Source organism: Salmo salar, chromosome ssa09 (assembly GCF_905237065.1).
Source record: "Salmo salar chromosome ssa09, Ssal_v3.1, whole genome shotgun sequence".
NCBI classification, from domain to species: Eukaryota; Metazoa; Chordata; class Actinopteri; order Salmoniformes; family Salmonidae; genus Salmo; species Salmo salar.
In genome coordinates this window covers 88195957-88267028 of record NC_059450.1, presented here as the reverse complement: position 1 = coordinate 88267028, position 71072 = coordinate 88195957, and the positions used below count along the sequence as shown (strand labels likewise).

Genomic DNA, 71072 nt, shown 5'->3' with positions numbered 1-71072 from the left:
AAAGGTCATGTTGCTATCCCAGCTCCCTGCCTCCACGTCACAGAGAAAAGGTCATGTTGCTACCCCAGCTCCCTGCCTCCATGTCACAGAGAAAAGGTCATGTTGCTATCCCAGCTCCCTGCCTCCATGTCACAGAGAAAAGGTAATGTTGCTACCCCAGCTCCCTGCCTCCATGTAACAGAGAAAAGGTCATGTTGCTATCCCAGCTCCCTGCCTCCATGTCACAGAGAAAAGGTCATGTTGCTACCCCAGCTCCCTGCCTCCACGTCACAGAGAAAAGGTAATGTTGCTACAGCCCCAATGGCACCCTATATCAAGGCTATTCAACTGGCGGCCCGCGGGACAGATTCGGCCCTGTTTATTAATTTAGACTGGCCCTTTGATCAATTCTAAACATTTCTATCACTATGGTGGTTGTCTATAGTGTGGTTTCTAGCACTATGGTGGTTGTATATAGTGTGGTTTCTATCACTATGGTGGTTGTATATAGTGTGGTTTCTATCACTATGGTGGTTGTCTATAGTGTGGTTTCTATCACTATGGTGGTTGTATATAGTGTGGTTTCTATCACTATGGTGGTTGTATAAAGTGTGGTTTCTATCACTATGGTGGTTGTATATAGTGTGGTTTCTATCACTATGGTGGTTGTATATAGTGTGGTTTCTATCACTATGGTGGTTGTATATAGTGTGGTTTCTATCACTATGGTGGTTGTATATAGTGTGGTTTCTATCACTATGGTGGTTGTCTATAGTGTGGTTTCTATCACTATGGTGGTTGTCTATAGTGTGGTTTCTATCACTATGGTGGTTGTCTATAGTGTGGTTTCTATCACTATGGTGGTTGTATATAGTGTGGTTTCTATCACTATGGTGGTTGTCTATAGTGTGGTTTCTATCACTATGGTGGTTGTCTATAGTGTGGTTTCTATCACTATGGTGGTTGTATATAGTGTGGTTTCTATCACTATGGTGGTTGTCTATAGTGTGGTTTCTATCACTATGGTGGTTGTATATAGTGTGGTTTCTATCACTATGGTGGTTGTATATAGTGTGGTTTCTATCACTATGGTGGTTGTCTATAGTGTGGTTTCTATCACTATGGTGGTTGTATATAGTGTGGTTTCTATCACTATGGTGGTTGTATATAGTGTGGTTTCTATCACTATGGTGGTTGTATATAGTGTGGTTTCTATCACTATGGTGGTTGTATAAAGTGTGGTTTCTATCACTATGGTGGTTGTATATAGTGTGGTTTCTATCACTATGGTGGTTGTCTATAGTGTGGTTTCTAGCACTATGGTGGTTGTCTATAGTGTGGTTTCTATCACTATGGTGGTTGTCTATAGTGTGGTTTCTATCACTATGGTGGTTGTCTATAGTGTGGTTTCTATCACTATGGTGGTTGTATATAGTGTGGTTTCTATCACTATGGTGGTTGTATATAGTGTGGTTTCTATCACTATGGTGGTTGTATATAGTGTGGTTTCTATCACTATGGTGGTTGTATATAGTGTGGTTTCTATCACTATGGTGGTTGTCTATAGTGTGGTTTCTATCACTATGGTGGTTGTCTATAGTGTGGTTTCTATCACTATGGTGGTTGTATATAGTGTGGTTTCTATCACTATGGTGGTTGTCTATAGTGTGGTTTCTATCACTATGGTGGTTGTATATAGTGTGGTTTCTATCACTATGGTGGTTGTATATAGTGTGGTTTCTATCACTATGGTGGTTGTACATAGTGTGGTTTCTATCACTATGGTGGTTGTCTATAGTGTGGTTTCTATCACTATGGTGGTTGTCTATAGTGTGGTTTCTATCACTATGGTGGTTGTATATAGTGTGGTTTCTATCACTATGGTGGTTGTATATAGTGTGGTTTCTATCACTATGGTGGTTGTATATAGTGTGGTTTCTATCACTATGGTGGTTGTATATAGTGTGGTTTCTATCACTATGGTGGTTGTCTATAGTGTGGTTTCTATCACTATGGTGGTTGTATATAGTGTGGTTTCTATCACTATGGTGGTTGTCTATAGTGTTGATTTTTGTTGATAATTTTCTCTTCATATGTATTTGGCGTTTGAATGATTTAATTAAGCTACAAAATATTCTGACCCCATTTCTGAAAGCTACGATTCTCCTTCAGACTGGAATTTGGAAAATAATTACAATAATCTCCTTCAAAATATGTTCTTCCATTCCTCGAATTTTAATTCTTTCAAGTTTTGTGTGTGTCTGAGTGTGTATGTGTGTGTATGTGTGTGTCTGTCTGAGTATGTCTGTCAGTGTGTATGTGTGTGTCTGAGTGTGTATGAGTATGTATGAGTGTGTATATGTGTGTCTGAGTGTGTTTGTGTGTGTCTGTGTGTTTGAGTGTGTCTGAGTGTGTTTGTGTGTGTCTGAGTGTGTGTGGGGGGTGGATGGATGTGTGTGTGTGAGAGGTGATATGAAGACATGTAGCAGAAGTGTCACAGTCCATTAACCCCACACTGCACACACACACACACACACACACACACACACAGCGAGGCGCCATCCATCCTATCACTATTAGCAACATGTCATCTGTATGCTTCTGAATGCAAATCAGCTGGAATGTTAATTTTCTATTTTTCCCAGGATCCTTTGCTCAGTCTTCACAGCCCCTGGAGGCCTTTCTTTCCAACCCAGAGTGATGAAATGAACACATAGGCTTTCTATCTGTCTCCACTTTGCAGGGAAAAGTATAAATTCCATCTCGCAGTCCACCCCATGTTGACGAACTGAAAAGCAGTAGAACAGTATTAGTAGAATGTACCAGAGACATTTCAAGAACACGGTGACAACGAGTTATTGATGATAGGATGTTTCTTCTTCTCTCAACCTGCAAAATCACATTTACAGTTTGACCTCCTGCAAGTCATTATGGTATTATGATCACATGGGTCCCTATGGGAACACCTCTTGGACAGCACCCCCACAACCCACTGAGGCATGGGATTGGTGCAAATGAAAGGTCATACATATAACCAACACCTGATCTGACCTTAGCTTGGACTTCATTTCTAGTGTTATTAGTGGTATGTACGGGATGCACATGGTATACATGTCCAATGAAAGAACTTCTGGACAATGAAACAACAATAAATGTGGGTGTCTAGTATAGTGGATTTATGATGTGAGAGGCCAGAGAGGAGACTGAACACAGACACTTACCGGCTGATCCCTGATGCAGACTGAACTATAGTGCGGTAAAACCCTTAGACCACACGTACACACACATATACACACACGCATATATATATATATATATACACACACACACACACACACACACACACACACACACACACACACACACACACACACACACACACACACACACACACACACACACAGTCTCTATAGTGAGTTATTAGGCTTGATGTTCAACTGTAAATTGAAGCTATAAAAACACAAAGACAGGGCTCTTCCATGTGAGCTCCCCACAGGGACGAAACAGACAGGCCTCTAAAGCTGAGGAGATACAGCCTTCATTTATCACCTGGATTAACCCCCACCTACCCACCCCCTCTCTGTCTGTCGGTCTATAGAGGTCTCATGTTTGTCCAGAGAGAGAAAGAGAAACATACTGTATATTTTCAGTTAGTCCTGGTTAATCAATAGACGTGATCAGTGACTGGGCTATCGTTAATTAGATCAGGCTAACGATGGGACTTAATGATATCAGTAAATCACTGGACTAATCAATTAGCCAGACAGAGACAGACAGCCAGGAACTGGGCTAAAATACAGCACTGTAGGAGGCTGTACTCTGTCCATGGTGCTGAATCCAGTCAGACTTTCTAGAATGATCCAACCTCACAGATACCCCCCCCCTCTTTCTCTCTCTCACACACACACACACACACACACACACACACACACAGTATATTTACTGACTCATTCAGGGCCGCTTCACGTACCATTCATTCAGTCTGGCCAGCCAGTGAAACAGATATCTAGATCTGTTCTATCAGTTTCTAAATATGGAGCAGGAGAGACTCCCCTCTGGGCACAGAGGTAAATGTTACGTCTATTCCACGTTGGCTCAAAGTAATTCCATTGAAATTATGTGGAAACAACGTTGATTCAACCAGTTTGTGCCCAGTGGGTAGGGAGTAGGCCAGACCAGTAGACCGCCACTCTCCATAAATGCGCATCCGAAACAATCGGTAGTCTACATGACACCACGCAAGATCGATGAGTGTCCGGGTCGGGACACTATAATGTCACAAAGTATTCTTCTGATGGGGATAAGTCAATCAATCCCTCATCATGACCGATATGCGGAATACTCGGTCTTCTTTAAAGTACAAGCGGTGTAGGCTACCCTACATACTGTATGAAATAAACCGAGCATTGTACATATGTGGTGAAGAATAGTCTAGCTTGCTTTTCGCTGCATACCTTCAGTGGCATAGTTGTGGTCGCGTAGGAAGCTGTTGTTGATCTTGCGGGTGTCACTCTCCTCCTCCATTGATAAATCGGTTGGTTCTGGATCCTGAGACCGTTAAAAGACATCCTAGACGTTACCATCAGCAGCAGGCGGGCCGCGAGACCAGCGGGAGCGCTGTCATCATCACTCCAACTCTCCGGTAGCTATAACGGAACGATCAAATAGCCATATTGGCAACTTCCGTCCACGTCTCGGTGCGCATTAAGTAGTGGAACGACAGAGCTTTCCAATTGTGTCTTTAAAATAAAAAAGACGAAAATAGCCTATGTAATTTCAAACGGACAAAATGTCTTCATATAGTGTCACCTCCTCTGCTATGCAGTGGAATGGGTCAAAGGCACTGCCTTTCCCAGGTAGGTATGCGGGCGTGTGAATCAGACAGCAGTCCTCCGTAAATCTACTCTGGTGAGGATTTGAGTTGAAGCAGGCAAGACTCTCTCTAACGAACAGTGTGGCTGGGGCGGGGGTAGGATTATGCGTCAAGCCTGACTGGCTAAAATCATTCCACCGTTTCCCTGCCAGCCTCCTCGGTTGAGTACCACTTCGCGTTCTTCCTTCCTTTCGTTAACCAAGCAAAGTCCTCTTCGTCTTCTCTCCTCGAACAGAAGGAACTCTAATGCGCATATGGACTCGGCTGTATTCCTGCCGCTGGTACTGACGCGCCGCTTTAGCACCAGCTCCTCCCAATACAGATTGCCGCAGCCTGGATCTTCAAAACTACACGCGGCAAACGCGTTTTGAACGCTCGCTGTGACGTTTACTCCAACCGCCACAGTGCAGCCTACTGCCAATGGCCAGTTAGGAAATCATGAATTATGAATGAATGACATTGTACAGTTCCAGTATATATGTTTTCCCCGGGTGACAGTAAGGAACGGGCTCACTGATTTAGGTAATACATGTTAAAGTTGTAGGCCTATAGACAGCAGGAGAGAGAGGAATACATTGAGGGGAGAGAGTGATGAAGGTGAGAGGGGAGGCTAAAGATACAGAGGAAGACAGATCAGGAGAGTTGGGAAGTGGGGCAGAGGGAGAGACTGAGAATGGCAGATATGGATCAGGAGAGTTGGGAAGTGGGGCAGAGGGAGAGACTGAGAATGGCAGATATGGATCAGGAGAGTTGGGAAGTGGGGAAGAGGGAGAGACTGAGAATGGCAGATATGGATCAGGAGAGTTGGGAAGTGGGGAAGAGGGAGAGACTGAGAATGACAGATATGGATCAGGATAGTTGGGAAGTGGGGAAGAGGGACAAAGACAGAGAGAGGGGAAAAAGAGAGAGAGACAGAGAGAGAGAGAGAGGGAATAAAAAGAAAAAGACAGAGAGAAAGAGAGAGGGGGAAGATAAAGAGAGAGAGAGACAGAAAGAGAGGAGACAGAGAGAGAGGGGAAGAGAGAGAGAGAGAGAGAGAGAGAGAGAGAGAGAGAGAGAGAGAGAGAGAGAGAGAGAGAGAGAGGGGAAGAGAGAGAGAGATGGGAAGAGAGGGAGAGAGAGAGGGGAGGGAAGAGAGAGAGAGAGAGAGGGGAAGAGAGAGAGAGAGAGAGAGAGAGAGAGAGAGATGAGAGAGAGAGAGATGGGAAGAGAGGGAGAGAGAGAGAGAGAGAGAGAGAGAGAGAGAGAGAGAGAGAGAGAGATGGGAAGAGAGGGAGAGAGAGAGGGGAAGAGAGAGAGAGAGGGGAAGAGAGAGAGAGATGGGAAGAGAGGGAGAGAGAGAGGGGAAGAGAGAGAGAGAGGGGAAGAGAGAGAGAGAGAGAGGGGAAGAGAGAGAGAGAGGGGAAGAGAGAGAGAGAGAGGGGAAGAGAGGGAGAGAGAGAGGGGAAGAGAGAGAGAGATGGGAAGAGAGGGAGAGAGAGAGAGAGGGGAAGAGAGAGAGAGAGAGAGAGGGAGAGAGAGAGAGAGAGAGAGAGAGAGAGGGGAAGAGAGAGAGAGAGATGGGAAGAGAGGGAGAGAGAGAGGGGAAGAGAGAGAGAGAGAGAGAGAGAGAGATGATGAAGGATGAGTGCAGCAACCAGTCTGATTATTTAGATGAAGTTGAGATGCCATTGGTGCCGGGTCTTTCTGGATCTAATATCAATCACCACTGGGACTTTCCCTCACACACACACACACACACACACACACACACACACACTACCCTTTATAATCCCCCAATGTGTGTGTGTGTGTGTGTGTGTGTGTGTGTGTGTGGTGTGTGTGTGTGTGTGTGTGTGTGTGTGTGTATGTGTGTGTATGTATGCGTATACGTGCATGTTTGTGTGTGTGCGCATGTGTTTGGGCATTTGTGTGTGTGTCTGCATTTTGTCAATGTAATCCATGGCCCCATTTGCAGCCAGGTCGCTCAAGATTTACTTCAAAATTGTCCCAAGGACGTCGGGAGATGCCTTTGAAACCCGCCCATTGGGGCAACGGTGAGCACTATTACCATCAAGTAGGCTTGTGTTTTGCTAGGGCGTTGTTGTTGTTGTTGTTGTTGTTGTTGTTGTGGTTGTTGTTTTAACCCTATCCCAAACATTAACTTAAAGATGCACTGTGCAGAAATCGCTCAGCCATTTCCTGGTTGCTAAAATTCTAATAGTTTGCTTAATTTCAGTTAATGTGATAAAACAAGCAAGTATAGTGTAGAAAATCATTGTACCATCTAAACCGTTGTGAAATATATTTTCCATAACCATAAATATTTGGATTTTCAGCTGTTTGAAGCTGGTGTACAAAACCGAAAGTGAAAGACGCAAAAATGAAACTTAAGAACGGGAGGCATAGAAATAGTACACTTTTTAAATTTTAGCAGACGCTCTTATCCAGAGCAACTTACAGTAGTGAATGCATACATCTCATATTTATTTTTGTTGTACTGGCCCCCCATGGGAATCAAACCCACAACCCTGGCATTGCACACACCATGATGGCGTTGCAAACACCATGCACTACCAACTGAGCCATAGGGAAGCCAACAGATCTACTGCTTCTTAGACTTGCTTTCAATGAGAATGGCAGATCTATAACTCACATTTATATGTGAATTTGGTCAGGTCGCCCCCCAAAAAGTACATATTTTGCAGCTTTAACCATTCAGAATGAATGCAGGAGGAGCAGCAGCAGGAGGAGCAACCCAGGGTGTCCAAAACACCACGGATGTTGACGTCTGCAGCAGCGCTTCGAAATTTGACATTGGAGAAATGTGTAGACACTTCAGAATCAGAAGGGAAATTGGTCAAACCGTGAGATCTTGTTGACATTTGCACATACAATTCCCTGCTTTAGTGCTAATGGACATGTGGCTGTGGGAGAGATACTTTTCATACCTGAAACATCTCCTCTGCCTCCTACACATACTATCTTACACCCCACTAGCCCCCCAGCCTCCACCTGAATAATTACAGTGCATTATCCATGCCACACACACACGCACACCACACACAAACACACCACTCTACTGAATAGATTACAGTGCATTACCCATGCAGAGCTATAATGAAGCCAACTGGAGCATTGGGATCCTCTGTGTTCTGATGTGAAGAAGAATGGTTACATATTTACACTCTCCTGCTCTTCTAAAGAAAATCTCTGTTCAAAGCCACCTATCTTCAGATTACGATCTATCTGAGTGGTCAGTGGAGCATCTCCACTGAAATAGGACATCTTTATCATTATTTAAACAGGAGGACTGACAATTGTGTTAAGTAATGGATTGTTACTAACAAAGACTCAAGTCTTCTGTGTGTCAGTTGAATAACAACAGGATTAGATTGAAATGAATTAGAAGCTCTGGGAGACAGTGGAAGTAGCAGGGTTAGTGGAGTGAAGGCTGGTCGGTTGGACGATTATGGGTCCACTTGGGAAGTGGCAAGTGGGTAGAACGCAGGTGGCTTTGGTAAAGAGAGAGGGAATACATTAAAAGAGAGAGTGAGAGAGAGAATACATTAAAAGAGAGAGTGAGACAGAGAGAAAGAGAGAGAGAGAGAGAGAATACATTAAAAGAGAGAATAGCAAAAGCCAGATATAGAGTGAGACAGAGAGAGAGCAAGAGATAGAGACAGAGAGAGAGAGCGAAAGATAAAGAGAGAGACAGAGAGAGAGAGAGAGAGAGAAGAGAGATTAAGGAAAGGCAGTGAAAAGCAGAAGCAGAAAATGTGACTGTTTAATGAAAGTGTGTAAGCCAAAACCTCAGATCAACGCAACTGCTTAAATGACACAGGTCCTGCCTCTCTTTTATCTCTACACTCCCCTTTTCCACTGCTTTCCTCACCCTGTTTTGCCCAGCCTCTTTCCCTTGTCGCTTCGACAGGTCTCTCTGTTTCCCGCTCCCTAGCCCTGTCTCTAAGTCTTTCTCCCCTCCACCTAGCCCTGTCTCTAAGTCTTTCTCCCCTCCACCTAGTCCTGTCTCTAAGCTTTTCTCCCCTCCACCTAGCCCTGTCTCTAAGTCTTTCTCCCCTCCACCTAGTCCTGTCTCTAAGCTTTTCTCCCCTCCACCTAGCCCTGTCTCTAAGCTTTTCTCCCCTCCACCTAGCCCTGTCTCTAAGCTTTTCTCCCCTCCACCTAGCCCTGTCTCTAAGCTTTTCTCCCCTCCACCTAGCCCTGTCTCTAAGCTTTTCTCCCCTCCACCTAGTCCTGTCTCTAAGTCTTTCTCCCCTCCACCTAGCCCTGTCTCTAAGTCTTTCTCCCCTCCACCTAGCCCTGTCTCTAAGCTTTTCTCCCCTCCACCTAGCCCTGTCTCTAAGCTTTTCTCCCCTCCACCTAGCCCTGTCTCTAAGCTTTTCTCCCCTCCACCTAGCCCTGTCTCTAAGCTTTTCTCCCCTCCACCTAGTCCTGTCTCTAAGTCTTTCTCCCCTCCACCTAGCCCTGTCTCTAAGCTTTTCTCCCCTCCACCTAGGCCTGTCTCTAAGTCTTTCTCCCCTCTACCTAGCCCTGTCTCTAAGCTTTTCTCCCCTCCACCTAGGCCTGTCTCTAAGTCTTTCTCCCCTCCACCTAGCCCTGTCTCTAAGCTTTTCTCCCCTCCACCTAGGCCTGTCTCTAAGTCTTTCTCCCCTCTACCTAGCCCTGTCTCTAAGCTTTTCTCCCCTCCACCTAGCCCTGTCTCTAAGTCTTTCTCCCCTCCACCTAGCCCTGTCTCTAAGCTTTTCTCCCCTCCACCTAGCCCTGTCTCTAAGTCTTTCTCCCCTCCACCTAGCCCTGTCTCTAAGTCTTTTCCCCTCCACCTAGCCCTGTCTCTAAGCTTTTCTCCCCTCCACCTAGCCCTGTCTCTAAGTCTTTCTCCCCTCCACCTAGCCCTGTCTCTAAGCTTTTCTCCCCTCCACCTAGCCCTGTCTCTAAGTCTTTCTCCCCTCCACCTAGCCCTGTCTCTAAGCTTTTCTCCCCTCCACCTAGCCCTGTCTCTAAGCTTTTCTCCCTTCCCCCTAGCCCTGTCTCTAAGCTTTTCTCCCCTCCACCTAGTCCTGTCTCTAAGTCTTTCTCCCCTCCACCTAACCCTGTCTCTAAGTCTTTCTCCCCTCCACCTAGTCCTGTCTCTAAGCTTTTCTCCCCTCCACCTAGCCCTGTCTCTAAGCTTTTCTCCCCTCTACCTAGCCCTGTCTCTAAGTCTTTCTCCCCTCCACCTAGCCCTGTCTCTAAGCTTTTCTCCCCTCCACCTAGCCCTGTCTCTAAGCTTTTCTCCCCTCCACCTAGCCCTGTCTCTAAGCTTTTCTCCCCTCCACCTAGCCCTGTCTCTAAGCTTTTCTCCCCTCCACCTAGCCCTGTCTCTAAGCTTTTCTCCCCTCCACCTAGCCCTGTCTCTAAGTCTTTCTCCCCTCCACCTAGCCCTGTCTCTAAGCTTTTCTCCCCTCCACCTAGCCCTGTCTCTAAGCTTTTCTCCCCTCCACCTAGCCCTGTCTCTAAGCTTTTCTCTCCTCCACCTAGCCCTGTCTCTAAGCTTTTCTCCCCTCCACCTAGCCCTGTCTCTAAGCTTTTCTCCCCTCCACCTAGCCCTGTCTCTAAGCTTTTCTCCCCTCCAACTAGGCCTGTCTCTAAGCTTTTCTCCCCTCCACCTAGCCCTGTCTCTAAGCTTTTCTCCCCTCCACCTAGGCCTATATCTAAGCTTTTACATTTACATTTACGTAATTTAGCAGAGCGACTTACAAATTGGTGCATTCACCTTATGATATCCAGTGGAACAACCACTTTACAATAGTTTTTTTTGGGGGGGGGGGGGGTGGGGGGGGGTAGAAGGATTACTTTATCCTATCCCAGGTATTCCTTAAAGAGGTGGGGTTTCAGGTGTCTCCGGAAGGTGGTGATTGACTCCGCTGTCCTGGCGTCGTGAGGAAGCTTGTTCCACCATTGGGGTGCCAGAGCAGCGAACAGTTTTGACTGGGCTGAGCGGGAACTGTGCTTCCACAGAGGTAGGGAGGCGAGCAGGCCAGAGGTGGATGAACGCAGTGCCCTTCTTTGGGTGTAGGGACTGATCAGAGCCTGAAGGTACGGAGGTGCCGTTCCCCTCACAGCTCCGTAGGCAAGCACCATGGTCTTGTAGCAGATGCGAGCTTCAACTGGAAGCCAGTGGAGTGTGCGGAGGAGCGGGGTGACGTGCGAGAACTTGGGAAGGCTGAACACCAGACGGGCTGCGGCGTTCTGGATGAGTTGTAAGGGTTTAATGGCACAGGCAGGGAGCCCCGCCAGCAGCGAGTTGCAGTAATCCAGACGGGAGATGACAAGTGCCTGGATTAGGACCTGCGCCGCTTCCTGTGTAAGGCGGGGTCGTACTCTGCGAATGTTGTAGAGCATGAACCTACAGGATCGGGTCATTGCCTTGATGTTAGCTGAGAACGACAGAGTGTTGTCCAGGGTCACGCCAAGGCTCTTAGCACTCTGGGAGGAGGACACAATGGAGGTGTCAACCGTGATGGCGAGATCATGGAAAGGGCAGTCCTTCCCCGGGAGGAAGAGCAGCTCCGTCTTGCCGAGGTTCAGCTTGAGGTGGTGATCCGTCATCCACACTGATATGTCTGCCAGACATGCAGAGATGCGATTCGCCACCTGGTTATCAGAAGGGGGAAAGGAGAAGATTAATTGTGTGTCGTCTGCGTAGCAATGATAGGAGAGACCATGTGAGGATATGACAGAGCCAAGTGACTTGGTGTATAGCGAGAATAGGAGAGGGCCTAGAACTGAGCCCTGGGGGACACCAGTGGTGAGAGCACGTGGTGCGGAGACGGATTCTCGCCACGCCACCTGGTAGGAGCGACCTGTCAGGTAGGACGCAATCCAAGAGTGAGCCGTGCCGGAGATGCCCAACTCGGAGAGGGTGGAGAGGAGGATCTGATGATTCACAGTATCAAAGGCAGCAGATAGGTCTAGAAGGATGAGAGCAGAGGAGAGAGAGTTAGCTTTAGCAGTGCGGAGAGCCTCCGTGACACAGAGAAGAGCAGTCTCAGTTGAATGACCAGTCTTGAAACCTGACTGATTAGGATCAAGAAGGTCATTCTGAGAGAGATAGCAGAATGGCCAAGGACGGCACGCTCAAGAGTTTTGGAGAGAAAAGAAAGAAGGGATACTGGTCTGTAGTTGTTGACATCGGAGGGATCGAGTGTAGGTTTTTTGAGAAGGGGTGCAACTCTCGCTCTCTTGAAGACGGAAGGGACGTAGCCAGCGGTCAAGGATGAGTTGATGAGTGAGGTGAGGTAGGGGAGAAGGTCTCCGGAAATGGTCTGGAGAAGAGAGGAGGGGATAGGGTCAAGCGGGCAGGTTGTTGGGCGGCCGGCCATCACAAGTTGCAAGATTTCATCTGGAGAGAGAGGGGAGAAAGAGGTCAAAGCATAGGGTAGGGCAACGTGAGCAGGACCAGCGGTGTCGTTTGACTTAACAAACGAGGATCGAATGTCGTCAACCTTCTTTTCAAAATGGTTGACGAAGTCATCCGCAGAGAGGGAGGAGGGGGGGGAGGGGGAGGAGGATTCAGGAGGGAGGAGAAGGTGGCAAAGAGCTTCCTAGGGTTAGAGGCAGATGCCACCTAGCCCTGTCTCTAAGCTTTTCTCCCCTCCACCTAGTCCTGTCTCTAAGCTTTTCTCCCCTCCACCTAGCCCTGTCTCTAAGCTTTTCTCCCCTCCACCTAGTCCTGTCTCTAAGCTTTTCTCCCCTCCACCTAGTCCTGTCTCTAAGCTTTTCTCCCCTCCACCTAGCCCTGTCTCTAAGCTTTTCTCCCCTCCACCTAGCCCTGTCTCTAAGCTTTTCTCCCCTCCACCTAGCCCTGTCTCTAAGCTTTTCTCCCCTCCACCTAGCCCTGTCTCTAAGCTTTTCTCCCCTCCACCTAGCCCTGTCTCTAAGCTTTTCTCCCCTCCACCTAGCCCTGTCTCTAAGCTTTTCTCCCCTCCACCTAGCCCTGTCTCTAAGCTTTTCTCCCCTCCACCTAGCCCTGTCTCTAAGATTTTCTCCCATCTATGCTCCCTCCGTCTCTCATTCTCTCTCTCTCTCTCTCTCTCTCTCTCTCTCTCTCTCTAATGAATCCCCTTCTCACTCCCCTAACACCCCCTCTCCCCCCCCCCCCCTCCCCTCTTCCCCTTACACCTTCTCCTCTCCTCTCCTCTCCTCTCCTTCCCTTTTCTCCCTCTTTAGGTCCGTTCAGCCAGGTAGTTGGTCTGGTCGGGGGGGACGGGACGGGGGGTAGATAAAAATATGGATGTGTAGTTGTGGTTGAGTGTATTAAATCACGCCTGAAGGGCGTAGGTCACTAACAGCAGGGTTTACTCTTCATGTCGTCTCTCTCTCTCTAATGTTCCCTCCTTCTCTCCCCCTTTCTCTTCCTCTCTCTCTAATGTTCCCTCCTTCTCTCTCCCCCTTTCTCTTCCTATCTCTCTAATGTTCCCTCCTTCTCTCCCCCTTTCTCTTCTTCTCTCTCTGTTCCCTCCTTCTCTCTCCCCCTTTCTCTTCTTCTCTCTCTGTTCCCTTCTTCTCTCTCTGTTCCCTCCTTCTCTCTCCCCCTTTCTCTTCCTCTCTCTCTAATGTTCCCTCCTTCTCTCTCCCCCTTTCTCTTCCTATCTCTCTAATGTTCCCTCCTTCTCTCTCCCCCTTTCTCTTCTTCTCTCTCTGTTCCCTCCATCTCTCTCTCTCTCTCTCCCTTTCTCTTCCTATCTCTCTAATGTTCCCTCCATCTCTCTCCCCCTTTCTCTTCTTCTCTCTCTGTTCCCTCCATCTCTCTCTCTCTCTCTCTCAAATTCAATTTAAGGGGCTTTATTGGCATGGGAAACATATGTTAACATTGCCAAAGCAAGTGAAGTAGATAATAAACAAAAGTGAAATGAACACAAAAAAATTAACAGTCAACATTACACTCACAAAAGTTCCAAAACAATAAAGACATTTCAAATGTCGTATTATGTATATATACCGTGTTGTAACGATGTGCAAATAGTTGAAGTACAAAAAGGAAAATAAATAAACATAAATATGGGTTGTATTTACAATGGTGTTTATTCTTCACTGGTTGCCCTTTTCTTGTGGCAACAGGTCACAAATCTTGCTCTATTCCTCTCTCGCTCTAATGCTCCCTCCATCTCTCTCTCTCTCCCCCTTTTTCTAATGCTCCCTCCCTCCATCTCTCCCTCTCCCCCTTTTTCTAATGCTCCTTTCCTTCCATCTTTCTCCCGCTTTTTCTAATGCTCTCTCCATCCATCTCTCTCTCCCCCCCTTTTTCAAATGCTCCATCCCTCCATCTCTCTCTCTCTGTCTCCCCCTTTTTCTAATGCTCCCTCCGTCCACCCTCCATTAATGAATTAATTTAAATTGATGGATGTTCTATGATTAGTGGAAACCTTTTCTAGAAAAACTGGTCGATTTAAATGATTCCCTATGGAAATACCAGTATGTTAGCCTATCTGACCTCGAGGGCACACTAACAGACACATGTTTAGGCTATGCACACACTTGCATGCATAAACACACCAGCACACCACACACACACACACACACACACACACACACACACACACACACACCTCTTTTACAGTCAGAATGTAGTTAACAGCAAAAAAAGTGACACATTTATTCAATTTTAATGTAGTCATTGCTGTATGAGTACAGCTATTCTGCAGCAGGCTCTGTATGTAACCTCTCTTGTTGCTAGGTAACTGACGATAAAGCGGCAACCATTGCTATGCAGCACAACGACAGCTGTCTGTGTAATTGGACCATTAAGATGATTAAACGTGGTCATCATTCCGCTCCTCTCTGTCTCAATACAGTTCAGGATCCACAACACGCTGTAACAGAAGGGTTAATGGACTGAACTGGAGAGGCTGATACTTCTTGTTTATTTCTCATTAGGAGAATGAAGATCATAAAGATTGTTTTCTAAGTCCCAAATGACACCCTTTTCCCTATAGAGTGCACAACTTTTGAACAGAGCCCTTCCAAAAAGTAGTGCACTAAGTAGGGAATAGGGTGCCATTTGGGACATGGCAAGCTGTCCACACACACACACACACACACACACACACACACACACACACACACACACACACACACACACACACACACACACACACACACACACACACACACACACACACGTGCACAGAATTATGAATTTGATGGATTGGAAATGATTTTTCCACCAGTAGCTACAGGCTTTCTGTGACTTTACACCACACAGTACTACTCAAATCCTCAGTTATGATTGGACCTCCCCCTACTGCAAATTATGCTTTTGGCTTGGCCCGGTCTTCAGAGGCTGTGGCTTGGCCTGGTCTTCGGAGGCTGTGGCTTGGCCCGGTCTTCAGAGGCTGTGGCTTGGCCTGATCTTTGGAGGCTGTGGCTTGGCCCGGTCTTGTAAAAACGGAGCTTAGCGCCTCTCTTTCTTTCTGTTCTTTAACAAACCCTTTATTTTGTGAGCTAACAAATAATGAAGTAAAGTCACACTTAACATGGTAAATTCATAAGCACAAATAAGAATGATACAGATAAAGATATTTTTAAAATGGAGAAAGTTTCTATTGCGAAGTGACTGTATGTGCATCTAGCATGTGAGCGGTATTTCTCAAAGCGAGTGATAATTAGCAACGGTTACATTGGGCTCAATGTTGTGAGTTCAAAGACAAAGACAACCTTGGTAGTATAATAAACATTGAAACAACTGGATTTTTTTACCATATTTTTGTAGGGAGTGTAGGGGGCATTTGGGGGGGGTACCTAGGATGTGACAAATCAATTGTATGTTTCGGTGTTCCTCAAGGTTCTGTTTTAGGACCACTATTGTTTTCACTATATAGTCTACCTCTTGGTGATGTCATTGGGAAACACAATGTCAACTTTCGCTGCTATGTGGATGACACACAGCTGTCCATTTTGATGAAACATGGCGAAGCCCCAAAATTGCCTACCCTGGAAGCCTGTGTTCCAGACATAAGCACATTTTTTACTTTTAAACTCTGAAACAACAGAGATGCTAGAGTGCTCATATTTACTTTAATGATAACACTATAACAAAAACGACAAAACGACAGCGTAACCCCCGTTCCGCCCGCAGATCCCTCCGCTTCTGTAACACTGGCCTGTGGATCATTATCGGAGGAATCGGACTGTAGATCATTACCGGAAGCTCTGTGCTGTAGACCACCGTTGGAGGTTCTGACCTACAGGCCGCCGCTGGAGGATCTGGGCTGCAGACCGCCGCTGAAGGTTCTGGGCTGCGGGCCGCCGCTGGAGGCTCCGGGCTGCGGACCGCCGCTGGAGGCTCCGGGCTGCGGACCGCCGCTGGAGGCTCCGGGCTGCGGACCGCCGCTGGAGGCACCAGCTGCTGACTGCCGCTGGAGGCTCCGGGCTGCGGAGCGTCGCTGGAGTCTCCGGACTGGGGAGCGTCGCTGGAGGCTCCGGACTTAAGAGCATCGCTGGAGGCTCCGGACTGAAGAACGTCGCTGGAGGCTCCAGACTGAAGAGCGTCGCTGGAGGCTCCGGACTGAAGAGCGTCGCTGGAGGCTCTGAACTGAGGAGTGTCGCCGGAGGCTCCGGACTGGGAGGCGTCATAATAGGTTCCGGACTAATGACCGTTGCTGCTGGCTCCATGCCATGGATCATCTCTACAGGTTCCACGCCAAGGATCATCACTGGAGGCTTCTTACCATGGATTATCTCTACAGGTGCCGGGCCATGGATTATTCCTACAGGCTTCGTGCCATGGTTTATCCCTACAGGCTCCAGACCATTTATAATCATTCCAGGCTTTTTGCCAAGGATTATTTCTTCAGGTTCCGGGCCATGGATTACCTCTTCAGGCTTCGTGCCATGGAACATCCCTACAGGCTCCGGGCCATGGATCATCACTAGAGGCTTAGTGTCATGGATCATCTCTACAGGCGTCGGACCATCGATTATCACTGGAGGCTTTGTACGTGGAGCAGGAACCGGTCTCACCGGACTGGGGAGACGCACTGAGGACCGAGTGCTCAAAGCAGGCACCGGCCGTACTGGGTTATGGATGCGCACTGGGGGAGAGTGCGAAGAACAGGCACAGGACGTACTGGATTCTGGAGGCGCGCTGGAGGGAGAGCGCGAGGAGCAGGCACAGGACGTATTGTGCTATGGAGGCGCACTGGAGAGAGTGCGAGAGGCAGGCACATGCTTACCACAAAAAGCACGGGTAGTTGACTCAGGCCTCACCCCTGGCCCAGCCAAACTACCCGTGTGCACCCCCAAAGAAAAATTTTGGGGCTGCCTCTCGTTTTTCCGACGTAGGCTCCAATATCGATCGATTACCTGGCCCCAAGTCCAGTTCCTCCTCCCCATCCACTCCGTATGTGACCAGGTGTCCATTTCTGCCCGGGCACACCGCTTGATCCAGTCATGGTGGGTAGTTCTGTAACACGGGTCATCTAAAGGGGACCAAGGCGCGGCGTGTAGAGTGCTCATATTTACTTTAATGATAACACTATAACAAAAACAACAAAACGACAGCCAACAGTTCCGTCAGGTGAACTCACAAAATGGAAAACAACTACCCACAACAACACATGAAAAACAGGCTGCCTAAGTATGGCTTCCAATCAGAGACAACGATAGACAGCTGCCTCTGATTGGAAACCATACCTGGCTTTGGCAAAGAGGCTGGGGTTATAACCTGCCTGTTTGCCCCTGTCCGGGGGTATCGTCAGACGGGGCCACAGTGTCCCCCGACCCCCCGTCTCAGCCTCCAGGATCTATGCTGCAATAATCTATGTGCCGGGGGGCTAGGGTCAGTCTGTTATATCTGGTGTAATTCTCCTGTCTTAACTGGTGTCCTGTGTGAATTTAACCATGCTCCCTCTAATTCTCTCTCTCTCCCTCTCTCCCTCCCCTCCCGGAGGACCTGTGCCCTAGGACCATGCCTCAGGACTACCTAGCCTAATGACTCCTTGCTGTCCCCAGTCCACCTGGTCGTGCTGCTGCTCCAGTTTCAACTGTTCTGCCTGCGGCTATGGAACACTGACCTGTTCACCGGATGTGCTACCTTGTCCCGGACCTGCTGTTTTCGACTCTCTCTCTCTCTCTCTACCGCACCTGCTGTCTCGACCTCTGAAATTTACTCCTGAGGTACTGACCTGTTGCACCCTCTACAACCACTGTGATTATTATTTGACCCTGCTGGTCATCTATGAACGTTTGAACATCTTGAAAAACAATCTGGCCTTAATGGCCATGTACTCTTACAATCTCCACCCGGCACAGCCAGAAGAGGACTGGCCACCCCTCAGAGCCTGGTTCCTCGCTAGGTTTCGTCCTAGGTTCCTGCCTTTCTAGGGAGTTTTTCCTAGCCACCGTGCTTCTACATCTGCATTGCTTGCTGTTTGGAGTTTTAGGCTGGGTTTCCGTATTCCACTTTGTGACATCTGCTGATGTAAAAAGGGCTTCATAAATAAATGTGATTAATGATTGATTGAAAGGGGGCCATGATGAAAGGCGGACATGACTAAAAAAGTTTGGGAAACACTGATCTAGCTAATGATTAGATACAGACGGGCAACCCCATGCTTCAGCTTACTTATTTATAGCCACTATGCTGCATCAGTTATTGTTATGCTAATTTTTGGAGGGGACAATTTAATTTTAGTTAATTTTGGAGTAGAAAAGTCACCAGAGACGCGTTCAGTATAAAAAAAATTTAATGCAACGCTCGATTAAACGGAAACAGTGCTGTTCTGAATAATGACCAGTTGAAAACTGGGGAGGGGAGGGGCTCAAAATGCACTGCTACCCTTCCAATACGTCACTCATTGCTTCAAGCCACACCCATCAAACGTTAGACCAACAGTTTAAAGTAATGAAGAAATTATTGGTATTTCAGTTGTGGTTGGGATATATTAACCAAATTAACAGGAAAGTTTGGATCACAGTCGGCCTTCCAATTCATCCCAAAGGTGTTCGATGGGGTTGAGGTCAGGGCTTTGTGCAGGCAAGTCAAGATCTTCCACACCGATCTCAACAAACTATTTCTCTATGGACCTCACTTTGTACACAGGGCCATTGTCATGCTGAAACAGTAAAGGGCCTTCCCCAAGCACATAATCGTCTAGAATGTCATTGTATGCTGTAGCATTAAGATTTGAACCATGACAAACAGCCCCAGACGATTATTCCTCCTCCACCAAACTTTACAGTTGGCACTATGCATTCGGGCAGGTAGCGTTCTTCTGGCATCCGCCAAACCCAGATTAGTCCGTAGGACTGCCAGATGCTGAAGCATGATTCATCACTCCAGGGAACGTGTTTACACTGCTCCAGAGTCCAATGGCAGCGAGCTTTACACCACTCCAGCTGACGCTTGGCATTGTGCATGGTGATCTTAGGCTTGTGTGCGGCTGCTCGGCCATGGAAACCCATTTCATGAAGCCCCCGACTAACAGTGATTGTGTTGACGTTGCTTCCAGAGGCAGTTTGGAACTCCGTAGTGAGTGTTGCAACCGAGGACAGATGATTTTTACACGCTACGTGCTGCAGCACTCGGCGGTCCTGTTTTGAGAGCTTGTGTGGCCTACCACTTCGTGGCTGAACCGTTGTTGCTATGAGATGTTTCCACTTCACAATAACAGCACTTACAGTTGACCGGGGACAGCTCAAGCAGGGCAGAAACTTGAGGAACTGACTTGTTGGAAAGGTGGCATCCTATGACTTTGTCACATTGAAAGTCACTGAGCTCTTCAGTAAGGCCATTCTACTGCCTATGATTGTCTATGGAGAAACATTGGCAGTAAAATGGCCTTATTGTCAGCAACGGGTGTGCAGAATGACCTGACACCTGTCAGCAACGGGTGAGGCTGAAATAGTGAAATAGACTAATCCACTAATTTGGGGTGTGCACATGCTTTTGTATATATAACGTATGATATAGTGCACTGGCTGACTCATGTGTGGGTTTGGTGGGATGGGTGTGGCAATGCAGCACGTTGGCAGTGCTTGCTGTGACTTGTAGTGCAGCGCATCACGGCAGTACAGTATAGAGCCCCACAGTGGAGGTGTCATAATACCCATAAAACCTAACGGTCAAACAGGGAAATGGTTCCAATTGTTTTTCCACCATTACTTTTTTCCCATAGGGAATTTTAGAAAACATAAAAGTCACCTTGTCCTACAGAGATTTACACGGTTCTCAAAACGTCACGCCAGGGTAAGCCTACACAAAACACAGCCCTTATTTTAAGGGTATCTAAAATCCCCCACGGGAAAAATGTGGAAAAACAATTGGGACCATTTCCTTGTTTGACCGCTATGTTTCATGGGTATTAGGACTTATACTGTGGTACTCTATGGAAACGGGCCAAAATGAATTGACAACCCAAATCATTGCTGGGGCTGGATTTGGCCAGCGGGACTTGTGTTTCACACATGTGACTTAGAGGGAACAGATACTGTGACTAGTGTGATTGTCTATGGATCTGAAGTAAACAGAGTTAGTGTAAGTCCTCCAGCCCTCTATTACTAGGATAAATCACAGAGATACTTTCTCCTCCCTCTGTGAATAGTAACATGTCAATGAGCTGATCCAGCCTGTAACTTACACTCTCTGGGCTTAGTTTTATTGGACCATCAGAGTAAAGCTGTAAAGCTAATATTGATCTAGACTGGTTAATTGATCTCTCTAAGTGACTGCATAGAACACGATGACTGGCCGTGATAGTCTGCTTGCCTGCCAGCCTGTCTGTCTGCCCGTCTCAAAGGGAAAGGGGATACCTAGTCAGTTGTACAACTGAATACATTCAGCTGAAATATGTCTTCCGCATTTAACCCAACCCCTCTGAATCAGAAAGGTGGGGGGGGGGGGCTGCCTTAATAGACGTCTGCGTCTTCGGCACCCAAAGCTGTTGTTGGGAGTTAACTGCTTTGCTCAACGGCACAACGGACGATTTTTTTCCACCTTTCGGTTGCTTGCCCAATGCTCTTAACCACTAGGCTACCCGCTGCCCCTGTCCGTCCTTCTGGCCGTTTGTCTGTCTGTTCACACTAGACTGAGTCGCGAGGAGGAGTGTCTCTGTGTTGTCTGGCCATAGAGAGCAGAGCAGCCTCACATGCAGGAAATGTCTGGAAGGGTCAGCAGTGGAGAAGGTGGAAAGTTTTAAGTTCCTCGGCGTACACTTCACAGACAAACTGAAATGGTCCAGCCACACAGACAGCGTGGTGAAGAAGGCGCAACAGTGCCTCTTCAACCTCAGGAGGCTGAAGAAATGTACAGATGCAAAATCGAGAGCACCCTTTTGGGCTGTATCACAGCCTGGTACGGCAACTGCACCGCCCTCAACCGCAAGGCTCTCCAGAGGGTGGTGCGGTCTGCACAACGCATCACCGGGGGCAAACTACATGCCCTCCAGGACACCTACACCACCCAATGTCTCAGGAAGGCCAAAAAGATCATCAAGGACAACAACCACCCGAGCCACTGCCTGTTCACCCCGTTATCATCCAGAAGGCGAGGTCAGTACAGGTGCATCAAAGCGGGGACCGAGGGACTGAAAAACAGCTTCTATCTCAAGGCCATCAGACTGCTAAACAGCCATCACTAACTCAGAGAGGCTATTGTCTACATTGAGACACAATCACTGGCCACTTTAATAAATGGATCACGAGTCACTTTAAACAATGCCACTCTAAATAATGTTTACATATTGTTGAGCTGAATATCAGGAGTGAGTCAAAGAACTACATTTCCCAGAGTGCACCAGCAGCAGCAAACCGGCTGCTTGTCACCTGATCAATCATTTTCACTAATTTGGAGCACCTGTGAAGGCATGGAGGGCGTCAGTCATTCAAAGAACAAAATTCAGAGGGAAAACTCAAAGTTCACTCACAGGTTCAGTCCAAAGACGCCAATGGTAAAAGGCTTAAATGGTTAATTCATCTTAGTTATTTAGAATGTTATTTAAATGTTTAAACTAATTTAAGTTCATTAAAATGTTTAATTAAGATGGTAACTTTTTGTTCTGTCTTTAAAGGTTTACAACCTAATTTACAGGCTAATTTACAGGCTAAATTACTGGACAGACCAATCAACTGAAGGCAAACTAAAAATAAAAAAGATTGAGTTGGAAAATTGAGTTGTCCCTGTGTCCTTTGGATGGTGAACAAGAGGAGGACTTGACAGTTGTAAACCACGCGGAGCGGCCTGACCCTGAGGATAAATGGCTTCAGATCCAGAAATAAGCTGTTGACGCAGAGGAAGTCAAGATGGCGGAAGATGTCCTGGGGAAGTCGGTCCAGCAGCTCAAAAAGGAGAGGACCACTGCAAAAAGCAGCTTCACCAGACAAGCCAACTTCATTTCAAGAGGAGCAAGCAGCATGCTTCAAGTGGAGTTAAAGGAGGAATTCGCTAAGCTTTCAGATTGTTTCAGAAAGATGCTCGATGCCAACGATGACTACAGGATTGGACTGGAGGCTGACATGACTGAGGATGAGGAACCAGGTCTTAATGAACAGCAAGAGGCTGACATTGATAGATCTGTAAATGAAGGTGAAACAAAGTTGGCGGAAATAAGAGACATTGTTCAAACAAACCTGTGGTCGAGGTATGGAAGGAGTGAACTTCTTGTGGCAATCCTGGAAGCAGAAAAAGCCAATGATAAAGCGGCTTATGTACCAGTGGAAAGTGCCAATTTAGAGGGCTATGAAGTGCACCTCGCTCTCTTGGACAAGAGGATAAAAGAGGCCATCTCAGCAATGTCATCATGGGAGCGATGGATCCCTGTAGAATTAAAGGACGAATTAGATGGAAGAGTCAAGGACGTAAGAGCATTCTACTACAGGCTTGAGTAAAGGAGACCTGAATTTGCCACTGCACGGACGACCAATGAGCGAGGCACAGGAGTGAAACTACTACCCCAACCGGCAACATCCACACCAATAGTGAGAATCAAGCCAATCTCTCTACCTATCTTCAATGGAAGCAGGAGAGAATATCACAGATGGAGGAAAGACTGGGAAAGCCTGCAAAAGCAGGGAGAGCCATCCGGATCAACTGAAGTTAAGAAAATTCAACTCCTGGAGAGTGTGGATGACAAAATCTCAAAAGACCTCAGAATTTCAACCTATACCACTGCCGATGACATGTTCAGAGTCCTGGAGAACAGGTATGGCAACAAGTCAACCATCATAGTGGAAATCCTGGAAGAGCTGGAGAAGATGCCACATGTGAAAGGGAACCAACCAAGAAAGGTCATTGATCTCATACAGTCAGTGGAGAAGGCTCTAGCAGATCTCACAGAGTTAGGAAACTCTGGAGCCATAAATAACCCACTGGTAATTAGATCCATTGAAAGCAAGTTGCCTGACTTCATTAAAAGAGACTGGGTTATGTTCATGGTTGAGCCCAGAAACGATGTCACATCAGACAACCACTTTGTCATGCTCTTGAAGTTCCTGAAAAGTCAAGAAGGAATCCTGGAGAGACTCAAACAGCTCAAAACTGAGGAGAAGGTGGAAAAATTGGATCGTTTGGACAAGAAGTATGACAGAAAGATTGCCTCAACAAAAACCACAAGGAAAGAAGAGCTTGATGAGGTATGTGGTGTATGTGGTGATAGTGGGCACAACAACAAGATCTTCTTCTGTAGAAAGTTCAAAAGACTTAAGCTACCTGAAAAGAAAACTGTATTAAGAAAGCTGGGAGCATGCAGAAAATGTCTCGGATGCCATGATGAAGATGGATACTGCAGAGACACTTTCCTATGCAGAAACAAAGACTGTAAAAGGGAAGGTGGTGCCCCAGACCACCATTCTTTCCTCTGCCCAAAAGGAGAAGTCAAAAGAGGGGAAGAGAGAAGGAGTGGAAGAGACGGCAAAGGTGAAAGCAAGCTAACGGAGGAACAAGAGAAGATCTTGTCTGAACTTTCCCAGGAAATGGCAGATCGATGCAGAAAGGCTTTCACCAACACCAACAAAACCGCAGTGACACTCGATGCTTCAGGCCAGTCTGAGCTACTGCAGAGAAATGGGCTCACTGAACTTCCTGTCATCATGATGTTGATGCAAGTCACGGCGAACGCAGGGCAGAAGATTGGGACTTTAATTGACCTTGCTTCAGACACAAACTACATTACCCATAAGGCTGCTGAAAGACTGAGGTTAAGACATGAGAAGATAACTTTAGTTGTTCATGGGGTTGGTGGTATGACCATGAAAGTGAACACACTAAGGTATCTCCTCAAAGTCAGAGTCAAGACACCTAAAGGGACAGAGAGAGCTCATGAAATGGTCTGCTACGGCTTGGATGAAATCGCCAGAGTGCATCAAGTAATTGAACCTGAGAAGTTGAAAAAATTCTTCCCAGAAGTCAAACTTACAGAATTGGAAAGGCCAGAAGAGGTCGAACTTCTCATTAGCCACCGAGAGGGAAGGCTCGCTCCCCAGAGGGTAAAAATCATGGGAGACCTCGTCTTGTGGGAGGGTCCATTGGGGAAAACAGTGGGTGGAGCACATCCCGACTTATTTGAAGAAGTGGAGGTTGCACTATATGAGTCCAAAACACACTTTGCTCACTCCATGAGGACAGCAGCTGTCAAATATCAAGAAATCACAAGTCCAACAACTGACACAGCCCAGCTACAGCAGGAGGATGTGACTCTGACCAAATTTACAGCTGCCAGTAACCGTGAGTTCCTTGAGTGGTGGCACTGGGACAGCATCGGAGCTGCATGTGAGCCAAGATGTGGAGGATGCCGATGTGGAAACTGTCCACCGGGAGGAAAAGAAATGACCCTGGCAGAAGAGAAGGAACTGGAGATCATTAAAGGAGGCCTCACCTACGAGAAGGGGGATGCTCACAAACCGGCTCCACATTGGGATGCAAAGTATCCTTGGACGGTAGATCCAGCCTCTCTCCCGAATAACAAAAGTGCAGTCTAGGCTTGTTTCTTAAGGATGGAAAAACAACTAAGCAGAGAGCCAGACTGGAAAGTCGCATATGCTACCCAAATCCATGAAATGGTCGAGCGAGGCGCAGCCATAAAACTCATCAACAAAATCATGGACGAGTGGAATGGACCAGTGTGGTACGTAAGCCACCTGGTGGCACCAAACCCTCATTCGGTAACAACACCGGTTCGTATTGTATGGAATAGTAGCCAGAAATACAAAGGTGTGAGTATGAATGATCTTCTTCTGAAGGGACCAGACGTTCTCAACCCTATAAGAGCTGTCTTGCTGAGGTTCAGAGAGGGGACGTATGCATCTCTAGGAGACATCAAAAAGATGTACAACTCTGTATGGCTGGAGGAGCGTGAGATGCATCTTCACAGGTTCCTCTGGAGGGACAGCCCAGTTGAAGAGATAAGTGAATATGCAATAACCAGAGTCAACATTGGGGACAGACCTGCTGGTTGCATTGCTCAGTTGGCTATGAGGGAAACAGCACGCCTGCCCAACTTTCTTCACTTGGAGGATGAGCGCAGAGTCATTGAAGAGGACAGTTATGTGGATGACCTCTTAACCTCCCAAAATGACCTGGATAAACTTGACAAAATCACAGCAAATGTAGAAGAGATCTTGAAAGCTGGAGGGTTCTTCCTCAAACCATGGGTCCAGTCAGGGCAAAGTGGGAGGCAAGGAATGGAGGTGGAGGGTCTATCAAAGGCACAAAGTAAAACCTTAATTCTTCCAAATCAAATGAGGGACGAAGACAACAAAGCCTTGGGTATCGGCTACCGAATGGATGAAGACAAGCTCTACATGTTAACCTCAGTTAACTTTTCAAAATGGAAAAAGAAGATGAGAGTTGGGAAAAATCTTCTCAAGGAGGAGGTGAGAACTGAGACACCTAACCCACTGACTAGGAGGGCCCTCTTAAGCCAAGTGGCTGGACTGTACGACCCAATTGGCTTAGTTACACCTGCCAAACAGAAGGGAGCAATTCTTGTTTTAAAAGCATTCCAAGAGGGAGGGGGTGGGAAACTAACCCAAGAAACCTGGGACCAACCTCTCTCAGAAAGCCTCAGGGAAGAAGCCATCCAGCTTTTTGAAGAATATGTGCAGCTTGGAGAGGTGAAATTCCACAGGAGCCTCACACCAGCTGGCTGGGAAGGGAAACCGTGGGGCATCACATTCTCTGATGGAAGTGATAAAACCTATGGAGCTGTGATGTACTTAAGATGGGAGACAAGTCAAGGCACTAAAGTTCGATTTGTTGAATCAAAAGCCAAGCTGACACCCCTGGATCAGAAGGGAGACGCTGTAAAAGCTGAGATCTGTGGTGCTGTCTTCGCAGCCAGGATCAGGAAGTATGTGGAAAAGCATGCTCGAATGAAGATCGAGAGATGGTTCCATCTACTTGACAGTCAAACGGTCTTGGGAGCCATTCAAAGAGTCAGTTATGGGTACAAAACCTTCTTTGCAAACAGAGTGGGTGAAATCCAGAAGGCTGGACAAGTGCAAGACTGGTGGTGGATCCGTGGGGATCTAAACATAGCTGACATAACAAGAGGGGGTGCTCCTGAAGATTTGAAGGAGAATTCCACATGGCAAGAGGGACCAGAGTTCCTAAAGTGGCCAGTGGAGGAGTGGCCTATAAAATCACCTGGAGAGGTTGCAGCTCATGCCAGTGAGAGTGTAAACAAGCTCCAGAGGAAGGCATTCTCAGGTGCATTGACAAGAGCTGAAGCGAGAAGTAGTCAGCAGAAATAAGACCTACAAGGCACTCAGGAAAGTCCAAAGAGTGAAACTCAAGAGGGAATACCTGTGGTGAACCCAACTCTTCTTAGAAGGAAGCCCACTGGTTGGGTTAAAGATCTTGTGGAATTAAGAAGATTCAGTAGCCTGTCCAAACTGGTGAGAGTCGTTGCCTGGGTTTGTCTAGCAGCCAAGCAGTGGCTGAAGAGGAAGGGCCGGGCCCCTAAACAGGCAAAGAGGGAGGTAAGATCACCCAAGCAAGCTGTGCCGACTGTCAAAGAACATGAAGAGGCACTCAAAGACCTTTTTCTCGCAGCTCAAGAAGGTACAGATTTTTCAGACACAACTCTAAGCAGACTGACAGTGTGCAAAGATGTGAAGTCTGGGCTGCTAGTTTGTGGAGGCAGAATTCAGACATTCAACGAAGATAAGACAGCAGTGCCAGTTTTACCCTTTGAAGCATGGGTGTCTACACTGCTGGCACAAGAATCCCACAAAGCAAACCATGAGGGAGTGGCGGGAACCCTTCTCTGGATGAGGAAGAAAGCCTGGGTAATAAAAGGCCGTAGACTTGCCAAGAAAATTGTTGACAGCTGTGTGGTCTGCAGGAAAAACAAGGCAAAACAGTGTCAACAAATCATGGCTGACCTGCTTCTAGAACGAACAGGCCCAGCTGCACCTTTTGAATTCACCGCCATGGACCGGTTCGGCCCTTATGAAGTGAAAGATGAGGTCAAGAAGAGAACTAGACTCAAAGTATGGGGAATAGTCTTCTGCTGCATGGCTTCCCGAGCCATACACACTGAAGTGGTGAGTGACATGTCATCTGAAGTACCCATTGAAGAACAAACAGAGGTGTGAAGGGCTTGTGACCTCTCTGGATTTGGAAAAAACCAGGAGCTCAAGTGGGAGGTGTTGAGCTGAATATCAGGAGTGAGTCAAAGAACTACACTTCCCAGAGTGCACCAGCAGCAGCAAACCGGCTGCTTGTCACCTGATCAATCATTTTCACTGATTTGGAGCACCTGTGAAGGCATGGAGGGCGTCAGTCATTCAAAGAACAAAATTCAGAGGGAAAACTCCAAGTTCACTCACAGGTTCAGTCCAAAGACGCCAATGGTAAAAGACTTAAATGGTTAATTCATCTTAGTTATTTAGAATGTTATTTAAATGTTTAAACTAATTTAAGTTCATTCAAATGTTTAATTAAGATGGTAACTTTTTGTTCTGTCTTTAAAGGTTTACAACCTAATTTACAGGCTAATTTACTGTCTAATTTACTGGCTAATTTACTGGATAATTTACTGGATAATTTACTGTCTAATTTACAGGCTAATTTACTGTCTAATTTACTGGCTAATTTACTGGCTAATTTACTGGATAATTTACTGTCTAATTTACTGGCTAATTTACTGGCTAAATTACTGGCTAATTTACTGGATAATTTACTGGCTAATTTACTGTCTAATTTACTGGCTAAATTACTGGACAGACCAATCAACTGAAGGCAAACTAAAAATAAAAAAGATTGAGTTGGAAAATTGAGTTGTCCCTGTGTCCTTTGGATGGTGAACAAGAGGAGGACTTGACACATATCTTACATTACTCATATCATATGTATATACAGTATTTTATTCCATCTATTGCACCTTGCTTATGCCGCTCGGACATTGCTCATCCATATACTATATGTACATATTCTCATTCACCCAGATAGATTTGTGTGTATTAGGTAGTTGCTGGGGAATTGTTAGATGACTTGTTAGATATTACTGCACTGTTGGAACTAGAAGCACAAGTATTTCGCTACACTCGCATTAACATCTGCTAACCATGTGTATGTGACCAATACAATTTGATTTGTCTGCTACTTCAACACTGACCGTAGTACTGTACATTTTATCGTACAGCACCAACTTCTGACATAAACTAGCATTACATGTAAAAATGCAAAGACATTGACAACATATGCACAGCTGATCACACACCCCCATCCACTCTGCCAGGACAGGACAAACAGCCTAGTTAGCAGTCTGCTTCTCTCTCTCTCTCTCTCTCTCTCTCTCTCTCTCTATCACTCAGAGGGAGGATTATTTCTTTAAGAAAGCTCTGACTTTTACTAAAATTCCACTATTTACAGCGCCAATCCTCGAGGCCTGCCTGTGAATACATGTTATAGATGATAAAGTAACAATCCTAATCCTATAGATTACCACTCAGTCCCTCCAGGATAATCCTTTATAATCCTATTGATTACCACTCAGGCCCTCCAGGATAATCCTTTATAATCCTATTGATTACCACTCAGGCCCTCCAGGATAATCCTTTATAATCCTATAGATTATCACTCAGTTCCTCCAGGATAATCCTTTATAATCCTATAGATTACCACTCAGTCCCTCAGGATAATCCTTTATAATCCTATAGATTACCACTCAGTCCCTCCAGGATAATCCTTTATAATCCTATAGATTACCACTCAGTCCCTCCAGGATAATCCTTTATAATCCAATAGATTACCACTCAGTCCCTTCCAGGATATTCCTTTATTATCCTATAGATTACCACTCAGTCCCTACCAGGATAATCATTTTAGAATCCCAGCAGAGCAGAACAGAGACACAAGGGGAAGGATTGGAAGGTAAAATGGAATATGTTAGAAATTAGGAATTGCTTTGTAATCATGTAATTAACCGGAGACATACTGTTTTTGTTGTTGTTGTTATTATATACAGCAGATTAGAATAATAGTGAAGACATCAAAACTATGAAATAACACATATGGAATGATGTAGTAACCAAAAAAGTGTTAAACAAATCAAAATATATTTTATATTTGAGATTCTTCAAAGTAGACAACCTTTGCCTTGATGACAGCTTTGCACACTCTTGGCATTCTCTCAACCAGCTTCATGAGGTAGTCATCTGGAATGCATTTCAATTAACAGGTATACCTTGTTAAAAGTTAATTTGTGGAATTTCTGCGTTTGAGCCAATCAGTTGTGTTGTGACAAGGTAGGGTTGGTATACAGAAGATAGCCCTATTTGGTACAAGACCAAGTCCATATTATGGCAAGAACAGCTCAAATAAGCAAAGAGAAACGACAGCCCATTACTTTAAGACATGAAGGTCAGTCAAACCGGAAATCAGTCACAAAAACCATCAAGCGCTATATTGAAACTAGCTCTCATGAGGACCGCCACAGGAAAGGAGGACCCAGAGTTACCTCTGCTGCAGAGGATAAATTCATTAGAGTTACCAGCCCAAATAAGTGCTTCACGAAGTTCAAGTACCAGACACATCTCAACATCAACTGTTCAGAGGAGACTGTGTGAATCAGGCCTTCATGGTCAAATTGCTGCAAAGAAACCACTACTATAGGACACCAATAAGAAGAGACTTGCTTGGGCCAAGAAGAGACTTGCTCAGACCAAATTTGTGATTTTTGGTTCCAATCGCCGTGTCTTTGTGAGATTCAGAGTAGGTGAACAGATGATCTCCGCATGTGTGGTTCCCACCATGAAGCATGGAGGAGGAGGTGTGATGGTACTTTGCTGGTGACACTGTCAGTGATTTATTTAGAATTCAAGGCACACTTAACCAGAATGGCTACCACAGCATTCTGCAGCAATACGCCATCGCATCTGATTTGCATTTAGTGGGACTATCATATGTTTTTCAACAGGACAATGACCCAACACACCTCCAAGCTGTGTAAGGGTTATTTGACCAAGGAGAGTGATGGAGCGCATCAGATGACCTGGCCTCCACAATCCCCCGACCTCAACCCAATTGAGATGGTTTGGGATGAGTTGGACCACAGAGTGAAGGAAAAGCAGCCTACAAGTGCTCAGCATATGTGGGAACTCCTTCAAGACTGTTGGAAAAGCATTCCCAGTGAAGCTGGTTGAGAGACTGCCAAGAGTGTGCACAGCTGTCATCAAGGCAAAGGGTGGCTACTGTGAATAATCTAAAATCTAAAATATATTTTGATTTGTTTAACACTTTTTTGGTTACTACATGATTCCATATGTGTTATTTCATAGTTTTGGTGTCTTCACTATTATTCTACAATGTAGAAAATAGTAGTCTCTGGAGCTCCTGGTGTCTGTCTGGGCCGTAGTCTCTGGAGCGCAGACAGTTTTACTCACCTTTTTACTAATAGCCTGGAAACCTAAACACACACACATTGCACTATACTCTACTTGACTATACTATCCTGAACTGAACTGAACTCTACTTGACTATATTATACTATACTATACTATACTGAACTGAACTCTACTTGACTATACTGTACTGTGCTGTACTGAACTCTACTTGACTATACTAAACTGTACTAAACTCTACTTTACTTGACTATACGGAACTCTACTCTACTGTACTTGACTATACTGTACTGGACTCTACTTGACTATACTGTACTGAAATATACAAAAAAAATGTTAAACACCTTTATTTAGCTGAGCAAGTCAGTTAAGAGCAATTTCTTATTTACAACCCGGATGACGCTGGGACAATTGTGCGCCGCCCTATGGGACTACCAATCACGGACGGTTGTGATACAGCCTGGAATCGAACCAGGGTCTGTTTTGACTAGGGTTGCTAAGGGTCGGAAACTTTCCGGGAAATTTTCCGGAAATTTTCCATGGGAAGTTAAGCCTGGGAATTTGAGGAATTTTGCTGAAATTCATCAAAAAAGTTAGCTTATAACAGTGAACCTTTTTTTGTGGGATACACATAAGGCAATTCTAGGTCTTGTGGCATATTTTGGTTAAACTATATCCAATTCAATGGAATTGCAACCCTCTGCATGCACAGTGCAATCTTCCATCACATGTGCAGTGCACTCTTCCATCACATGTGCAGTGCACTCCTCCATCACATGTATGGCTGATTCTCAAGATCTTGCACACTAATGAGATGCTATTGAGCCCACACTACTACACTGTCTGTGCCAAGGACTACATGCTTTCTGGTAAGTTTTGATTACAATACTGGTTGGGGTGAATATATTTTATATGACATACATGTTTTTCTGTTAACTAGTAAATAGTAGCCTACCGCAAAGTTTGTATAAATAATTTCTAACTTAACAATTTCTGCTAGTTAGTTTTTGCTACCATGCGTGAGCGTTAATTCACCTGTTTCCATACCTGTTTCTTAAAAAAAAAATTATCATACAAATGAGTTGTTTAATCTAACTGCTTAACTCTTTATCTGTACATGGAATTGTATTTGGGTTTTTTTACAAAAAAAATTATAATCTTTACAGGAAATGCCACGGGCACTATCTGATGTGTGGAGACATTTCACTGCAGCTAATGTAGAAGGAAAAGCTGTGTACATTTGCAAATACTGTGCCAAATCATATGTGAAGAATGCAACAAAGGTGCAGAATCATCTGGCCAAGTGCATAAAGTTCCCTCAGCGCTGACAACAAGCAACCTCTTACAAAAGTCCCTCTACTTCTATGCGATAGCAACAACTCATGGTCCTCCTGGAATCAGAAGTTTTTTTGACTCAATGGAGGAACGTAGTCAGATAAATGCTGATGAATGTCTTGCTCAAGCTGTGTATGCAACTGGTTCACCTCTGATGCTCACAGGCAATGTGTATTGGAAGAGATTTCTGAATGTTCTTCGCCCAGCATACACCCCTCCAACCAGACATGCTTTATCTACTCATTTGCTGGATGCAGAGTTCAACAGAGTTCAAGTGAAGGTCAAGCAAATCATAGAGAAAACAGACTGTATTGCAATCATCTCTGATGGGTGGTCGAATGATCGTGGGCAAGGAATAATTAACTACATCCTCTCCATCCCTCAACCAGTATTTGACAAGAACACAGACACAAGGGACAACAGACACACCAGTCTCTACATTGCAGATGAGCTGAAGGCAGTCATCAATGACCTTGGACCACAGAAGGTATTTGCACTGGTGACAGACAATGCTGTGAACATGAAGGCTGCTTGGTCTAAAGCGGAGGAGTCCTACCCTCCCATCACACCCATTGGCTGTGCTGCTCATGCATTGAATCTGCTCCGCAAGGACATCATGGCACTGAAAACAATGGATGCGCTCTACAAGAGAGCCAAGGAAATGGTTAGGTATGTAAAGGGTCATCAAGTTATAGCAGCAATCTACCTCGCCAAGCAAAGTGAGAAGAATAAGAGCACCACATTATTTATGAGAGGTATTGACATGTTGAATGCACCGAGCTGTCTGTCTAAACTACTGGCACACAGCTCAGACACCCATGCATACCCCACAAGACATGCCACAAGAGGTCTCTTCACAGTCCCCAAGAATAGACTATGGGAGGCACACAGTACTACATAGAGCCATGACTACATGGAACTCTATTCCACATCAAGTAACTCATGCCAGCAGTAAAATAAGATTTAAAAAACACCTTATGGAACAGCAGGGACTGTGAAGCAACACAAACATTGGCACAGAAACATGCATACACACACATACACACTATATGTGTGGCTGCTCCACTGGGCTGCTCCACTGGACTGCTCCACTGGGCTGCTCTACTGGGCTGCTCCACTGGGCTGCTCCACTGGGCTGCTCTACTGGGCTGCTCCACTGGGCTGCTCCACTGGACTGCTCCACTGGGCTGCTCCACTGGGCTGCTCTACTGGGCTGCTCCACTGGGCTGCTCCACTGGGCTGCTCCACTGGGCTGCTCTACTGGGCTGCTCCACTGGGCTGCTCCACTGGGCTGATATTGAGGGTCAGTACCGGCAGGAGGGGATGGGAGGGGGGGGTTGGATGAGTGAATGAACACGCTGGTGTACATATGTGCATGTGTATGCATCCCTGCGTGTCTTTGTGAATGAGTGAGGGATGGAGGGCCAGTGCGCTGTCTGCTCTCCCCATGCCCTGTATTCAGAACAGCTTTGTCTGCTCTGCTTTAGGAAGCACATGGAATGTGGCATACCCCTGTATAATACCAGACAAATTAACAAGAGAACATTGAAACACAGCTGTCACACTGTTCTAATGAAATAGAGGCCTTTTAGGTGTAGTAATATTGTTTACCAAGAAGTTCTCAGAATGAGCAGGCTTCTCAGAATGAGCAGGTTTTTCTGAAGGCTTCTCAGAATGAGCAGGCTTCTCAGAATTATCAGGCTTCTCAGAATGAGCAGGCTTCTCAGAATGATCAGGTTTCTCTGAAGGCTTCTCAGAATTATCAGGCTTCTCAAAATGATCAGGCTTCTCTGAAGGCTTCTCAGAATGATCAGGCTTCTCAGAATGGATTGGTGTCACAGTGGTGCAGATCAGTTCTAAACTTCTATCCACTTATGGAGCACAACCAGAGTAAAATCACATGTCAAATACTTTCCTATACTTCAGCTTTGCTTTAGTTTGCCAATAGAATAGTCCCAAACGTGCAAATTCAAGGAAAAATGAAGGCCAAAAGTAGGCCTGTTTCACCCAGGTCTGCGTTACAGTCAATGGTTACGTTTGCATTCATAAGTGTTGTCAGTTGTCCTGCCCTAACTAGACTACATCTTGCTATAAGATAAAACCACAGACTGAACACAGACCCTATATGACAGCTCACAATGACAGCTCACACAGTTAAGGTCAGCAGCACGGATAAAGCATATAGGCCTATATGCAGTATAGTTCACCATATGATCAACAACATAACGAGATCTATACTAGACATCTAAACTCCCCTCCCCTATCGACCACAATACACACAGCTCCTGAGTCTCTACCTACCTTCGGTGTGGCATGTGGAAGATAGGATGGTGGTGGGAGGGCGGAAGAGGTACGGGAGATAACGGGAAAAACATTTCATCTTCTTCTCCGGTTAGCAGAAGGCAGTGGTGACTCCACATCCGAACTGCCGCAAGAGAGAGACCGGAGACCGGAGAGGGATGGAACGAGCTGGAACTGCTCGCGCTATGACCGCATCACTTTCACCCAGGCAGACAGTGCAAGCCGAGTATGGTCAGAACCCCTTATAACAGCGCGCTGATGTCCGTGATAACGCCTTTTGCTTCCTTGTTGATCACGTTTTTATCTGCATGGTGTCATTTCATCCCGTGTCGCGCAGGCCAGGACTGGAGGTTGTTGCGCCTCTTTTACCGTTTATCTGATGGGAGTCGGTAGGGAGGGGGCCGGAGAGGGGGTACGGGGTAGTGTGTAGCGGAGTTGGAAATTGCCTGGTCTCGGCGTGATTCAAATTAACCTGTGCCCTCCGCCGCGTCTTCTTAAATAGCTTATATAATTGTATAATTTACAGAGCGAAGTGAAGCGAAGTAGCCTGAATAATTGTATAATTTAGGGCGCGAAGTGAATTGGAACTCTTTCATAAGGACAGAGGTTGATAGCCTAATTTATATATAGTTAAAAGTAAAACCGTGTTTCAGCCCTTCATGGGTTTTAGGCTAGGATACAGGAGAAAATATATATATTTTTTGTTTTAATAAACTGACAAATGGCCTAGATGATGGTGATGAATACTTGTGAAGCAAGCCAAAATAAACAGGCTACAATGTATACTGAACAAAAATATGAACGCAACATGCAACAATTTCAACGTTTTTACTGAGTTACAGTTCATATAAGGAAATACATTTATTTCAATTGACTTATTATGCCCTAATCTATGGATTTGACATGACTGGGCAGGGGTGCAGCCATGGGTGGGCCTTGGAGGGCATAGGCCCACCCACTTGGCTGCCAGGCCCAGCCAAGCAGTTTTTCCCCACAAAATGGCTTTATTACAGACAGAAATACTCCTGAACACCCCTCAGAAGATCCTGCAAGTGAAGAAGCCGGATGTGGAGGTCCTGGGCGGGCGTGGTTACACGTGGTCTGTGATTGTGAGGCCGGTTGGATGTACTGCCAAGTTCTCTAAAACAATATTGGAGGCAGCTTATGGTAGAGAAATTAACATTAAATTGTCTGGCAACAGCTCTGGTGGACATTCCTGCAGTCAGCATGCCAATTGCACACTCCCTCAAAACTTGAGACATCTGTGGTGTTGTGTGACAAAACTGCACATTCTAAAGTGGCCTTTAATTGTCCCCAGCACAAGGTGCACCTGTATAATGATAATCCTGTTTAATCAGTTTCTTGATATGCCATACTTGTCAGGTGGATGGATTATCTTGGCAAATGAGAAATGCTCACTAAAAGGGATATAAACAAATTTGTGCACAACATTTGAGAGAAATAAGCTTTTTGTGCATATGGACATTTTTGGGGATTTTTTTTCAGCTCATGAAACATGGGACCAACACTTTACAAATCAAATCAAATCAAATTTGATTGGTCATATAGACATATTTAGCAGATGTTATTGCGGGTGTAGTGAAATGATTGTGTTCCTAGCTCTAACAGTGCAGTAATATCTAACAATTCAACAATACACACAAATCTAAAGTAACAATAATGGAATTAAGAAATATATAAACATTTGGACGAGCAATGTCAGAGTGGCATTGACAAGAATACAGTAGAATAGAATACAGTATATACATATGAAATTAGTAAAGCATTATGTCAACATAATTAAAGTCACTAGTGTTCCATTATTAAAGTGACTAGTGTTCCATTATTAAAGTGACTAGTGTTCCATTATTAAAGTGACTAGGGTTCCATTATTAAAGTGACTAGTGTTCCATTATTAAAGTGACTAGGGTTCCATTATTAGAGTGACTAGTGATTCCATTATTAAAGTGACTAGTGTTCCATTATTAAAGTGACTAGGGTTCCATTATTAAAGTGACTAGTGTTCCCTTATTAAAGTGACTAGTGTTCCCTTATTAAAGTGACTAGTGTTCCCTTATTAAAGTGACTAGTGTTCCATTATTAAAGTGACCAGTCATTCCATGGCTTACATGTTGCGTTTATAATTTTGTTCAGTCAGGTTTGTTTGTATTAGGTCTCTTCTCGGGAAATTTAGCCTACTAATTGATCGTCAGGGTGTCAGTCGAGATGGAAAGTCCTAAAAGGTCCAGGAGAGCCGACTAAATTACATGATACTTTATGATGCTTTATGGCGACATCTCCTGGTCAACATCCATACTGCTCGTATTCTACTCTAGTATACTTCCATACAGTTCAAAGCCCGCTCTGACGAACACACACACATACACTGACCACCAACCTATAACGATGCCTCCTCATGAAACGATATGCTTTTCTGTTGTTGGCGTCGGCGTCCCGTACTGGACTTAATATTTTCATGAAATTGTAGGCCTAATCCATAAGCAGTCCAAATACATTCCATTGACTAATGTGAAACTCCAAAGCACAATAACAATCTTGTAGGAACAAAGAAACATTTCATATTTGTCAATGTACTACATACACATTTGTACATTTTTATTTCTGATTAATATGGATTATTTTGATTGATGTAACTTCCAGCTACGAAGTATAAACAGCAGTAACTCTCATTCTGTGTGTGTACTTCTCGCGGGACTCATGTGAGAACTAATGCGAGCGGAAGTACAATGAGAGTCTCTTTTCCGCCGGTCATAGAGGAGTAATCGGCAGGGTAAGAATTCCTTGTTGACATTTTCACCAAAGTTATCAACATCCATCCTATGTTATACACTTTTGTTGGTCCCAAAAAGTACTCGTAAAGTCAGGTACCGCTCATATATTTCTATAGTGATCACTATTGGAGCCACATTTTATATTGATTGCTAAATCAAACGTATTGTAATCTTCATCCCTCGACCAGTGCTGGCTTGCTAGCTACCCGTTAAACCCCAGAGGATGGCAGACAGGCTACGAATTGAATTGGGCCTGAACATTCATTTCACGATATGTTTTCATAGTGTCTCATATTTTAGCGAACCCCATGGCATTGAAATGTGTAGTTTGTATCTCTCTAACACTGAAGTGCACTGCGCTTGACAAGCATCAAACATAGCATTCGCAACCTTGCTAGGTAGCTATCTGTGTACCCATGCCATGTTGAAAGCATGGATGTGACGCGTACATAGCAGCTCATAGATTTTTGTGTGAACTTGTAGGTGGTGGTCTATGATTATCTCTGAACTGTTAAACGTTATTTATGCAGTTGTTGGGTGGATAGCTTGTCTAGCTAGCTAAATGTTGTAACTATTGACATGAGATCCTGAAAATGACTAGCTACCGTTACCCAGCCAACGTTAGCTATATAGCTAACTAGCTTCACCTTAACAACAGTATATTACTTGAGGTGCTCGCTAATAAGGCTCTTGGCTTTGTTGCTTTGTTTTGTACATTAGCTATGCAGTTGTGTTGGTTTGTTACTGGTAACAAACACATGTTGCCTAGACAAATGATTGACATGTAGCAAGTTGTGATTGATCTGTCGGGCCATCCTACCGCTCTAGTCTGAATGTTGTCTAATGTGTTTGCCCTACAGTCATCAACATGAAGCTGAATCCATTTGTGACATCCTCGCGGCGTAAGAACCGCAAGAGGCACTTCAATGCACCCTCACACATCCGGAGGAAGATCATGTCCTCCCCCCTCTCCAAGGAGCTCCGTCAGAAGTACAATGCGAGGTCCATGCCCATCCGCAAGGATGACGAGGTCCAGGTAAAGACCCCAGAACCACATAGTTTGACCAGACTTGATACTAATTATCAGGTTGCCTTACTAGTTGTTACTAACATGCGTGAGGAACTACATAAAACTCCAGCCCTGTAATTACAGGTCAGTCCAGAACTAACACTTGATTTCAGACCAATTCAAATTAAAGTTAAGATTTTGGTCACGTGGTTATTAATGATATTTTCCATGTTTGTGCTGTGCAGGTTGTCCGTGGCCACTACAAAGGTCAGCAGATTGGCAAGGTAGTGCAGGTCTACAGGAAGAAGTACGTCATCTACATTGAGCGCGTGCAGAGAGAGAAGGCCAACGGCACCACCGTGCACGTCGGCATCCACCCCAGCAAGGTGAGGCACTAGCATCTACCTGTAGTCACACACCTGTACCTTTTGATGCATACATGTGTATAGATGTATTATACATTGTTGATAATGATTGTTTTAGTGTCTCAACTAAATTTGAGTGGTCCACGATGGTTTTTCAAAAATCACTATTTTCTGTTGTTGTGGAGTGACACACACACAAAAAACCTGGCTTTAACACCATAAAGAACTACCATTCTCAGCAGCTACCTGTTGGTGTTGCATACCTGTAGGAATTTCTAAATGCATGCAGGTTTATCAGTGTGTCCAAGCTCAGTGGTCACCACACCTGGGTCATGTTCACCTAGACAGACTGTCCACCCAACAAAATTGCATATTTCTGTTGGACAAGCCATGGTGTTTTTCTTATTGATTTTCTCCAATGCGCTTTGACACGGTGTGGAATAAAGGAACGTTTACTTGAGAAAATGTAAATGTTTCTGTAGGGTGCCTGGGTAAACTGAGCCAATGTACAGTTATTTTCCATTCACCACTTGTTTCAGCCTTCAGATGTCATGGCAATGGATGTTTTCCTGTTATGAAGGAAGATTAGTTGACTGTAGTCAGCCTTACTGTAAGTCACTGGACATTTTGACTGATTTGAACATGTCATATGGCAGCAGGCACCTCATGTATGCTTTGTACTGGGGAAGAAACATTGACTACCAGCTAGTACTCCGCTTAGTGCAGTTACCTGACATGTAAGCTTAGGATCAATGTTAAAATGTGAGACTAGCCTTGGTTACTGATTTTTGGTGGTCAATACATTCCTACTTGGCTCCAGTCGGTCTTGGACATCGGTGATATTACTTGTAGTAACACATTTGATATAGTTCCCCCCAGTCTTGTGTCGAATTTGAGGGCTCTTCTCGTTTGTCTAATATAATGGCTCTCCGTGTTATGTCTGGGCATGGATTTGTCATTTCTGATTGGGATTGCAGATAAAGTCCACTGTTTTGTAGAAACTCACAATTTAGCTTCTAAAGCCTAGCCAACTTCTGGTGTAGCTAGACTAGTATTGTGGCAGAGATGTTTCTCCATGGCGTAGCTATACTAGTATTGTGGCAGAGATGTTTCTCCATGGCGTAGCTATACTAGTATTGTGGCTGAGATGTTTCTCCATGGCGTAGCTATACTAGTATTGTGGCTGAGATGTTTCTCCATGGCGTAGCTATACTAGTATTGTGGCTGAGATGTTTCTCCATGGCGTAGCTATACTAGTATTGTGGCTGAGATGTTTCTCCATGGCGTAGCTAGACTAGTATTGTGGCAGAGAAGTGTTTCATCGTGAAGAGGAAATCAGTTTGGGTTACAGGAATCATTTTTTTCACCACACTGTTTATATTGAAGTTGACCTAGAACCAATCCTCCTCCTGCTCTAAATGATTGTGCCAATCACATCTCTCTTTTCCCTCTTCCCTCCCAGGTTGTGATCACCAGGCTAAAGCTGGACAAGGATCGCAAGAAGATCCTGGAGCGTAAGGCCAAGTCCCGCGCTGACGGAAAGGAGAAGGGCAAATACAAGGAGGAAACCATTGAGAAGATGGCAGAGTGAAAATGTATTGTTTACAATAAACTGTTGTAAAAATCTATTTCATTGTCGTACATGGTTTTATCACAGTAAAGTGCTGCACGTATGGGGATGTTTTTGTTTTGCCTAATACTCTGGTTTCACCTGGTGGAACCAGCCTAATCGCATGATGGTTCACGTTCAAAACACATTTTATTGGTCACATACACATGGTTAGCAGATGTTATTGCGAGTGTAGCAAAATGCTTGTGCTTCTAGTTCTAACAGTGCAGCACTATCTAACGTACTCTAACAATTCCACAACTACCTAATACACATTCTACAGTCGTGGCCAAAGGTTTTGAGAATGACACAAATATTAATTTCCTCAAAGTTTGCTGCTTCAGTGTCTAGATATTTTTGTCAGGTGTTACTATGGAATACTGAAGTATAATTACAAGCATTTCAGAAGTGTCCAAGGCTTTTATTGACAATTACATGAAGTTGATGCAAAGAGGCAATATTTGTAGTGTTGACCCTTCATTTTCAAGACCTCTGATGGCAGCCCATTCTTGCATAATCAATGCTTGGAGTTTGTCAGAAATTGTGGGTTTTTGTTTGTCCACCCGCCTCTTGAGGATTGACCACAAGTTGTCAATGGGATTAAGGTCTGGGGAGTTTCCTGGCCATGGACCCAAAATATCGATGTTTTGTTCCCCGAGCCACTTAGGTATCCCTTTTGCCTTATGGAAAGGTGCTCTATCATGCTAGAAAATGCATTGTTGGTCACCAAACTGTTCCTGGATGGTTGGGAGAAGTTGCTCTCAGAGGATGTGTTGGTACCATTCTTTATTCATGGCTGTGTTCTTAGGCAAAATTGTGAGTAAGCCCACTCCCTTGGCTGAGAAGCAACCCCACACATGAATGGTCTCAGGATGCTTTACTGTTGGCATGACACAGGACTGATGGTAGCGCTCACCTTGTCTTCTCCGGACAAGCGTTTTTTCCGGATGCCCCAAACAATCGGAAAGGGGATTCATCAGAGAAAATGACTGCCCCAGTCCTCAGCAGTCCAATCCCTGTACTTTTTGTAGAATATCAGTCTATCCCTGATGTTTTTCCGTGAGAGAAGTGGCTTCTTTGCTGCCCTTCTTGACACCAGGCCATCATCCAAAAGTCTTCGCCTCACTGTGCGTGCAGATGCACTTACACCTGCCTGCTGCCATTCCTGAGCAAGCTTTGTACTGGTGGTGCCCCGATCCCGCACCTTTAGGAGTCGGTCCTGGCGCTTGCTGGACTTTCTTGGGCGCCCTGAAGCCTTCTTCACAACAATTGAACTGCTTTCCTTGAAGTTCTTGATAATCTGATAAATGGTTGATTTAGGTGCAATATCCTTGCCTGTGAAGCCCTTTTTGTGAAAAGCAATGATGACGGCACGTGTTCCCTTGCAGGTAACCACGGTTAACAGAGGAAGAACAATGGTTCCAAGCACCACCCTCTTTTGAAGCTTCCAGTCTGTTATTCGAACTCAATCAGCATAACAGAGTGATCTCCAGCCTTGTTCTCGTCAACACTCACACCTGTGTTAACGAGAGAATCACTGACATGATGTCAGCTGGTCCTTTTGTGGCAGGGCTGAAATGCAGTGGAATTTTTTTGTGTGATTCAGTTCATTTGCATGGCAAAGAGGGACTTTGCATTTAATTGCAATTCATCTGATCACTCTTCATAACATTCTGGAGTATATGCAAATTGCCTTCATACAAACGGAGGCAGCAGACTTTGTGAAAATTAATATTTGTGTCATTCTCAGCTTTTGCTCACGACTGTACATCGACCAACTGTATTTCTCCGGGATGGATTACATCTGAATAGGTATGGTACAAGCATTCCCTCCTCAAACCTGGCTCTCACTATAGCCTCAAACAGGGCATGTGAGAATTGACGATATATTGCCATGGGGGTTGATACTCGGAACAATTCCTCATCACACTATACTCACTGCCCTCCCCCACAGCATTAAATAGGTCTACAGGTGCTGCTAACATGGATGAAACTTTTGATGGACTTTATGTTATTGTTACACTACTGTCAAGGTACCGTGTTGCCACTTCCTCGTACAGGCAGAGGGGTATTGTTAGAAGTAATCTCGTCTCCATCCAACTCAGGCCTGTCAGTTGTTACACGAGGAAGCGTCGCTCATCTAATATTACCTTGAATGCTCCATCTGATATGAGCTCTCGAAATGGTGGCCTAGGAATTATTCATTTGAATGCTAGAAGCTTGATCCAAAAGATAGATTTTATTGAAATACTGGTCTCACAATTACATGCTGACATATTGATTATATCTGAATCCTGGCTCTGTGTCTCTGTTCCAGACTCAGATGTTCTGTTAGCTGGGTATAATGTCTACAGAGCAGACAGAGTGGGTAGAGGTGGAGGTATTGCCATATATGTTAAATGCAACCTAGATGTCACTGTCCATTTTAACTTCTGTTCCGAAACAGTATGAATGCTTAGTTCTAAATGTGGTCTTTGGTCATAATGCACTATTAACGCTAGCGGGAGTTTATCGCTCACCCTCAGCTCCGGTATCTGCTCTATGCAAATTGTTTGAGTTAATGTCTAATTATGCAAACTCTGAATTATTGATTATCGGAGATCTCAATCTGGACTGGCTGATGCCAGCATCGTTTAAATGAAGACATTTGTAACGAACTAAATCTTACTCAACTAATAACTATACCTATCCGTCCTAATCCAAAAGACCCCAAAAATCTACATTAATAGACCTTATCTTTACAAATACACCACAAATATATAGTTAGTGGGTTATTTGCTAATGACATCAGTGATCAGTGCACTATTGCATGTATCAGAGATACTAGGCTAAAAACCCTGACCCCCGTACAATTCTAAAGAGAAACTATAAACACTTCTCAGAGCAAGCCTTTATCCATGACCTTTTATTATTCCGAGTTTTTATCCGTAAACTGCATAATGGACCCAGTTTTAGCGTTCTCTTTCTTTTCACCAATTTTTACCTTCATGGCTGATAAACACACCCCGTTAAAGCGACTTGGGGTTAAAAAAATCGAACTAATCCTTCGTTCTCCTGTGATTTGAAAATCATTTTTCTGCAAAAGAATCAAGCATGAGCCTTGGCGAGGAAAACTGGTGAAACAGCTGATTGGCTGTGTAACTGATGTGAAATGGCTAGTTAGTTAGCGGTGGTGCGCGCTAATAGCGTTTCAGTCGGTGACGTCACTTTTTCTGAGACCTGAAGTAGTTGTTCCCCTTGCGTTGCAAAGGCCGCGGCTTTTGTGGCGCGATGGGTAACGATGCTTCGTGGGTGTCAGTTGTTGATGTGTGCGATGGTCCCTGGTTCTAGCCCAGGTTGGGGCGAAGAGAGGGACGGAACCTACACTGTTACAACTGCTTTTAGGCAATTAAGAAATAAATGGACCGGGGGAATAAAAAAGGCAAAATCTAGGTATTTTGTTGATGCTATGATCCCGCTGAATTCTGGAAAACTGCTAACTCGCTTAAACGAGGAAACTCCTTGACTTCCCTGCCGAAGCAAATTACATCGGAATCTGGGATCATCAGTGACCTAACTGAAATTTGTGATGTTTTTAATAAACATTTTATTTCTGCTGGTTTTCTTTTTCAAAGAAAAAATGGCCAACCTGATCCTGACCGGTCTATTGTTTCAGTCCCTCGGTCTTCAGCTGATGTGGAAAACAGGAAGCCGGTTTTTAATTTTCAAAAAGTCACAGAAGATGAGGTCTTATCTGCACTATCTGCTATAGATTCTAAGAAATCATTAGGCGCTGACGATCTGGATCCATATTTACTCAAGTGTGCGGCACCTATTATTGCTGGTGCAGTGACGCATATCTTTAATCAAACATTTGTCATAGGAAAGATTCCTAAATCTTTGAAAACAGCTTTGTTTTATACCACTCCTCAAGGGAGGTGATGGTAGTGAATTTTTTTAACTGTTAACAATACTCTTTCTAGTAATCAATCTGGCTTCAGACCTAAACACAGTACTATTATGGCCACTGTACATGTTGTAAATTATATTGCTAATGCCCAAGATAATAGAAAGCACTGTGCTGCCTTGTTCATAGATTTGTCTAAAGTTTTTGACACTGTAGACCCTGCAATACTTTTGTGTAAGCTGTCGTCAATAGGACTGGGATTGGATGCCTGTCATTGGTTGCATGACTATCTAAAGGATAGAAATCAGGCTGTTGGAGTCGACGGCATCCAGTCGGAGCCATTGGAGTTGGTTAAAGGGGTCCCACAAGGTTCTATACTTGGTCCATTACTGTTCACTCTCTACATAAACAATATCGGTGATGAGATAAGAAAGTGTCAAATTAATTTATATGCTGATGACACTATCATGTACTCTATCACTTCAACGGCTGACCAAGCATTATCACTATTGTAGACAGGTTTTAAGATATTACAAGGGTCTTTTATACAGCTAAAACATGTTTTAAATGCAAAGAAAACACATTTTAGGATTTTTAATAGGTTCAAAAAGTTGGTTGAAAATACACTTGCACTTACAAGCTTCGATGGTTGTCAATTAATCAGGTCTCTGCATATAAATACTTAGGGATATGGTTGGATGATAAACTGTCTTTTAAAATGCATATTGACGAACTTTGTAAATGGCTAAAAATGAAGCTAGGTTTCCTCTATAGAAACAGGACATGTTTGTCCTCTACAAATAGAAGACAAATTGTGCAAGCTACTTTTATGCCTGTTATAGATAATGTGGATATTATCAACATGCATGCTACGGCATCCACAATAAATCTCTGGATGCTACTTATCATTGCGCACTTAGGTTTATTACGGGTGCTAGCTACAGAACTCACCACTGTGTTTTATATCAAAATGTGGGTTGGACTTCGGTGTCCATGAGACGAGAACAACATGCTCTCGTGTTTGTCTCTAAAGCACTTCTGAATAAACTACCTTCTCATTTATCATCACTCATCAATATTATAATTCCTAACACCAGGTCTCAAGCATGGATTACACTTGAGGCCCATGTGATTTCCACAGAGTTGGGTATGGACTGCCTTTTCCTGTTACGCTCCTTGCTTATGGAAGTTATCTGTGATCGATTTGTTTTGTCTTGTGTAGTTTCTTAATCATTGTACCTAAACTGTATGTGTAAACATGTACACGCAGGGCCCAGCTGTAAAAGAGACCTTGGTCTCAGTCTGTGTTCCTTATATATATATATATATATATATACACACACACATCTAAGTAAAGGAATAAGAATATATACATATGGATGAGCAATGACATAGGCAAGATGCAATAGATGGTATAAAATACAGTATATACATATGAGATGAGTGATGCAAGACATGTAAACATTAAAGTGGCATTATTAAAGTGACTAGTGATCCATTTATTAAAGTGGCCAATGATTTCAAGTCTGTATCTAGGCAGCAGCCTCTGTGTTAGTAATGGCTGTTTAACAGTGTGATGGCCTTGAGATAGAAGCTGTTTTTCAGTCTCTCGGTACCAGCTTTGATGCACCTGTACTGACCTCGCCTTCTGGATGGTAACGGGGTGAACAGGCAGTGGCTCGGGTGGTTGTTGTCCTTGATTATATTTTTTGGCCTTCCTGTGACATCGGGTGCTGTAGGTGTCCTGGAAGGCTTTTTGTTATTACATAAATGCTTCAAAATTCACAAAAAGTGCCTTTAGCCGATGAAGATGATTTTATACAACAAAAGGTATAAGATATCTATATTTTGGCCATTTATCCAAAAACTCCATTAATTTCCCCATTGGATAAATTTTTCAAGGATCAGTTTATGAACAACTTTTGGCACCATTACCCCACAGAACAATGAGAGAGATATTTCACTGGATGTATGAAGCAAATATGGTAGTGAGAGGAAGCACACTGGCGGGCAGTGGGAGAAGCTGGAACGAGATGGATTTTGGCCTACATTTAGCACATTTTCTAATCGACTAAACATTTGATCTCAATACAGTTTGCTGTTCCCAAAAATATAATCTGTTATGAACAGAGTGGACTACGTTTTGTAAACTTTCGCCTTTGCTAAAGTTGTAAAAAATCGCGTTGTTTAGGAGTAAAAAATCGAGTTGAGTTAATGCACACGCGCATTTCACATGCATGCTAGAACGGACCAATAGGATATCGCAAGCTCGTGCTTGGCTCTGCCCACCCGCTTGCTTGTTCTGCCCACTATGACTCATCTGTTCCCATTGGAAGACCACAGCCTGTCGTTATCTTGTTTTAGTTATAAAAAATCTTTGACTACCAGCCCAGTTTATTGTGACGACGTCATGTGATCCATACTTCCTAGTCTGGTAGCAGTTCGCTACTTCGAGGTTGTGTAGCCTTGTCAAGCGCATAAGTTTACTTTGTCTACTTTTAAAACTCTATAACCAAAGACAGACATGGCGGAGCTTAGTTTTGTAATTCCTATGTCGGTAATGACTCTGTTTTGGGGGATTATTGGTGGAGTTGTGCCGTGGTTTGTCCCCAAGGGACCGAACAGAGGGTGAGTAACTAACATGATAGAAAAAAACAATATCTTGCTAACTATAAAAGTTTGCAAACAAAGGACATACTTCATGCTAGACCTCAAATGTCTCTTGTATTCATATACGTGGAAAATGTGAAACCTATTTTATGTGTATGCGTCCAATAACTTTTTATTTGCTTTTGACTAAGCTGCTAAATTATCATACTTTTTGGCAGCTGGTGCTTTTGTCAACAATATTGCTCATCATGGCCAACAATAGCTGAGTTGATTTTAAAGTACTAATAAGCTTTAGTATTTGCCAAATGTAGTTTTGTTGGATAAAAATTGATGGAATATAGACGAATTAAGATGTAATTTTGGAACTTCCCCAGTCCATTTCTAGTTCTCGTCTGCTCTGTCACTTGCATGTGACTGAAGGGCGTCATTATGCCAACTATCTGCATGAAGTAGGCCTAGTAGTACGTCTGAGAGATGAGCACTTGCCATAATAAACCACAGATATAGGACTAACATTTGGTTTGTTTGGTGTACAAATCTATAGCCTAATGTCTTGGCCCAGTGCAATAATGCCTCTCTCTCCCCCTCCACAGAGTGATAGTTACCATGTTGGTGCTAACTGCTGTCTGCTGCTACCTGTTGTAAGTACAGTCCTCCAAGGAATGTAGTAGAATATTTAACAGTATCACTGAGGGCCCTTCTTATATTAATTTGTCTGTTGGTTGGAACAGGGCGCAGGCAGGCAACAGCAGGGGTGTATTCATTACGGAAACCCATTACCGTTGTAAGAATCAAACAGAGCAAATGAAACTGGGAGTGACCTACCTGAATTTGACCAATATATAAACTCTCTTTTGAGTTTTCCGTTTGGCGTAAATGGTTTTTGTTGCAAAACGTTTTGAAACAGAATCGGCGTAGTGATTACAGCCCAGTGTTGTGTGTTTTTAATCTTGCATCATGCATAAGTGTTGCTTTCATGAAAGTGTGAAACTGGACTATTGGCCTATATTTGGAGCTAGGGAAGTGTTAAGCATCTGTCCCACATACAGACACAGAGAGGGAACACCATTCTCCCTTAGGTCATTTGCCATTAACATTGATTGGGCCAACTGCAGCTCGATTTCAATGTCCCAACATCAGTACATAATGATTACCAGTCATTAACAGATGTAGACATGCTCAAAGTTCATCACTTCGGTTTTTCCGATAGAGAAAATAAATCTATCCCTAGAGTACTGTTGGTCAATGATCCGAGAGTATGGTGTGGTCAATGATCCGAGAGTACGCCTATTGCTTGTTTTGTACGTAATCATTCCATTCAATATAACCTGGTAGTCCTGAGATGCCATTTAATTACATCGTTAATTATTTAGCTTCTGAAGTTGAGGCTAGCAGATAAAGCTGTGTCATGTTACTTTGCCATATGTACACCAGGGTGCAGTGCAGGCCACATAATGGGTATGATGTTCACGGCAGCAGAGGGAAGTATCTAGTGATAGGTTGTCTCCTTCAGTCTGCTGAGCACTTAGTTGGATTCCTCTATTATAGCTGACCCAGCTGTCATGTTCATCCATTACTATAGGGTAGAACAAGGTATCTTTATTCCTCATTTAGATCCCCAGCAGATGCCTTAGTGACTGCTATTCTTCCACAAAGAAAGCCATTAGACATAACAGAAGCCATGACAGACATATGTAGATGTGTAATTATTAGTATGTGTTGTATGTTTTCAGCTGGCTGATAGCGATCCTGGCCCAGCTCAACCCTCTGTTTGGACCAGCTCTAAAGAACGATACCATCTGGTACATGTACTACCACTGGCACTAGTCTACCAGTCCTCGGCCCCTCTCCTGCTACAGGTAAACCCACTGGCCCTAGTCTACCAGGCCTCGGCCCCTCTCCTGCTACAGGTAAACCCACTGGCCCTAGTCTACCAGGCCTCGGCCCCTCTCCTGCTACAGGTAAACCCACTGGCCCTAGTCTACCAGGCCTCGGCCCCTCTCCTGCTACAGGTAAACCCACTGGCCCTAGTCTACCAGGCCTCGGCCCCTCTCCTGCTACAGGTAAACCCACTGGCCCTAGTCTACCAGGCCTCGGCCCCTCTCCTGCTACAGGTAAACCCACTGGCCCTAGTCTACCAGGCCTCGGCCCCTCTCCTGCTACAGGTAAACCCACTGGCCCTAGTCTACCAGGCCTCGGCCCCTCTCCTGCTACAGGTAAACCCAGTGGCCCTAGTCTACCAGTCCTCGGCCCCTCTCCTGCTACAGGTAAACCCAGTGGCCCTAGTCTACCAGCCCTCGGCCCCTCTCCTGCTACAGGTAAACCCAGTGGCCCTAGTCTACCAGTCCTCGGCCCCTCTCCTGCTACAGGTAAACCCACTGGCCCCAGTCTACCAGTCCTCGGCCCCTCTCCTGCTACAGGTAAACCCACTGGCCCCAGTCTACCAGCCCTCGGCCCCTCTCCTGCTACAGGTAAACCCACTGGCCCTAGTCTACCAGGCCTCGCTCCTCTCCTGCTACAGGTAAACCCACTGGCCCCAGTCTACCAGCCCTCGCTCCTCTCCTGCTACAGGTAAACCCACTGGCCCCAGTCTACCAGCCCTCGCTCCTCTCCCGCTATAGGTAAACTGTCGGATGCCTCGGCTCCTTACGTCGTCTGTAAGTCTAAGGCAATTCAGCCTTTTAGCTGCAAATGTGTAGGCCACAAGATTAAATGAATCAATTAACAAATAAACCGCTCTCTGTCAATAGTAGTCTGTAGTTGTGGCTTCCGCTCCTTATCTATTTTAATCTGTACTTTTTATGAAAATGTCTCCTTTCCATCATCTGCACTGATCTGAAAGCAATGCCCAGATGGAAAAAGCAATACATAATTAACTTTGACCATAAACATTTTCTCTGTAGGAGAGGACCTGACTCACTGCTGTACACCAATGAAGCACTCAATCACCTCCTCACAAAGGGAACTGTTCTTGTAAATCTAAAGCCTTACCCAGCCTTTGACGCCCGACCTTAGAGAGTGTGGAGAGATGCCTGCAAAGGTGCTTCGTACAAACTGATCCCCAAAGGACTTTTCTGAAAATATCCTCTTTACTACTTTAAGAATGGAAGTATCAACCTTTTCTTTGATTTGTATGGTATGTTCTGTATATTGTGCTGTGACTTTTTTTGATTCTCTAATACTGATATATGATCTTGCCAAGGCATGGTACTAGTTACCCAAGCCCATTCGGTGTTGGGTTAAATGTGGAAGACACATTTCAGTTAAATACGTTCAGTTATACAACTGACTAGGTATCCCCCTTTGCCATTCATAGACGCTAACTAACTTTAGCGCCTATTGACTATACTAACTAATGGCCAGAGGAGCCCCGATGCTTGCTCTAAACATTAACAAGCATCGCGTGCGGTAAGGTTTTGGAAACATAGGAACGTATCTTTCATATCAGCTAGGAAAAAAATGTTAAATTACTACACTTTTTTTTTTTAATAGGGTAAGGGTTCCCAAACGGCCATATTTCCATTTTACAGCGTTTGTTTACGGAAGACAGAAGCGACTACCTGCTAATTCTCTTTCTGCGACTAAGAACACCTGCGTGTACACGGAAGACAGGCGCCACAAACGTGTCACTGTAAAATAACCGGTTGAAACCGCATTAAGTATATTTAGCATTTGCGAAATTTATTTTGATGTGGTATGAAAGTAGAGGGCTTTATGTTTCTAGAACCGTACCGCAATGAATAATCGATTCATACTGGTTCGCCTGCCGGAGCCAATTCGCCTCTAAACAATAACGTTAGGCTCCTTTTTATTGGACTATAGCTACCCCATATGTTAATGTGTTGCACGTAATGTGGCCTTTCTTTCATTCTATGTGTTTGTGATGGCTTTCATTCATTGTCCTTAGAAATTATAGGTATTAAACCAATCAATCCACCTATTGATTTACATGTTTTTTGCATTTTGTTAAACCGGTTCTTGTTGCTCAACACCAAAATACCCTCTTTGTTGTGTAAGTAAAGAGGTGCGCTCTTTTTACCAAGTGTTATTCCTTGCGGTTTGTTGTCGAGCATGGTGTCCTCTGTTGTCAACGTCCGAATATGCGAGCAAGAAATCATCAAACATGACTTGGAAGTAAAAGTGATCGATTCAGTAAGTTCTTGTTCTTTACGATATTGTATGTTGTTCTTATTGTGGAGAATAACCTTGTTTTCTGTCGCAGCTGTTTGGGCTCTTTATTCAGCATTGGCCACTGACCCATTTTGGTACAATGGCCGGGAGTTAGAATAGATTTTGACTCATCTTTTTGAAGTTGTGGATATATCACATAAAGATAAAATCTGACAAATGTATATTATCTCATTGAAATTAGGATGTCAATGATAGTACATGATCTCGCGTCAAGCTGACAAAGTTGATTGCCGAAGTGAAAACAAAACCTTAGGTTACGAACAGTGGTGGAAAAAGTAACGTTACCCAACTCATAATTGAGTACAAGTAAAGATACCTTAATAGAAAATTAATAAAGTAAAAGGCACCCAGTAAATTTCTACTTGAGTAAAAGTCTAAAAGTATCTGGTTTAAAATGTATCAAAAGGAAAAGTATAAATCATTTCAAAGTCCTTATATTAAGCAAATTTTCTTTTTCTTTTTTTTTACATTTTATTTACGGAAAGTCACGGGCACACCAACATTCAGACAATTTACCAACGAAGCATATGTGTTTAGTGAGTCTGCCAGATCAGAGGCAGTAGCGATGTCCAGGGAAGTTAGTTTGATAAGTGCGTGAATTGGGACTCTTTTCCTGTCCTGCTAAACATTCAAAATGTAACGAGTACTTTTGGGTGTCAGGGAAATGTACGGAGTAAAAAAGTACAATATTTTCTTAAGGAATGTAGTGAAGTAAATGCAGTCAAATATAAATGGTAAAGTACAGATACCACTTAAGTACTTTACACCTTTGGCTACGGATTCACATAAGAGACATAGTTAATCCTCCTGTCGCCAATACATCTCTCTCTGTGTGTATATATATATATATATATATGCTTCATTTCCTGTCCTTCAACTGCCTGGTGCAGATTTCACCTGTCCATATCTATCAGTGAAAAGGAGACTGAGCAAGCCTCTTTTGACTTGATATTCAACCCTTTCGCACATCAGGTATATTGAGCTGTATCCATCAGTGTTTGTAGGACACACCTGCGTGTTTGACAGCTGTGCAAATATTGGCAGTTATTTTAGTCTTAGTCACATTTTAGTCATTTCGGTCACTTTATTTGGATAGTATGACCAGCTGTTGAGCAAATCCAGACTATCTGTTGATAAGCAACTGCTTGCAAGGGTTAGGTGAAATAGTCTGTATAGCATCAGTAATATCTACAGATGGACTATCCAAATAAATCCAACTTTAAATGCTCAGACACCGGTAGGATTGGCAAACATTTGCCTGCCGACAGTACTTAAATAAAATCAAATTTTATTTGTCACATGCGCCAAACTCAACAGGTTACCATGAAATGCTTACCTTCAAGCCCTTAACCAACAATGCCGTTCAAGAAATAAACTAAAGTATAAAATTAAAAGTAACACAATAAAATAATGAGGCTATATACAGGGGGTACCGGTACCGAGTCAATGTGTGGGGGTACAGGTTAGTCAAGGTAATTTGTACATGTAGGTACTGGTAACGTGATAATAAAGAGCGAGTAGCAGCAGTGTAAAAACAAAGGGGGTTACCTACCACCTCTTGACTGCCGGCACTGTTCAATCTCTTTAGAGTTCACACAGCAAAGACCTTGGAAGTCAACCACTCAGCCTTGTTGAAACACTCCACCACAAGGTGGCAGTAGCGTTGTTCGAGTATGCATATCCGTGCATATTGCTTATGGTCTATATTCCAAGCTATCTGCGCTAACACAGATGGAGTAATACAAGTCTTTGGTGCTGATGTTGCTATTTAGTAGAAAACCCTTGTTACTAGCCAGATGGCCACAGCTAGATAACTAACTAGCAAGATAACAAAGAAACAATTTTATTCACTCTTCATAATCTCTTACTGCCAATGCCAACCCATAGACACATGTTTAGCTAGCTAGTTAATGTTAGCATATTCCAGATGGCCACAACTAGATACAGTGCCTTCAGGAAGTATTCACACCCCTTGACTTTTTCCACATTTTGGTGTTACAGCCTGAATTTAAAGTGGATTACGTTTATATTTAGTCTCTGATCTGCACATAATACCCCAGTGTCAACATGGAATTACGTTTTTAGAAATATTTACAAATGAATAAAAAATTATAAGCTGAAGTGTCGTGTCAATAAGTATTCAACTCCTTTGTTATGGCAAGCCTAAAGTTCAGGAGTAAAAATTTGCTTAACAAGTCAGATAAGTTGCATGGACTCACTCTGTGTGCAATAATGGAGTTTTCCATTATTTTTTTTTAATCACTACCCCATCTTTGTAGCCCACACATACAATTATCTGTGAGGTCCCTCAGTTGAGCAGTGAATTTCAAGCACATATTCAACGACAAAGACCAGGAAGGTTTTCAGTGCCTCGCAAAGAAGGGCACCTATTGGTAGATGGGGGTAGAATAAAAAAATGGCCATTGAGAATCGCTTTGAGCATGGTGAAGTTACATTTTGGATGATGTATCAATACACCTAGTCACTCCAAGATACAGGCATCCTTCCAAGTTCAGTTGATGGAGAGGAAGGAAACCACTGAGGGATTTCACCATGAGGCCACTGGTGTCTTTAAAACAAGTTTTTAATGGCTGTGATTGGAGAACTGAAGATGGGTCAACGACATTGTAGTTACTCCACAATACTAACCTAAATGACAGTGTGAAAAGGAAGCCTGTACAGAATAAGGCAGTAAAGTAATACTGCAAAAAATGTGGCAAAAAAATGTACTTTTGGTCCTGAATACAAAGCATTATGTTTGGGGGCAAATTCAACACATCACTAAGTACCACTCTTCATATTTTCAAGCATGGGGATAGCTGCATCATGTTATGGGTATTCTTGTCTAGAGTTTATGTTTTTGATCAAAAGAAAAGGAGTAGAGCTAAGCACAGGCTAAGTCTTAGAGGAAAACCTGGTTCAGTCTGCTTTCCAACAGACACTGAGAGACAAATCCACCAAATATTAGTGCTGAGCGATTTTTCTGTTTTTGAACAACTAATTAATTTTTTTTATTAAAGTAAAGTGAACAAATTATGGTTGATAAGTGATAAGCAGCAATGAAGAGTCACTACCATCATGGGTGGGACTTTAATTAATTGTTTTATTCAGTGTTACAGCTTTCAACCCACAATGCAGTGAATTTAATGTCTAAAAAAATGATCAAAAACCATTTTTTAATAACCTAGCCAAATATTTTTTTAAAGAATAAGGGGCACATATTGTACAATCCAGGTTTGCAAAGATCTTAGAGACAGATTTATCCAGAAAGACTCACAGCTGTAATCGCTTCCAAAGGTGATTCTAACATGTAGTAACTCAAGGGGTTGAATACGTATCTAATCAAAACACTATATTAGTGTATTATTTTCTATTAATTAAAATTTTAAAAATAAAAATGTCTTCCACTTTGACAGAGTATTTGGTGTAGATCGATTACAAAAAATTACAATTAAATACATTTGTAACATAACAAAATGTGGAAAAAGTCAAGGGGTGTGAGTACTTTCTGAAGGCACTGTAACTACCTAGCATGATCACGAAGAAACAATTTAATTCACTCTCCATAATCCCATACCCCATAGCCAAATGGTTAGCTAGCTAGCTAACATTAGCATATTAGCACAACATAGCAAAGGACACTGCACTAATTCGGCAGCTAACACAAGCAGCTGTTTCATGGAAACTAGCGAATCCATTGTGATATATTGTCAATACTAACTACAGTGGTTAGCTAGCTTGGAGGAAGTCTTTAGTGTTGTGGGCATTGCGTCTATCACTTTTTTTTTTTTTTACCATCCCATAGCCTTCACTGCATATGAAGTGCGACTGGCTCATCGTGGATGTACAGAGATAATGCGCTTTTTTATGCTCCCCCTCATGGAGGTTTGTACTCTCTGATTGGCTCAAAGTCCAGTTGTTGGCCGCTGACAACCATCGCTGTAGGTTCGTTGCTACCGGGTTGGCACGCAGCAGGTACCGCTTTTGTTCTAGCGAGACAAGAAACGGCTTCCTACTGTAATAAGTACATATTGGCAGTCTATCAGTAAATTGACTGAGAAAACATTCTCATTTACAGCAATGACCTGGGTAATAGTTGCAGGGGGGATGAATGAGCCAATTGGAAGCTGGGGATGATTCATCCTTCGTTAGTTTTAGTCATCAGTCGTCTAAAACTGGACAATTTTAGTCTAGTTTTAGCCACTTAGTCAGTGGATTTTTTAATATTAAATAATGACAATTTAGGCTACCTCTAGCTTCCACCATGTGCCTTGTCCAACTAGACCTACTATCCCCTCGTATACCTTAGCTGGCAACATTTGATATTGTGGCAGATTATAACCAATGCCAGCCATAATTAACCATATAGGCTATAAAGGCTTGGCTACAGGTTAAACCATTTACAGCTCTAATTTTCTTCCCATCGTAACTGTCAAGGGGTTAAATAATAGTGGTTTCATTGAAAAGGGGATTTGAGCTTTACAAAAATGCCAGAAGTATTACTGTACTTTTAATAGTCAACAAATAGCATTCGTTTTTCCCATATGAAAAAATGAACCAGATGTCGCATTTCCTGACTGCGGCGTGAGAGCGGCAACACAGATGAATGAATAACAGCGCACATGGGGAAATAGAGTTTCTGATGTGATCAAAGAGTGACTGAAGTGACCGCCTGGTGGCTGTGTGGCGGAGCCGGGCAGATCAGCTCAATTACACCGCGCAACTGAAAGATGTCAATTCTGCCAATGAGAGGATTGCATGAAATATTCTGCTTGCATGTTTCTGATTGTAAAAAATGGATGAAAAGATGCTTCATGTCAAATTAAAAATAGTTACTTGACGAGTATTTTTCGTCATTGTTATTGTTGACGAATTGAACAGTGTTTGCCTGGACCTAGATCAGATGGGGAGGGAGCAGGACAAGGAGTCAGACAAGCTGGCTCTACTCAGTGAGGTGGACAGACACCGTAGGCAGATGCTCAGGTAAAAGAGCATGGTAAGAGTGTGGATTAGCATGGTAGGAATGTGGATTAGCATGGTAGGAGTGTGGATTACTGCTGTTGCTTCAGTACTGAATCCAGTCTGTATTAGTTAGTAGGATGTACATTTCCATTAGTATGGTTTTCTGGTATTTTTCTTAGACCTTTACATATAGTGCTGCGTAAACTGTACAAAATGTATGTTTTCTATCCCTGCAGTAACCATACAGCATGGAAGAAAGCCAACCTGGCCAGTAAACTGTCGCTACACAACCTGGAGAAGGAATCTCTTCTCTATGAATTTAGACAAAGGTAAACAGATATTGCCTGTTTCTAGATACTCTTCTGGAGTGTTTCATTGTCATTCCCTTATTTCACCCACTGTGTGTTTATACTTTGTCTTATTGTTGTCTGTTACTATGAAGATTTAGAATGTATTTGTTATTTTTTTCCTCCAAACAGAAAGGTGACCAAAGAGGGCCTGGCCCAGACGTCCAGTGACATCACAGAGAGCCCGATGAGCATCAGCCAAATGATGTCACAGCAGGTGACGCAGAGCGAGGAATCCATAACCATTCTGGGTGAGTGGCTCCACCTAGAGTACAGAGAGTGAATCATATCGGAGTCTGTGTTTCTGAGAGGACAGTAGTGTTTATCATTTCGGACCCTAACCCCATCCCCTAGCTCCCTTTTCCTTCAGTGTTTACACATCTGTAAGAACTAGATGAATGAGAAGCAGTGATGTAGTGGTAAATAGTGGGTAAACACTGATCGCCTTTCACAGTGAATAAAGTAATACTCCCTATATTTACAATGCATTTGTTTGCAATAGGTGGGTAAACGTTTGAGCAACATAAAACGGTGTGTAAATGGCGTTTTCTGTGTTTACCTTCCATTACACCACTGGTGAGAACAATATTGAGATGGTTCCACCAAAAGCCCTGAAATTGGAGGACCCAAGGACTGTTTCTTTCTCAGTTGCTTTATTTAAATAAAAGCAAACAGCTGGCAGTATTTGATACAGTTGAAGTCGGAAGTTTACATACACTTAGTTTGGAGTCATTAAAACTCGTTTTTCAACCACTCCACAAATTTCTTGTTAACAAACTATAGTTTTGGCAAGTCGGTTAGGACATCTACTTTGTGCATGACACAAGTCATTTTTAGAAGTTTCTGATAGGCTAATTGACATAATTTGAGTCAATTGGAGGTGTACCAGTGGATGTATTTCAAGGCCTACCTTCAAACTCAGTGCCTCTTTGCTTGACATCATGGAAAAATCAAAAGAAATCAGCCAAGACCTCAGAAAAAAAGTTGTAGACCTCCACAAGTCTGGTTCATCCTTGGGAGCAATTTCCAAATACCTGAAGGTTCCACGTTCATCTGTACAAACAATAGTACGCAAGTATGAACACCATGGGACCACACAGCCGTCAAACCGCTTAGGAAGGAGACGCGTTCTGTCTCCTAGAGATAAATGTACTTTGTTGTGAAAAGTGCAAGTCAATCCCAGAACAACAGCAAAGGACCTTGTGAAGATGCTGGAGTATCTATATCCACAGTAAAATGAGTCCTATATTGACATAACCTGAAAGGCTGCTTAGCAAGGAAGAAGCCACTGCTCCAAAACCACCATAAAAAAAGCCACACTACGGTTTGCAACTGCACATGGGGACAAAGATCGTACTTTTTGGAGAAATGTCCTCTGGTCTGAGAAACAAAAATAGAACTGTTTGGCCATTATGATCATCGTTATGTTTGGAGGAAAAAGGGGGAAGCTTGCAAGCCAAAGAACACCATCCCAACTGTGAAGCACAGGGGTGGCAGCATCATGTTGTAGGGGTGCTTTGCTGCAGGAGGGACTGGTGCACTTCACAAAATAGATGGCATCATGAGGGAGGAAAATTATGTGGATATATTGAAGCAACATCTCAAGACATCAGTCAGGAATTTAAAGCTTGGTCGCAAATGGGTCTTCCAAACGGACAATGACCCCAAGCATACTTCCAAAGTTGTGGCAAAATGGCTTAAGGACAATAAAGTCAAGTTGTTGGAGTGGCCATCACAAAGCCCTGACCTCAATCCTATAGAAAATTTGTTGGCAGAACTGAAGAAGCACGTCCGAGCAAGGAGGCCTACAAACCTGACTCAGTTACACCAGCTCTGTCAGGAGGAATGGGCCAAAATTCAGCCAACTTATTGTAGGAAGCTTGTGGAAGGCTACCTGAAACATTTGACCCAAGTTAAACAATTTAAAGGCAATGCTAACAAATACTAATTGAGTGTATGTAAACTTCTGACCCACTGGGAATGTGATGAAATAAATAAAAGCTGAAATAAATCATTCTCTCTACTATTATTCTGACATTTCACATTCTTAAAATGAAGTGGTGATCCTAACTGACCTAAGACATGGAATTTTTACTTGGATTAAATGTCAGAAATTGTGAAAAACTGAGTTTAAATGTATTTGGCTAAGGTGTATGTAAACTTCAGACTTCAACTGTATGTCCAAACCTGAAGTCTTTGCCCAGTGTGGACTCTCTCCTCCGTAGCAACCTCGTCTCAGGCGGTCCTGGAGACAAATGAGGAGTTTAAGGCCATGACCGAAACCATCCAGCTGGGGAGAAAGCTCATCACTAAGTACAATCGCAGAGAGCTCACTGACAAACTGCTCATCTTCCTCAAACTCGTACTCTTTCTCACCACGGTCTTCTACATCCTCAAGAAGAGATTATTTTTCCTCCAGACCAGACACAACTAACTTAAACTAAGTCACTTTTAAAGCAACTTTGAGTAACTATGATCATATAAGCTAATTTATGACATAAGTGAGTCGTGTGAGATAAGTATTGTAAGATTAATATACTGCTTATTAATGTAAATCAATATCAACATTTTAAAGACTTGTTCACACACAGTAGTAATAGCTTTGAGGATAAGCCTTTTTTAAACATTATGTGTTCGTCATGGAAGGAATATCAGCTGTTTGCAATACTTAGAGCAAAGTTTGATGGTTAATGTAACCAATTGTTATGATTATCATGTTAATGTATTATTCCATTGCAGGAAGTGTAAGCTGTTGCCCAGTTATTTATATCCTGCTCTGAAAGAGAAATAAATGGATTTTAGCACATTACATTTCGCCGGACCATTATTTAAAGTATAGGGATTCATGTCGATGTGTAACACATTCTCTGTAATGTAATCAGTTTTTGAACAAAACGTTGACATTATTAAATAGTGTAAAAAATAATAAAATTAATCTCCAAGCAGCAGCGTGGACATGTAGGATGTACATATCACCCACACAAGTTTCAGTGACTCTGGTCTAGCATCTGGTCGTCAGTATTTCCTTACAGAGCTAGCTGGCTTGGCTTGGCTCAGCAGTGGTGAGGGCCTGCTCTCAGTAGCTGGCAGCAGGGTGAACAGTACTGGGTACAGTGCTGACCAACCAGGGCAGAAAAGCTAGCAGCAGGGGGAACTGAGCAGCCCTGGCACCAGGGCAGAAACAAATCTGAAAAGCTGTGGCAGTAATCACATAGTCACCGATAAGGAACCATGCATCTCTGCCTTTCTTCAGATAAGACCCAGAAAAGCAGATTATTCTGACCCGTTTCCCTCTCCTGCTCCCTTTCTTTCCACCGGGGGTGGAGGGTGGGGGGGTATTTTTAGGTTTGCGTGGACCTGTTATCTGACATTGCCTTTTCAACACTTTGGAAGGGATGTGTGTAGAGGGGGGCTGGTAGCTGTATGACCTCTCTACCCTCTTTATGGTGATGGTCTCACATGTAATTTTGGAAATATAAATCTGTTTTCATGTTGACGTTTCTGTTCAGTGTACCAATAAAGGCCTCTGACTTTGTCTACCTGAGTTGTCTCAGTTGCGTGTGTTATGGATCATATCTGACTCCGAATCAGTGGGGACAGACTGTGCAGATAGCCTAGTGGTTACAGCGTTGGGCCAGTAACCGGAAGGTTGCTGGTTCGAATCCCCGAGCTGACAAGGTGAAAAATCTGATGTGCCCTTGAGCAAGGCACTAAACCATAATTTGCTCCAGGTACTACGGTTGACCATATATAACCACAGATTTTACTGCAGCTATGTGACAATACAACATTTTTAAAAACAGTGACACGCATTAGTGAGTACATGTGGAGAGACTCAATAGACCTAAGAGAAGGCTAAGCGGTTCTTACTCGTTTTAAAGTGGCAGCCATTGTGCTCTTCCAATTCCTCATCCTGTCCCTCTAGCTGCACACTTATAGCAGGGCCCCGGCTCTATGTCAAGCAAATGGATCTATTCTTACATAGCACCGTGATAGTGTCAATCAAGAGGAGAGGTGTGCATGATCTTGAAATGTGAATAGGTCCTGTTTAGTGGCAGGCCCTGAACTGTGTTCTACACTGAGTACCACAGAGTGAGGGGAAGTGGGCTCCCCCACACAATGTTGCCTAAAGGGCTTTTAATGTGCTACAGTGCCTTCAGAAAGTATTCACACCCATTAACTTTTTCCACATTTTGTTGTTACAGCCTGAATTTAAAATGGATTAAATTGAGATGTGTCACTGATCTACACACTCTACTCCATAATATCAAAGCGTGTCTTTAGAAATGTTATTAATTAAAAATGAAAAGCTGAAATGTCAGTTTTCAACCCCTTTGTTATGGCAAGCCTAAATACGTTCAGGAGTGAAATAGTGCTTAAGTCACATAATCAAAAAGACAATGCAATTTGTTAACTACCTCATCTCTGTACCCCACACATACAATTATCTGTAAGTCTCAGTCGAGCAGTGCATTTTTCCAATGCCTCGCAAAGAAGAGCACCTACAGTATTGGTAGATGAGTAAAACAAAATTCTATGCAGACACTGAATATCCATTTGAGCATGGTAAAGTTATTAATTACCTTTTGGATGGTGTATTAATACACCCAGTCACTACAAAGATACAGGCTTCCTTCCTAACTCAGTTGCTGGAGAGCAAGGAAACTGCTTAGGGATTTCACCATGAGGCCAATGGTGACTGTAAAACAGTTGCAGAGCATAATGGCTGTGATGGGAGGACTGAGGATGGATCAACAACATTGTAGTTACTCCACAAAACTAATCAAATTGACTGAGTGAAAATAATGAAGCCTGTACAGAATAAAAGTATTCCAAAGCATGCATCCTGTTTGCAACAAGGCACTAAAGTAATACTGCAAAAACTGTTGCAAAGCAATTCACTTTTTGTCCTGAATACAAAGTGTTATATTTGAGGCAAATCCAATTCAACACATTACGTACCACTCTCCATATTTTCAAGCATAGTGGTGGCTGCATCATGTTATGGGTATGATTGTAATCATTAAGGACTGGGGACTTTTTCAGGATAAAAAAATGAACGGAATGGAGCTAAGCACGGGCAAGATCCTAGAGGAAAACCATGTTCAGGCATGTGAATAACTATGTCAATGTTATATTTCTGTATTTCATTGTAAATAAATTTGCTAACATTTCTAAAAACTGTGTGTTCACTTTATCATTATGAGATATTGTGTAGATGTGTGAGAATATATTTAATCCATTTTAAATTCAGGCTGAAAGGCAACATGTGTAATACGTCAAGGGGTATGAATACTTTCTAAAGGCACTGTACATAAATCCGTTTCATCAGCATATTTTGTAAGACACTGGATAAGTGTCTGCTAAATTACTAAAATGTAATTCTCATATAGGCATATTAATGACAGGTATCAATCAATATTATGGCTACTACTTGTCCACTGTACAGGCACATTAAACAAGGCTGTTTTAATTTAGGGCCTGCATGTGGAGTGATGGTTTTTAGGTTATTCGGTGCCGTTTCAAAATACATTTGTCAATGTATTTCTAGGGGCCTGTGGGCGATTTCAGAATTTGACTGTGGATCAGCGGTAACTGTCTGATTAATGATGAGGACGATGAACGCATTTCCCCAAACCCTGAACTGTTTCTACTGACGACACGTCTGATGGACTTTAAACACAACCCTTCTGAACGGTCACAGACCTTTCTGTAAATATTTAAATTATATCAGTGATGCTATCTCACGACCTCGCCTAATGGGGACTGACATGCACCTGTAGAAGGGCTAACTGGATGTGACCTTGTAGGCCGACCTATAGACTTAGCCTATATACGAGAAACGTCTAAAGCCCTCTACATATTTGTCCTATTTAGTCAAAATTGCGAGACATGCTCCAAGCATGTTTTATGGAGAGGCCGGTAAGTCGTTGTGTTAAAAAAATAACTTTAGAGAGATTTCCGGTTATAGTAGATTGAAGGTCTCTAATAGCCACTTGGAGGGTTTAACCTGACGTTAAACATACGTGAACCGCTGCACGGGTAGTGGGTGAGATTGTTTGACATGGATTACTGGTAATGTGTGCTGGCTATAGACAATGGCAATTACTATAGGCTACCGTGATGGACGATTTTCCTAATATTAAAACACACTGACATATGGTATCTTTATGTGCTAGGATAGTCCTGGTGTTTGCTCAATTTGTAGGCTAGTGAGTCGTGAAACTGAAGAAAAAATACTGGAGATTTAATGGTTGTAAAGTTAAGAATTATTTAAATGCATAGATTGTGTGATCTTGAACATTATTCCCTCATCGATTTGACAATTGTTTTCGTCTAGGCCTATTGTAACGATTTTAATGTAGGCTATTATTAAATATGATTAATAATACAATACAATTAGGCGAATTCATGTTTTATTAAGCATAATAGTAATGAATATTAGAAATAAAATATTACATTTATCCTTTTAAATAATTAATGGTCGATAGAATTCGTAGTGATAGGCTATAGTTTTATGAAAGCACTAGGCCTAAAACTATAATTGGTCGATAGGTTACATTTCATATTTAAAAATCATTTCCAAGCAATTGAAGATGATTAGAAATAATCAGGTGATATAATTGTATCCCATTCTAGTTGTTTGTTCATATTAATTAATTTTAAAAATGTCCTTCAGGACAATGGTGTAAAGTACTTAAGTAAAAATACTTTAAAGTACTACTTAAGTCGTTTTTTGGGGTATCTGTACTTTATATTTATATATTTTTTTATATTGTTAACAACTTTTACTTCACTACATTCCTAAAGAAAATTATGTACTTTTTACTCCATTCATTTTTCCAAAAGTACTCGTTACATTTTGATTTCTTAGCAGGACAGGGAAATGGTCCAATTCACACACTTATCAAGAGAACATTCCTGGTCATCACTACTGTCTCTGATCTGGTGGACTCACTAAACACATGCTTCGTTTGTAAATGATGTCTGAGTGTAATAAACTACAAAATGTGGCCGTCTGCTTTGCTTAATATAAGGAATTTGAAATGATTTATACTTAAGTATCAAAAGTAAAAAGTACATTTTAGTAATTACATTTACTTTTGATACTTAAGCATATTTAAAACCTTATGATTTTACTCAAGTAGTATTTCACTGGGTGACTTTTACATTTTCTATTAAGGTATCTTTACTTTTACTAAAATATGACATTTGGGTACTTTTCCCACCACTGCCTCAGAATATGTCCTGTAGCCGCCCCCGTGAAATAGCCTATCAAAATCATGCAGGAAAATTATAATTTACATAAAAGAAAAGCTTTATTTACATATAATATGTGTATTAAGTACCTACAAACATAATTGCCTTACAGTACATTTGTGATCTAAAAGAAAACGGTGATAGTGAGGGAAAGATGTCCACTGACAAATTGTATTCATATTGATCCTTCCCACTGAAGTAGTAACATCTCCTATACAACTTTACAATTAACTCCCTATTCCATCTCAGAAACTAGTAACCTAATGAAAATAAAATCTATTTAGTTTATGCATCCATCAAGAGTTTGCCAGTCGAAGTACAGTACATGGAATATATCGACATAACACTCAAGTAAGCCTATGCATCCATTGCAAAAGCGCATGCAATTTAAAACAAGTTGTCTGACAATAATGTTATATTTCGATCCTTCGTTCACCACGCTCTGATTCCATGTAAAGAAGACACTCCATTGCTGGACGGAAACGTGTTTTGAACGTTATTTAACTCCCCAACGCCGAAGTTCATGTAATTCCCGTTGCTTGGTGAGGGCTGGATAGACTGTACCGCAGTGGTGGGATAGTTACACGCATGATTCATATTACAGCCAGGACTGGGATAATTACTGAACGCTGGATAACTATTATACGTGAAATGGTTAAGGCCCACATTATATGAACTATTATAGGTCGTCGAGTCTCCAAGACAGGGCTTCCCATCTCGGACCAGTACTGGGACTGAGATGCGTCTCGGCGGCGGGATACCGACCATCTCCAGGCTCTGGTCCTGTCGTTGTCTCTTGCACTTGTAGCGGCGGTTCTGGAACCATATCTTGACCTGTGTGGGGGTCAGTTTGAGCACTCCGGCCAGGTGATCTCTCTCCGGAGCCGACAGGTATTTCTGCTGCTTAAAGCGACGCTCCAGCTCATACACTTGCGCCTGTGAGAACAGCACGCGCGGCTTCCTGCGCTTCCGGGGTTTGGCGGACAGATCCGGGTCCTCTGACTTCAGGTCCTCCACCGGCTCGCTCTGAGAGATGTAGGACATGTCTAGTGGAATAGAAATAAACAAATACATTAAGACATATTTAATTGAATTCTAGTATGTTAAATTGTATAAAGGACCCAACAATAGGAATTCAGCTCGGAGACTTTTACGCAAGACTTGGTTCAGACAAACTTTCGAGGTATGCCCTACATCCTAGAGTCCAAAAAGTAAAATGGGTTCAGTCGATTATGATTGATTACAATGTAGAAAATATCGCAAACTTCCATGGAACTGTTTGGTATCCCGACGAGAGAATTCAATCTAAACCTCAATTACGACTTTCCTTTATTTTCTCCTTTATTGTAAAATAGATTAGGCCTCTTTGACTGTTCTTATTCCAGAAGAATTGTGTACTATAGGAGTAGCATTACAATTACATCACTTGTGAAATATCTTATCCTTAGCCTACACATTTTAGATTGTGTCTGACGCGAATCTGTTTAGTTACTTACATAATTATTCAGATTTCTACATAGGCATAATTATTCAGATTTTTACATAGGCCTACTTAGGGCTATTTCGATACTAATATCATAAACTGTTACCTTTTCTGTATTTCACCTCAAATCTGTCCGTCTTGCCATCCTTGATGTCCATTTCTAAGAAAGATTTCCCATAGAAGGCAGCGGCGAAGTTGAGGGCAGTATTTGTGTTGGCCTTAGCCTCATGGAGCTCCTCTCCAAACAGCGAGCCTCCAGACGACATCTCCCGGAGCGGCTCCTGTTTCAGGCGGCCCAGCATGCAGGAGGAGGTCGGTAAGGCACAGTCCATCCGTGGAGAGATGTCCAGTGAGACCAGATCTTCAGCACTACTGTGCTGCTCCAGGTTTAATATATCCTTAACCGAGAAGGGTGTGGACGTACTGGGGCTGGAAAACATTGCCAAGGAACAGTTGATCTGACATATAAAGGGCAACAAACCGATGATTCCAAAATCTCCTCTTCTTGGTAATATTTACTGAGCTCAAGTACTCGTTTGTTTAACCAAGGGGGATCTTGACTATCAACTCGAGTCCCGAACTTTTCTTGGCCTCTTTTCTGCTATGCATGGGGAGAGAGAGAGAGAGGGGGGGGGGGGAGGTTAAATCTCTCATTGGACGTTGTTAGGGGGCTTCCTATTGGTGTTGCCAGTTCCGGTGATGTTGAAATAATAGCTAGTAATGTAACCCTACATGTCCGTAGTGCATCTGAATCCAGAATGCTACTTCAGCCCCATTACGCACCGTCACACGCCTTTTGTCCATAATAGATGGTTGGAATTTATTATCTATTTTTATTCATATTTCCCCGTGAAATGTATATGTTTGAAGGCAAAAAAGAAAAGAATAAGTACTGGAACCTTTTTCTATGTGTGCACGAGCCTGTCTGTCTGTGTTTGGTTCTGTTTAATTGTTTAATGATAATACATTTTATTTGGCGGACATTAAAAGTATGCAAGGAGATGCTTAGTCAGTTGCACAACTGAATGCATTCACCCGAAATGTGTCTTCCGCATTTAACCCAACTCCTCTGAATCAGAGAGGTGCGGGGAGCTACCTTAATCGACATCTACGTCATCGGCGCCCGTTGAGCGGTTGTTGTTTGTTAACTGTCTTGCTCAAGGGCAGAACTGCAGATTTTTCCACCTTGGGGATTCGAACCAGTGACCTTTCGGTTACACGCTTAACCGCTAGGCTACCTGCTTCCCTACATAAAAACAAGTGCAGTACATAAGATCATAAAATCGATTACATGAATGAAAGCAACATTTAAATCAAAGGACTAGACGAAACAGGATGGTTGGGTAGAGGATACGAACCTGGTTTAAGGTCAAGATTTAGGTTTCGGGGGTAAGGTTGGTAATAGGGTATGAACCCGGTTTAGGGTAAGTGTGTTGGTTGGGGGACACATAGGGATGGATAGGTACACTGACAATGCACAAAGGGGTGGGAATAAGAGCAGACAGGCAGAAAAGCGTCTAAGTGGAGGGAACTTCCCTGGCAGCAAGACCATAGGGACCAACATGTCTCTTCCTCCGCTGGCCTGACTTTCAGGAAGTGATAACCGACGACAACAAACCAGTATCCTCCCACCCACGCAGCGCAGCCGGGCCAGGAGTGTCACACATGCCATAACATTTCTGTAGTCATGCCTTATGACACATTCGTCTAGACCTACTGGCAGCCATTATGTACAGGCTATGTACAGGCTATGTACACTACAAATGTACACTAGGCCCTAATTTTGTACACTACAAAAGTAGGGCTTATCATATGCCTAGTTATTCGATAAGTCATGTTATTCTCTAAAAATGCATCCAATAAAATATCAGTAGGACAAGGCTTTTAGGGAGAATTGGTGTGCGTAAAGATTGCAGGACGCACTGAGGGGACCTCGCACAGGGTTGGCATCACACCCATTATTAATGCTGGTGGAGACAGCGGTGCGGAGACAGACAGTATTATCGTTTGTTTTATCTCCAGCAGCGTTTAACACAGACCCCGGGAACTAAATGGGTCCCTCTGTCTCCGACCCGGCTCGCGGTGTTTATAGTTTAAAAGACTATTTGCGCTCCTCGAAAGCTGATGAATGGTCGCGAGGAGTAGAGCGTCAACACTGCCGTGTCTCGCGCAGCAATAATTGGTGAAATAAAGTAAACGAACGGATCTCAGACGAGCCTCGGTGTAGCGCATGGAAACCGTTTCATTCTTCATGTCAGATTCTTTCCTCTTAACGTTCGCAAACAATTAACATTGAGTTGGCTGCAGTCTGTTGTGACGAATCTCAATAAAAGTTTGAAGGCTATTCACAGTTGGTGACAGACAGGCCTGTTTTAGGACCTTCAGGCCTATCTGACAGAGTTTGAGTTAATTCCATTTCAAGCTTAATTAATTTCATAACATGGAATTTCAGTTAAATTGACTTCAATTCCTCAAGACCGACTGCAAAGCACTCTCTGTGTCAACTGCCCAAATCGAACATGACAGCCCTATTAGGCGCATGGTTCATATCCCTAATGCATTCTCTCTCTCTCTCTCTCTCTCTCTCTCTCTCTCTCTCTCTCTCTCTCTCTTTCTCGTTCTCTCTCTCTTCCTCTCTCTCTTCCTCTCTCTCTTTCTCTCTCTCTTTCTCGCGATCTCTCTCTCTCGCTCTCTCTCTTTCTCTCTTTCTCTCTCTCGATGAAAAAGTACGAACATGTATGCACTCACTAGTGTAAGTCGCTCTGGATAAGAGCGTCTGTTAAATTACTAAAATGTTTTTTTTTTAAGTACAATGTATTTCTCTCCCTCCCCCGACCAGTCTTTCTTTAGCACCAGTCAGATAAAGCGATAGATAAGGCTGCTTAAAAACTTCCGCTGGACTGGATAATTGAGGATATTCTGGGGCGCTGTGTGTGTTTAATCTAATGAGTCTGCGACAGTTCCCGTGTGTGGACTGTGGGGAAAGCGGCACGAGCATTAGCACCAGGGTCTGGCGTCTTTCCGCCGTCCTCGAGACCTGTCAATCATCCTGGTGATCTCGACACCTTTCTAGTGGCGCTGACTAATTACCTCAGAAAGATAAACAGGTTTAATCGTTGATCTGATAAATAATCAGATTAAATATCTTCGATCATTGATTTTTAGCTTAACGGCTGTCGATATTGTTATGCAGTGTTCAATTGTAGGCCATCTTTAGGTCTACTCTATTGAGGATCTTAGTTTCAATTAACTTGCCCTCCGAGATAAAGAATGTATTAGTGCGTGACTTAGACAAACAACTTTTATTAGTGTTTTTTGTCACTGATTATGTGACAAACGTAGATTTTTTTTTGTCTTGGGATTTAATTTAGATAAATTAATATAAATCAAATTAGGCCTACAGAATTATTGAAATTGTCATTTGTTAGTGTAGAATGCTGTTTGATCAGACAATATTGTTAGGTGTGATGCAGTTAAATGTTCGTTCTAAAAGAAAAATAAGAAATCATTATTTGATCATTATGAATTAGCTTTTAGGCCTACCACATTTCCATAATGTCATTTACTCAATGCAAAAAATAATTTATCTAGATTTAATATGTTTGTTCGTCAGTCATCTGAGAATGTCGCCAATATGCCTTTATGGCCTACTAAAATACACATTTATCACATTTGAATTGTTAATACTTCATATTAAATCATCCATATGAAGTTTACCTATTTAGGTTGTTTACAAACACTTATGGATTTGTTATGTCAATTACAAACACAAGTTATTGTTTGGTAGGCTGAGAGCCAACGGATGTTATGTGTAGGCTAGACCTAAATAAAGTGGGAAAACATAATAATTAACAACTAACACATTACCTTATCATGAATATACATGTTGTAATTGTAACATAAAAAAAATCATACATTTGATTCAAATATGAACACGATTTAAAAATCATAGTCCTAAATGGTTTAATCTTGTCTGGCTTTATTGTCCCAACACAGGGAACAAAGTCCCCTAAAGTCTTTTTTTCACTCCCAACACCTGTTTAAGGTTGATGAGTTCATCTGTTCCCCTTCATATAACTCTATTCCCCCCTGTATCAATTAATCCTCAGACACAATACTGTACAACTCTCTTTCTTCTCTCATTTTCTTTCTTCCCTCTCTCTCTTTCTTGCTCTCTCTTGCTCTCTGTGTCCTCTCGCTCGTTCTATGTCTTCCCTCTCTCACTCTCTGTCTCCTCTCTCGCTCTCTCTCGCTCGCTCTCTCCATCTCTGTCTCCTCTCTCGCTTTCTCTCGGTCTCCTCTCTCTCTCGCTTGCTCTCTCCATCTCTGTCTCCTCTCTCACTCTCTTTCTGTCTCCTTTCTCGCTCTCTCTGTCTCTCTCTGTCTCCTCTCTCTCGCTGTCTCCTCTCTCTCGCTCTCCTCTCTCTTGCTCGCTCTCTCTCTCTCTGTTTCCCCTCTCTCGCTCTCTCTGTCTCTCTCTGTCTCCTCTCTCTCTCTCCTCGCTCTCGCTGTCTCTGCCTTCTCTCTCTGTCTCATCTCTCGCTCTCTCTCTTTCTCTCTTTCGCTCTCGCACTCCATTCCAAGGCCGGACAACATGTGGTGACTGGTCTGTCACCCAGATGTCTCTCCATCTCTCTAACACCCTGATTAATTCCATATAATATTAGCAACAGCTGGATCCAGATAAGACTGGATCATCTTTAGTTTTTCTGACAGAGGCTGTTCCTTGCTGTGTCACTGGTACCCCTCTGGACAGGTAGGTCAGATTAGGACACAGACAGGCCCAGTCTCTCTCAGAATACTTGAATGTGCTTTTTTTATATATATATATATATCCCTTTATTTAATGTATCTGTGGATTTTGTCTCCCAGAATTGTGTTTTGTTTTTGGTGGCTGTCACATGACATCTTTGTCAGTAGTCCTAGTACACCACCATGTGGTCATTACTGTAGTTGAAGTAGTGTGTATTGTGATGTGTGAGCAGCCATGTCAAGTGTCTTCTGTCTGTGCACCATTTGACTTCAATTCTCCTTCCCTTCCTCTCCTGTCATCTCGTCTCCATAAACCTTTTCCCCCCCCTCTTAGCTCATGTTCTGAGGCTTGGCCGGGGATCAGTGAGTGTGTTACTGAGTTCAAGGTAGTGTGATGGTCCCTATGGGGGGCTGGGTTGATATGTGTTCTGGCCTGTATTACGTGCTGTGACAGTTTGGTCTACAGCTTTTTCCAGCTGATGTTGGGCCTCTTAGGTCTCAGATCTCTTCTCAATTAAAACGTAGAAGATAATCAATCATTGTCAAGATGGTGTAGTACAGGGCTATTCAAATCTTACCATATGACACGTGCCAAACTCATTTCACAGAGGGCCAAGTGTCTGCAGGTTTTCTCTCCAACCTTGTACTTGATTGATGGATTAAGGTCACTAATTAGTAAGGAACTCCCCTCACCTGGTTGTCTAGGTCTTCATTGAAAGGATAAACCAAGGGGCCTCCCAAGTGGCGCAGTGGTCTAAGGCACTGCATCTCAGTGCTTGAGCCGTCACTGCACACCCGGGTTCGATCCCAGGCTATGTCACAATCGGCTGTGACCGGGAGTCCCATAGGGCGGCGCACAATTGGCCCTGTGTCTTCCGGGTTAGGGGAGGGTTTGTCCAGGGGGGGGCTCTGCAAGCGACCGGCCGCCTACAGGCTGACTTCGGTCGTCAGTTGAATGGTGTTTCCTCCGACACATTGGTGCGGCTGGCTTCCGGGTTAAGCGGGCGGGAGTTAAGATGTGCTGTTTGGCGGGTCATGTTTCGGAGGACGTGTAACTCGACCTGCGCCTCTCCCGAGCCTGTAGGAGAGTTGCAGCAATGAGACAAGATCGTAATTGGATCACAATGGGATATCACAAAGAAAAAACGAATTCCTCTGTGGAGCGATGTCCGGAGCCTGCTGGTTTTCTCTTTTACATTTACATTTTAGTCATTTAGCAGACGCTCTTATCCAGAGCGACTTACAGTAGTGAATACCTTTTTTTTTTCTATACTGGTCCCCCGTGGGAATTGAACCCACAACCCTGGCGTTGCAAACACCATGCTCTACCAACTGAGCCACACAGGACCTACACAATCAGTGGACTGGTAAAACATGGTTATGATTTGGAAACCAGCTATAAATGTAAAACTTACATGGAAATTTGCATAGGAGGAACTACCATGTGGGTACAAAATGTAAAATGAGTAATTCAAAATATTTTGATGGAGAAGAAAT

The 71072-nt window shown here is 43.5% G+C and overlaps 5 protein-coding genes across 5 annotated transcripts in view; 3 read left to right on the top strand and 2 right to left on the bottom strand.

The window, feature by feature from the left end:
• LOC106612152 (serine/threonine-protein phosphatase 2A 55 kDa regulatory subunit B beta isoform) overlaps positions 1-5186 on the bottom strand; it is a 19614-nt gene extending 14428 nt beyond the window's left edge. Inside the window, exon 1 of the mRNA XM_014213078.2 lies at positions 4434-5186. Within this exon, the coding sequence (XP_014068553.1) occupies positions 4434-4503 (70 nt within the window). The 5' untranslated portion in view covers positions 4504-5186. The remainder of the gene's footprint in view (positions 1-4433) is intronic.
• A 31823-nt stretch (positions 5187-37009) lies between these two features.
• Positions 37010-40103, top strand: LOC106612153 (60S ribosomal protein L26). Its single transcript, XM_014213079.1, has 4 exons — positions 37010-37100; positions 37962-38137; positions 38356-38496; positions 39938-40103. The coding sequence occupies exons 2-4, from the start codon at positions 37970-37972 to the stop codon at positions 40064-40066; spliced, it is 438 nt and encodes a 145-aa protein (XP_014068554.1). The 5' UTR covers positions 37010-37100; positions 37962-37969; the 3' UTR covers positions 40067-40103.
• A 6223-nt stretch (positions 40104-46326) lies between these two features.
• On the top strand, positions 46327-50524 carry LOC106612155 (V-type proton ATPase subunit e 1). The gene is made up of 4 exons (XM_014213081.2): positions 46327-46598; positions 47174-47221; positions 48314-48439; positions 49484-50524. Exons 1-3 carry the CDS (start codon positions 46495-46497, stop codon positions 48405-48407), a joined length of 246 nt encoding a protein of 81 aa, XP_014068556.1. The 5' UTR covers positions 46327-46494; the 3' UTR covers positions 48408-48439; positions 49484-50524.
• A 2691-nt stretch (positions 50525-53215) lies between these two features.
• On the top strand, positions 53216-58891 carry LOC106612154 (vesicle transport protein SEC20). The gene is made up of 4 exons (XM_014213080.2): positions 53216-55754; positions 55970-56062; positions 56213-56331; positions 58306-58891. Exons 1-4 carry the CDS (start codon positions 55675-55677, stop codon positions 58512-58514), a joined length of 501 nt encoding a protein of 166 aa, XP_014068555.1. The 5' UTR covers positions 53216-55674; the 3' UTR covers positions 58515-58891.
• A 4474-nt stretch (positions 58892-63365) lies between these two features.
• Positions 63366-65419, bottom strand: LOC106612166 (homeobox protein Nkx-2.5-like). The gene is made up of 2 exons (XM_014213104.2): positions 64930-65419; positions 63366-64386 (listed from the first exon to the last, which is right to left on the bottom strand). The coding sequence occupies exons 1-2, from the start codon at positions 65261-65263 to the stop codon at positions 63773-63775; spliced, it is 948 nt and encodes a 315-aa protein (XP_014068579.1). The 5' UTR covers positions 65264-65419; the 3' UTR covers positions 63366-63772.
• Between the last annotated feature and the right edge of the window lie 5653 nt (positions 65420-71072).

What these genes read in the sequence shown, in the direction of transcription:
- LOC106612153 (XM_014213079.1), top strand. Translation starts at nt 37,970, where the DNA reads ATGAAGCTGAATCCATTTGTGACATCCTCGCGGCGTAAGAACCGCAAG. An exon ending in GCAAGGATGACGAGGTCCAG is followed by an intron (nt 38,138 to 38,355) that starts GTAAAGACCCCA and finishes TGTGCTGTGCAG; the next exon opens with GTTGTCCGTGGCCACTACAA. An exon ending in TCGGCATCCACCCCAGCAAG is followed by an intron (nt 38,497 to 39,937) that starts GTGAGGCACTAG and finishes CTTCCCTCCCAG; the next exon opens with GTTGTGATCACCAGGCTAAA.
- LOC106612155 (XM_014213081.2), top strand. Translation starts at nt 46,495, where the DNA reads ATGGCGGAGCTTAGTTTTGTAATTCCTATGTCGGTAATGACTCTGTTT. An exon ending in CCCAAGGGACCGAACAGAGG is followed by an intron (nt 46,599 to 47,173) that starts GTGAGTAACTAA and finishes CCCCCTCCACAG; the next exon opens with AGTGATAGTTACCATGTTGG. An exon ending in GCTGTCTGCTGCTACCTGTT is followed by an intron (nt 47,222 to 48,313) that starts GTAAGTACAGTC and finishes GTATGTTTTCAG; the next exon opens with CTGGCTGATAGCGATCCTGG.
- LOC106612154 (XM_014213080.2), top strand. Translation starts at nt 55,675, where the DNA reads ATGGGGAGGGAGCAGGACAAGGAGTCAGACAAGCTGGCTCTACTCAGT. An exon ending in CACCGTAGGCAGATGCTCAG is followed by an intron (nt 55,755 to 55,969) that starts GTAAAAGAGCAT and finishes CTATCCCTGCAG; the next exon opens with TAACCATACAGCATGGAAGA. An exon ending in CTCTATGAATTTAGACAAAG is followed by an intron (nt 56,063 to 56,212) that starts GTAAACAGATAT and finishes TCCTCCAAACAG; the next exon opens with AAAGGTGACCAAAGAGGGCC.
- LOC106612166 (XM_014213104.2), bottom strand. Translation starts at nt 65,263, where the DNA reads ATGTTTTCCAGCCCCAGTACGTCCACACCCTTCTCGGTTAAGGATATA. An exon ending in TGAGGTGAAATACAGAAAAG is followed by an intron (nt 64,387 to 64,929) that starts GTAACAGTTTAT and finishes CTATTCCACTAG; the next exon opens with ACATGTCCTACATCTCTCAG.